Source organism: Varanus komodoensis, unplaced genomic scaffold (assembly GCF_004798865.1).
Source record: "Varanus komodoensis strain SLA01 unplaced genomic scaffold, ASM479886v1 scaffold20_1, whole genome shotgun sequence".
NCBI classification, from domain to species: domain Eukaryota; kingdom Metazoa; phylum Chordata; class Lepidosauria; order Squamata; family Varanidae; genus Varanus; species Varanus komodoensis.
Genome location: NW_025335587.1, coordinates 351,177 through 423,265, shown reverse-complemented (window position 1 = coordinate 423,265; position 72,089 = coordinate 351,177).

Sequence of the window (72,089 nt, the reverse complement as noted above, 5' to 3'; positions counted from 1 at the left end):
TACATCACATGGTGGTTCTGGGGCAAGAATGTGAGTTTTTAGACATAAAAATGCATCAGATATATAAACATATAGATCAGGTGCAGATTACAGAGTTCTAATCCTCCCCTCCTACAAGGATTTACATAAGGAGAATTATTTCCCCTTAGAAATGATTCTTTTTCATTTTTCAAAAGCTTTCCTGATTCCAAAATGTGCGAGGCAGCATCATGTTAAATATACATTTGAAACTTGGCTGGGACAGCATCTCTGTTGCAGTACCACTTTTATGAATTATTGGCCAGCGTCCTCACTCTGTGCCGAATATGAATGCTAACGGGTATTTATGACACCAAGAAGTGCAGCCCTTTCACTTATGCTAATGAGGAGTGAGGTCACAGACCACAGAGCAAAACTATTCAGACATCTCCCAAAGCCTCCAAAGGATTATCCCAGTGCTCTGAGAGACTGGAAACCAGATTCATTGTTGACGACTTTGGCAGCCCTTCCCACTGAAGGACATGCTACACACAGTGTGCACTACAGCTTGTGTGTGTGTGTTGTGTGTGAATGTGTGTGTGCACTCCTAGCACCTGACCTCTGTAGAGACTATCAGCGATTCAAACCTTGCGGTGGCAATATAGGAGACTGGAGGTTACACAGAGGTGTGCATACAGGGGTGGTGTTAAAGGGATGGCTTACTAGAGCTAGAACCTTGAATTTTGGGAGTCCACCTGCCCTTCTGATGTCCATGGCCACTTGTGGAAATGAAGATATAGGGGACCTGAGCACCTCCCGGGTTTTTTGCCAGCCTGTGCTGTCCACCCCTTGATTTTTTCTGCCTGCCCCCTTTCAAATCAGATATTCTCTCTTCCCTGTCCACACGTCCCTTTCCACAAAAGGGGTGTCCTTCTGACACAGGGTTCTTCAAAAACACACACAGAGAGACAGTACAGGACATGTAAATTAGCATATTCAAACCGGTGCATTTTTCTTTGTCATGCGGACTGGAGCCCTGGATATTTTCAGCACCTCCCTCACTCTCTACACACATTCAGTGGTATTGTTCAGCTTAGGTACAGGGACTATAAATTTGGGACCCACCTGTCTTTATGCGTTTTGCCTTTTCCAACTTGGTGTCCTCCAGAACTATTGGGAAATATACTGACTGGGAATTATGGGAATTGTAGTCCAGCACATCGACAAGGGAGGGATGGCTGATGGATTCTATGCAATGGCTAAATGGTGCGCTGGTAAAAATCAGCTGCTTCAGTAGTATGCACACAGGGTTGCACATTTTAGTGCATGTATGTGCCCCATTTTTGAGCCTTACTCCTGCTGTTGATTAACTGCATCTGTAACTTCTTGCAAACAACAAAACATTTGGAGAAAGAAGACTGATATCAGAAAATAATGGGCATCTGTTGCCAAGGAATGTATATTTGCATTAAGTATGGGCAAAGCATTCCATCTTCACCTCAAAATGGAAGTAGAGTTCATCCTGTGCTAATTAGATTCAGTGTGCAGTAAAGGCTTTGCTTTGTGCTTGTGCAAATGTGTTCTCAAGCTTTTTCTAAAGTAGAGGGCTGTCTTTACTTATTAATGAAAAGAGCATTTCCATGTGTGTGTGTGTGTTATATATATAGAGAGAGATCTACCCATTTTGTTGGCTAACCAGAAAATGTTTATCATTTTGACATCTGGGAGAAGCTGGAGTCTTACTTGCAGAATGAATTATCCCATAGGAATCTAAAGGCAATCTCTCTCTCTCTCTCTCTCTCTCTCTCTCTCTCTCTCTCTCTCTCTCTGATATTCCATCAGTTTTACATCCAAAAGCAGGATCCCTTTGGGTGCTTTGCTGCATATGCGACATTAACGACAATAGTTCCCAGATGGGAGGAAAATGAGGGGATGCAGAATGTCTGTGTAAAACAGCTTCAGCCACAGCCCTGTAGAACAGGATCATATCAATGTTGTTAAACACAATGAAAAGTTTAATTGGTTACAGATGACAAACAGGGATTCTGTTTGACGGCGCACTGGACACCCAGTCAGTGGTTTACATCAACCTGTCAATCTCAATATGGTACTTCCCTTAAAAAAACCATTGTGGTCCTTCTCCCCTCCCACCCCCTGTATACCCTCAGGAAACACAGCGAATTATGGCAACATGTTTATAGTCCTCAGATGCCATACAAGGAACACAATCCATATCTTTTATGGGGCGATCTGTGAAAGGGTGTTGCTCAATGTCCATACTCGTTTTCTATAAATATCACAGAGCCTTATAAAATCTGCTTAGTCACTTTTGCATTGCTGAAACCAAGCATCCGTTTCAGTGCTAAGCAAACCAAAGGGCAACCATATTCAGTAAAAGTGGGGAGATTTCATTTATGTGTAAGTGGGCATGAGGACAGGTAGGAAACCGTCTCTGGAATCTTGCTGGTCTGTCCAACCTTAATGAAGACAACATGTTATTTGTCCCTGCTGTTGAGGTCAAAACATTGCCAGCAATATATTATGTAGAACTGTGTGCTAATTGCCTTTTTGTGGGCACAGAAATGACAGAGGGTGGTGGATTGCACTGAATAATCCAGGGGCAGGCAAGAGAAATTTTCCAACACTTTCTCACGGTAAAGCTCACCACTGGCAGGGGATTTATTAGCTTCTTAGTTTGTTGAGCTTGTTTAATCATGGCAAGCTGGCTACACGAGCAAGAAACTGCAGAGCCTGCCGGATGGTGCAGAGCTGATTGTCCAGTGACAGCTTCCACACATGCCTTGGACGTTTCCTAAGTAAGCAGGGGAACCTCAGCCAAATTGGAAGAATTGCCCCGCATTTTCTTCTTCTTCTAACAAATGGAATGAGAAGGGTAGGGGGGAAATGGAGAAACGTTGGCCCCTGCTCTAACACACATCCTTATATGTGGTCTGAAAGAAGCCTGAAAGTATCCTAGTGCAAGTGTTGGAGCAATGCCAGGAACATTAAGCTTCACTAGGGGCAATTTCACACATGTGGCTTAAATTGGCTTTTCCTTAGATCAGTCTATGGTACAAATGTAAAAATTTTCACTGGTGGGAATGTACGTTTGATTTCTCTTCCATGTTTGATCATACCTTAATAACATTCACATATGCCACAAAATGAGTGGGAAAAGCTCTGGTACATTTTGTTGTATCTGGTGTGAAAAGGTCTTGCAGGCACCTGATTAATTTTCTTGACTCCAAATTATGTTCTGGATCTTGACCTGCAGCTCTGTGTCTTCTTTATAGAATTACTTCCTTTTTGTCAGTTTCTTGTATTATTTAAAAATGAACAACCCAATATTATCTATTGTTAAAACAGATACGAGGTTTCTGTAACAATGGAATCTTGACTGGTTTGCATGAGAGTGTGGGTTCTTCATTGCATCAGTCTTTTGTGTCTGATTTCAGGCTAGAAGTATTCTCATTAAATGTTCTGTTGAATTAAATCACGCTTCTGTTTAACTGCCCTTTTTTCAGAGACATCAAGAGATTCTTTTCTAGGGGGAGCCTCTATCTTATTTCTAAGGGTGCAGTTCTCTAGATGTTTAGACAAAAAGTGTTTATGACATACACATAGGAGTATGCTTTTAGTGATTGACTGATTTGTTTCAATGGGATGAAATCTAATTAAGTGCTTGGGTGGATTATCCAAGCACTGTGATAAAAAGTAAAGAATGCTGAAGGTGTTCATTGATTTCAACATGAGAACCTTGTTTTCCCCTGTTCATAAAACTTGTGGACCACCATTCACTTGTGGCTGTGGTTCAGTGGTCATGTTGGCAGCCTCGGATGTGGGTGTGCATCCCAGTTCTCATCAAAAGAAGCTTCTAGGTGAGCAGAGCTCAGCCGAGTGAAGATTAACATTGACTTGTGGCTGCAGTGCTTCTCTGTGTGCAACCCTCTTGTTCAACAGGGACATTTAATGCATACCAAGAACAGCATCCCCAGAAGTGTCTTCAAGAGGAGTGTTTTACTGTCAAATTAAAAGTTAAATCCAGAAGTCATGAGAAGATGCTGTTGCTGAATAGTTTTGAATGGCATAAGAACTACAAGCTTGCTGTTCTTCACTCAGCTTCAAGTCTGTCTCCGCCCTTCCTCTTCCTCCTCTCTCTCCCCACACTGTATTGCTCAGCTAAGCTCCTGATGCAAGACAAACGAAACGGTGCGATGGATTGCTGCATCCCAAAAAAAGCATTTCCTCTCTTCCTTTTCTTTAACAATTGTCTGCAGCAGCAGAGCCTTTTGCCCAGATATACTGAGGGGGAGAGGCCCAGCCCCTACTGGCCCGTTCTAGTGTCTGTGTGTGCGGGGAGGGGGCAGAGTAATCCAGCCCTCTCTTTCTCACGCCTCACCCCAGCCTAGCATCCTTTAGCAACAAGGGTTCATTTTCATAATACCTTAACTGCCTTGGTTCTTCAGAAGAGGAAAAAAGGTGGGACATAATTGTAATGTGATGATGGTGGTCATGATGATGGGATGGGATAATCCCTAACAATATTCTTGCTCTATCTGTGCCACGTCTTTTAGATTAAAACCCATAGGCAGGGATTACTTTCATATTAATCTTTGTAAGCAGCTTTGTAAGCTTTATTCAGCCGAAGAGCAGGGCTGATGGATAAGTTAATTAAATTGGTCAGTTAATTAATTAGAATAAAACAAACACATTAGTGGGATAATGCAATGTTGGTGGAAAGTATGATAGCCGAACGATTTAATGAAGGTGCAATCTGTCTGGGATATGCTAGGAGATGTAAATCTTTCTTCCTGCCTGAACTTGCACAGTATTTACCCTAAAAATATAAACTTTTTAGATTGGGCTTCATTTTTGCTAAATTTGCTAGTCATCTTGATACGCAAACTTCCTACATTCAGATGGCCTCTTGAGCATCCTGATTTTCAGATGGTTCATTGAGAGGATAATTATCAACACACTTTAAGGTGAAGAAATTCAACGGCATTCCATTATATGATGGTCATTTTTTTTACACCTTTAGTTTAATTCAAGGAAAACTTTACTTTCCTCAGTGTAGAATGTAAGCATGGAACATATTATTTAATCCTAATGCAAATCACACTGACAGGAAATGTCGTAAAGAGAAAAGTAATCTTCTGAAGGAAAAATAAATTATCAACCATGTTACGAAGGAAAAGAAACATTCTCAAATAATTTCTTTTTTTGTTGGTACTGGCTGGCAGCATAATCCTTCCAAGTAAATTGTAATTTCCAAATTAGATTATACATTATGTCATATTAGTTTTATATTAGAAAAACAAACTGACTTAAGGGGGAAAGCGCCAGAGTTGGCTTGCCCAACAATGTAAAAATTTTGAGCTTCTACTGTGAAATGTTTAATGTTTTTTTTACAAGTTTAACAGTAAATATAAAACCTAAATTAAAGCAAGATTTTTCACATGGTTGAGCATTGATCCAACCTTAATGGAGGAAAAAGCAAGCAAAGATTTTTTGTACACTCACAGACATCTTGGTAACATGAACTATGTGTTAAAGGCAAAATGTACATTGATAATCAAAAGGCAGGATTTCACCCATGGTCTGCAAATGTATATAACCTGTCAACACTGATCTATATAGACATGTAGTATGTTTATATCCTAAATACACAGATGCAGCTACTGCTAGTAACTGGTACCCACAGAAGGCATACAATCCTCTATCAGGTCCATCAGTTCTTTATTTTTGGAGGGGTTTTTGATACATAAAATGGGATATTTCTCTACCTTCATGGCTGAAGTATCTAAGTCGTGATAGAAAGCTAAGCCATCACATGACTCCAACCTGAATTTCCAAGTGCACTATCTGGCATTTAAGAGAGCCGCCTGCCTTGGATTATTAAATGATGGTCTTTCGTGAATACCTAACTCTAATTCTTAATACACTGTAAATTAATCCTACTCCATCTGCCCCTCAGTAGCCAATGAGATGATGAGCCAGAGAGAGATCAGCCACTGTCAGCGTGTGAGAGCCGCACATTCTCAGTGTGGTGGCATTGGAGCAGTGCTGGAAGTGGGTCAAGAGCAGCAGAACCATGTGGACAAGGGGCTGCCGCTGGACTGACTCATCACTGGCACTTCTGGGGCACCAAAGTTCATCTGCGTGGTGCTGTCCCCACTCTGCCTAGAATGGCAGATCACATTTCCCTGGGTAATATGAGGGGGCTTGTCTCCCTTAGTCACCATTCAGCACAGGGGGCTCTCTAGGAATATGCTGCTCACTTGATCCTAAAACCCACATGCTTGGGAAGTGTGTGTGAATCATTAGATCTCTAGACAGGCAACAAGGACAATGAAGAGGCAGCTCATATTGTTCACATAATCAGAGCTCTCAAGTACCATTGTTTTGTTCCACAAAGTGGAAGTGAGAGGCATTTCTAGAGAAATGCAGCCCAAGGGGATGGCTTGCATGGCAATTGGCACTAAGTAGGGGTCTTTGTGGGGAGCCACTGTAGCTTAAAGCACATGCAGTTATTAAATGGGGCAATGCTCTTCAACATGAAGACTGGGGAAGTCAGTGTTATTTGACAGTAAGCCTTGGCAAAAGCAGGAGGGAAAGGCAGAAACCAAATGCAGAATAGACTTCTGCAGGTTTTCAGGGGCTCTAATACCCCTACATCTTAAAATACTTTAGGTTGTTTTCCCAGTACAGGATGCAACAGAAAACAGTTTATTCCCAAATGAGCACCATGTTCATTCTCAGATGCCCATGTCCTAGTTTCTGCACTTCTTAGTTCTTGCTGTTCAAGGTGGATAGCCGTAATTTCAGCATAAAAGAGTTTCTCAGGGCCTAACTGGATATGACATGGAACTGTATGCATCTTTTCCCCAAATGAAAGTGTAGAAATGGTAGGAATGGGCAACTTAACCATTTTGCCTTCCGCTGTTGTCTGTTCAAAATCTCCCAACTGCTTTTGGCATGGCAAGTTTCTCTCCCTCTCCTTCCTTCCCTCCTTCTCTTCCTTTTGCCGCTTACATTTTACATGTATTCTAACTTGTTATGTATCCTTATCCTGGGCCAAACATATATTTGGTGATTTGTATGTTGTAAAAATGTTCTCAAGTAGCAACAGCAGCTACTTCTGAAGACCATCTAGCTGTCTGGAGAACCATCATCCTGGCAGGACCCATCACTGAAAATTGTCTTGGGACAATTTTCCCTGGTGCTCCCTTAAGTAGGGCATCCTACTTAAATTTAAATTTAAATATATTAAATTTAATATAAATTTCCCACAATTGTATGGAGTGACACTGTGTCACACAGAACATCGTAAGATAGTTAAATGGTACCTTGAAGCTGCCCACATGCTCCCAAGAACACTATTGCTGTTTCCACAGCCCACTACCAGCACTGCCAGTATGGGCCCATGACAACTAGAGTCTGTGCGAGAGAACGCTCAGCCTGAAGCTGACACATACCTGTTGCACCTGGGATCCATACATCAGGGCATTGCTTTACTTTAAATATTACTTTAGATCCTCACTGGAACATCACTTGAGACATACTGAATTAGACCATGGGCCCATCTAGTCCAGTATTGTGAACACTGGCAGGCAGCATGCACTAATACGCACTTGCACTACTATACATTAATATCATCAATTCAAATGTGCACAAATCCTTCTGAGAAGGTGGGTGGGTGGGTGGGGAGGAAGCAATGTGCTTGTCCATAGAACCTGTGTAACCCAGAAAAAGCAACCCCATTGCAAAATCTGGAAATTAGATTTATAAAACTCTGAACTTATTTGCATTCACTGCCAATTTCTCCAACATGCCCAGCTCTGCCTCTGATCCAAGGCCCATCTTCTAAGGAATACCCCTCATCATGCCACTCACATCCTCTGCCTGCACATGCTCACACTCACACTGTCAATAAACCAACCTGGGTTTTCTTGGCATTGAGAAGCAGCTCATTTCTGCCAGCTGCAGTGTGCAAAGTTCCAAGAAAAAGTAGTCTATCCTCTGAACCACTTGTTTACCAGCAGTTTATCTGATCACTCCCTGCCCGAGTTCCAGCCATTTATGATCTTCATCCGGATATCTGATGCCTCCCCTTTCCCTGCCCACCAAATACCAGCTCACAAGCTGAGCTAACCAGGGAAGAGAAGAAAGAGAAATCTTCCCTGGGAGACTGGACAAGCTGGCATGGAAGCTTCCCTTGCACTGAAAGTGCAGTAGGCTGTACAGGCATTTACTGGAGTGATTGTAAATCTCTTCAGCAGCTTACATTTTCTGCCTAAAAGATTTGGCTTCAAGAAATGCTAGGAGAGCAGCCAGAATTAGTGTTGTTGTTCTTTAAAAAAAAAATAGATTGTTGTTGCCAAGAAATGAATAATACTATTTTAAGGATCTCTCCATCTGTATATAGTGCCTCATAAAAATGATTTGTAGTGCTGACAACCAGATTCATAGAGAAAAATTTATCACTCGTCAGGAATATATTTCTGTGCTACATACATCTGCTTATGAACTCACTTTAAATTAGATTATCTGCAGGGCAGGTTGAAAGCTATTTTGTGGTTATGCTGTCACACAACCTCCTGACCTTACCCAACTGATTACCTCAAGTAGGTTTTCTACCTAAGCTGGCAATTACATTTCTGTAAGACTGGAAGTCTTACGAACATTCTGCAATGTTGCTAAATGTTCCTCAGCAAGTGTGACCCAGGGTTCATTCAAATGTTCAGTCACTGAGGTGGCCCTGTGCTCCAGACCATCTTGAGTTTTCACGTGGAGAAGAATTTATCTGAATTTACTTCTGTATAAAAATTATACCCCCATAGCAGAGTTTACCACTACAGAGAGAAGATTTGCTTTGAGGGAAGGCTTATGATGCTCAAATGCCCTGCCTCAAACATGGACTTCCAAGGGGTGCCCAGATGATGTCCTCTCTTGGTTACTATGCTGTTTTTTCCTATATGTTGTCCACCCTGTCTCTTAACACAAAATCTCATTAAAGAGGGAACAGTGAAAACACTATATGAAGCCTTGGCCGAGGGTGAAAGGAGCTGCAACCCTTTGCTTTTACCCAGGAGGTGGGGAGGGTGGCATCTGAAAAGCATGCAAACCTATATAGAATTTGGGGAATCACTTAATGGGATTGCAGAATCATTACAGATCATTGCAGCAAGTTATGCACAAATTTGCGCAAACTTACGGATCATTGCAGAAACTTATGCGCACATTTGCAGATTTGCCCAAACGTATACTCATGGAGTATAACAGGGATGGGCAACTACTGCAGGTGTGGGGGTGGGGACACACATTGTCCCAGAAGCCACCTGGAGGGCTGCATCCTGCCACAGTTGCTGAGTTTGCTACTCAAATTGCCAGTGTTGGGGACTCAAGTTGAGTGACTCACTCCCAAGTCCAACTCAACTCATGTCAGCAATTAGACTCAAACCTAACTTGGGAACAATGAATGAGTGACTTCTGGGTTTTTTTACTGTTTGAGTGACTTGAGATTTTTACTGTTTTTACCATTGAATTGCTCCAGGGCTAATCACCTGCATCTGATGTGCAGCAGGATATCCTGGGTGATCTTGGTGGAAGGTATCTGCAACCAGCTGGAAGACAGTCATGAACACAGCAGAGGCAGTGGGAGGTCGGGCATTTCAAAGGGGCATGGGCACCGAGAGAGGAAGACTTGAGAAGAGACTTGAGACTTGACTCAAAAATTTCCTGCAATGACTTGAGACTTAACTTGGACTTGTAAGTAAAGACTTGAGACTTGACTCGAGACTTGGAGTAAAGGACTTGAACACGTCACTGCAATGGCAGCCAAAGACAACTGTTTTCCTTGTGGGAGGATTGTGCTTCCAAACAAGGCCCACATGGCTCTTGGCCTGATCACCAGACATCCGTGTAATGTCTGAAGCAGCAGAGTGCCTTCATTCAAACAGCTTTAAGAGTATTAGGGCTGTACAAAACAGAACCTGACAAAAGAATTCATGAAAATGAAGTTCAGTTCTGGGGTCTTCCACAGTGTAGAAGCCATGAAGCCTCCAAGAGAGTTAAAGGCCAGGCTAAGACATTCTCTCTTTCTCATTCTCCCTCTTTCTTGTGCACATGCGCATGCACAAACACTCACACACACATCACAAAAGCCATTCTGAGAACAATGTATTCATTCAATGGCAGACTCTTCTGGTACTGAAATATTCTTACCAGCTTAATAAGGGGCTTTAAGTTAAATGTTAATTTCCTCCATTCACAATTTTCCTCTCTTTCATTACCCTGAACCTGACACACTTTTACTTTTATTACATATATATTGGCCTCTGAAATACTTATGATTTCAGAGGAAAGCATTTCAATGTTTTATATTTCAAACAGTTTTTTGGATTATCCCGAACTTGCAAACTTATATGCTCTTCTTGCATTTTAATTCCTACTTTTACCATTGTAAGCCTCTTGAACAGATTTGATATTGTTTTTCAAAAACTGCTTGTTAAGGGGAAAAAAGCAGCTTATGTAAGTTTTTTTTCATCTTGGAATCCTAATGAGGGCTCTTATTTTTGCTCACATTAATACTTCAGCATAATTTTAATTAAAACCTTAAATCCCAGTGCAAAGTAATGTTATTCCATTTCCTTTGTTCCTCAAAATAAACCTAAAGGAAAAAAAAGAAAAGACAAAAAACCAGATTAGGTCATCCAGCCACCTAGCAAGGGACAAATCAAAACTTTGGACGGAGTAAGAAAGTGATAATTCAAAGAGGTGTTGTTAAAGACATTGTTCCCAGCAAGCTTTGTCTAAGGATATCAGGGCAAAGCCTGTTGAGCTGAACCCTGCATGGCTGAGAGCTAGAACAAACATTCATTCAAATTCATAGCTGCTTAGCATCAGTTTACTCTAGAGAAGGTTCCAGAGGCTTAATCTGAATCAGAGTAGGGAGAGGGAAAGCATTAAAACCCTCCTCATACTAGGACCCCAATCCAAATTGCCCTCACCCCCATGAATACTGTCAAATAAAAATGAAAGAAAGATGTAAGACCAGCTACAGCTTAAAGCCTGTCTTGGTCCTGAGCACAGATGGAAGAGAAATTGCACAGCATCAATGCACACCATCTTTCTTCTTCTGTGGGATCTAAAGTGGCCAGACAGTGATTTTCTTGATCAGGGAAATGAGATACTTTGTAATAACAACCCATGAACATATTCTGTAGTTACTTTTAAACGAATGCCCTGTACTGTGCTTGTTGGTCCTTGTTCCCAGGACCTTTAATCATGTACATGGCTCAGCTATGTGTGCCCATCTCTTCTCCTTTCCTGAAAGAGTACACTGACCAATTTGGATTGGATCCATACTAGGAGAGGAGGTTTTAAGATCCACACCGTTTTTGCCCTGGCATTCCAACACTTCCCCACTCCAGCAGCAGGACTTAATTTTTAAAAGATTCGTATCAATGTAGGTCCCCCCCCCACACATACTTTTATCTCCCCCACCCCAGTGCAATTTAAGGGCGAAAAATGAGTGGAAAGCTTCTTTCCCTAAACACTGGGGTCCAGATCCAGATGGGGCCATGCAAATTTGCAGGACAGCAGAGGATCCAACTATGCACAGCTCAGCTATGTTTCATTTGATCCTGAGTTCTTTGCAAGCTTCAGCTCTCCTTGGTGATTACTGTGGATTCTGGGTGTTTCTAAAGCCTCCATATTGTTCTTACGGAAGTATTATTAAGCCATATGATGAAGCAACCTTGCCAAAGCCAGCATATCCCAGCATGGTCAGTATGTGGCTGGAACATCGCACTAAAGGGGCCTGCTTACTACAGGCGGGCAGTCAGCTGAGGTGGGGCAGAGAACGGGTTCTGCTATCTCTGCCTTCTCTCCACCATTCCATGTAAACACTCGTGATGAGCTGCTATTCTCCATCTGAAACAAAGAACAAGGAGATACTGTCTTTGCCAGAAAGAGTTTAGGGGTGGTAGTGCTCCAAGGGTTTGCTAGCAGACTAGGTGTTAAAACTGGATCAAGCACTGCTATACGTATTTGTCTCTGTATTATGCATGCAATATATTTGCACAGCAAACACAGCAACAACAACATGGGAATGGAAGCAAACCTTCTCCCCGGTCTTTAAAGAATGCTCTTTCTTATCCTCCTGAACCTTCTGAAATCTTCCAGGTTAGTTTTCTAGGGACACATTTGTGCTGTAAATTATTTTCATTCAAATTGCTTATGCAAACATATGAAGGTAAGGAAGAATTTGTTGGGTGGTTTTCCTTTTAACCTAGACTTAAGAATTTCCTCTTGTACAGTATTGTCTGATCATAGGACATTACTATGCCTTCAAATTTCACACAGTTCTTCCAATAATTCAAACACTTATAGCCAGAACCCCCCTTTAAAAAGCAAATGTTAAAGTGTAACTGTACACAAAAAAAAATGAAATTTGGCAGGCTTCATCTATTTAGAAGGGGCTCTTTGGCCTGAAAAGGCCCTCAAATTATGACAAAAAGATGGCCTTTTGGATGGCCTTCAGTTTGTTTATAGTCAATGGGGAGATATATGAAGCTAAGAGACATTTTCATTTGGGTCCAAGTTGAAATGTATGACCCCTGGATCAGATCGAGCTGAAGGAAACTCTTCTGAAAACACTGAAGCAGGATCCAAACCAAATCATATCCATGGGGCACCCTTACTCTTCATCTCTTCTCATGATGCACCCGTGGAAATGACAGAGTTCGTACTCTGTCTGCTCATAATCTAAGGCTCCATCTGTTTTTATGCAATGCTCAGTGTATTATGTCCCATTCAAGAGTAGATGGTGTACTGCACCAAAAACCAGGGATGTCCAAAAGAAATGAAACCGTAAATTAAAACAAACATTGCACTTGATTTAATTTTTGTTTTATTTGCTAATTACTGTTGATTTTAATAAATTGCATCAGCTGTCTTTTGTTTAAAAGCTTAAGCTACTAGGCCTAGCAGTTTCCGCTCAGATTTTACTCCAAAGAACCACAGTGCCTGTCTAAAGATTGGATTAAACCATTAATTTGGACAATTTAGCTTGAGAAATACTTGCATCCTGTTAATACCTTGGAAACTCTTAGCCTGACGCTACTATTAACAGCTGAGTGGAAGGAAGTGTTACTCAAAGTATCCTTAAAATAACAGTTTTACACACACAAGCATACACATACACGTCAACTTGGCTAAGTTACTGTGCACAAAAAGAAAAGATCCCATCATATGTTCCTAGATAGGTAACATTGCCTAATGTTGATATGATTACAAAGCATTTGAAAACAAGATTTACTCTCCAAAAAAAGTATGCTGGTCCCTGAAAATAGCCAAGGAAGGATATGCTGTCATACCTAACACTACATTAAATGCAAACTGAGAACTTGATATATTTTAGGAAAATTCAGCACTTTCTAGACTAATAAACATTTTACAATATTATTGCACATGTTCATTTCACTTTGTACAAATAATCATTCCCTTCACATCTAATAAGTCTGCCTGACACATTTGTAGCCTTATAAAGTTACCTTCAAGGGGCCTATTCTGGGGCACATGGATCATTTATTTACACAAACCCCAATGACAAGTTATTTCAAAGACTTTGCATTCTTTGTGTTGCTGTTTGTCATTACAAAACCGTGCAATGTTTTAATTTGGAGTATTTTAATGCTGTGCTTTATTCTCTTGGTACGTATCAGGGCCTGCTAAAAGAATGTTCAAAACCAGCCAGAAGAGGGAGGCAGTCACAGTTTGCAGAAAAACCCTAAGAATGCAGCTATGTGGGAGTGGAGCATCCTAAATCCTTTGGCCATATTGTCCATGTTCTCCCCTATCCTCCAATCTTAGGGCATCATTTCTGTAATTTTGCTTCCTTTCCATTTCAAGAACTGACCTTTTAGTTGTCACAGGACTCTGAACTATTTTTTTTTTGTTTGCTATATATGGAGATAAAGTATGCGTGCCTACACTGTATAATCGTTGCGATCTGCTCATACTGCATGGAGCGAATGCAAATAGAGAAATGCTACGTAGGTGGTGGTTCCTAACTGTGAGATCTAAAATATTGGTGTACTTATATATGATTTGCCATTTTAAAACAAAAATCTCTGAGCAGTTTAGTATTTCTAAGCAGTTTGTTGTTGTTGCAGGCAGTAGGCAACCTGATGCCCTCCAGATGTTTTGGATGAGAACTGCCCTAATCCCCAGCCAACATGGCCAATGGTCAGTGATTATGGGAGTTGTATTACAAATATTTGATAAGCACCCGATTGCCCACCTCTACCATATTGCATCAAAAACATGCATCCTGGTATAGTCATTTCCCTTGGGCCTGGACACTCCAATAGATGAATTCAGAGCTCACCTCCCACAAAGATGTCCCTACTCTGTTCAGCAGAGGAAGACACTCCATGTGGCTCAAAGGTTTGTATGGAGCTGCTTCTCTAAAAGAGAGAAAAATGTCCTTCTGCATAAGATAGTATATGAACACTGGCCAGCAAGATACTTCCAGAAATCCCCCAAGAAGGAGCTAAAAGCAATGGTCCTTCCTGCCATTCTAGAAAATGATATCCAGACACACCTAAAGGTGCCACTTATCTATCATAACTAATAGCCATTGATAACATTATTGTGGAAGTAATTATGTTAAAGCCATCTAAACTAGAGGCCTACATTTGTGGCAGCGAATTCTGTAAGTCAGTGGTGTGTTTGTAAAGAAATATTTTCTTGTGTCTGTCCTATGGACAATCAGAGTCACTTGGGGTAAGTCATTATGACTTCTAGGGTTATGGTGAAAAGAAGAAAAAATCTCTGTCCACTTTACCCCACTATTATATTAAGCACTATCATATCACCAGCACCACCCTATCATCTTTATCCTACTGTAAAAATGCCTGAACATTTTGAACTTTCACTGTGGGGAAGGTGCTCTAGTACCTGCCCTACCATTTCATTACTCTTTTCTAAATGTTCGAAGCTCCACAATGTCCCTTCTGACATGGTGGAAATGGAATTGCACACAACAAATTAATGAACAAAGCTAATCAGATTTCTTCAAGAAAATATACCAGTTTTCTAAAGTAAGGAAAATCACCACCATTTATTGCAGTTGGGGCAGCTTTCAACAGTTTAGAATATGGCATACTCTTGTGAAATTCCAGGAAATTTGAGAAATTGTTTAGGGTTCTATATAAACTACAAACATCAAGCTATTCCATTTTCCATTTTGGGTATTTCCTGGCAGAAATCTCTTAGCCCTTCAAGTCAAAAGTCTTCAAGTCTCTCTATCCTAATGAATTATTTGTGAAAAGAAAGATGGAATCAGAAATGGTAGGGAAATATAGGTGGGTCACCGGTGGAAGACAATCTCATCTGGATCCCTTGCAATGTTCCATGTTTGAAACAGGGCAAATGTATAATCAAAGCCTGATTTGCAAGCTTCCTTTACGTTGAGTGAATTCACATGATGGATGAGTGTCAAAAAATAGAATCAGCTCGCAGCAGGGGTGGATGAGCATCATTTAGAAATAAGGGCATCCCCCACTCACATGTACATAGTGCACCATCCATTTACAAGTGGCCCATGTGTCCAAACCGCCTTTGAGTTTTAAGGCAGAAAGCCTCCTAACTAGGCACAGAATGTTTATACCTGGTGCTGAATGTTCTGATGAATGCTCTGACAAAACAATTCAGCACTGACGGAAAGAAATGGCTGGTTTGTAAGGCATTCTCCTTGTAGGTTGTTTTAGCAAGCCACTAAAATCACAACATTTTCATTAAACGTATGTTGGTTGATCCATGAGCAAGAGTTAACCAAAAACAGAACCTTCATTCCACTTATGACCTCAGATCCTTATAAGCTCAAATGAAGTGCCAGGGAAATATGATATAAATAGGAAAATTATAATCACTTACGTAACAATGCAAGCATTTTGAAGCTTGGTTTACCATAAAAATGGATATAACACCACCATATTTTACTGAGTCCAGATTACTTTCAAAGCAAACTGTACAAGATTAGCAGCTTTATGAAAACACATGTTAACTAGTTGTACAGGATTTCGTTTTCACCAAAAGCTACGTCTCCATCACTGGGGCTATTAAGGTCATATGATACTTTGTAGGACAGTGGGTAAAAATAAATTCCAGAAAATAGACTAAAATGGGACTGTAAATCTTTGGAGAGCCATTGAAACTTGAGGACTGCTTAATGTTCAATTACTTGCTCATTTTACTGTTACTTCCATTTTTGTCCCCATAGACATGGTCACAGCATAGGCTTCAAACTGACATCACCATCAGCACTGTCAGATGGAATTAAGTTTTAGCTGTATGTGATGCAAAATAGAATGAAAACAAACTTAGAAGAAATCTTTCTAGCTGATTTTCCCAACTTAATGGTGATTTGCATTTTTAAAAAACTGATATAAATTGTTTATATTGGTTAATTTGCTTTCAGTTAAATGTTAGACTCTAAAAGCCACCAAAGAAGGCAGAAAAGGTCATTTAAACATCAGAGATGAAAACATGCAAGATAATCTCCCATTTATTTTTACCACTGAATGAAAGGAAAACCAGTTACTATTTCTTGTCAAATGGAAGAGCAAACAGCTTTAAGCAATGTTGAGAAAACATGCATGACTCCATAACTGGAACCTGACTGGAACACCCAACAACCACATTGTTGTTTCTTTTCTTATGGCTGGCAGAAAAAATGTTTTCGCCAGTGCCAAGTTAGCCGCTGCTGGAATGCCAGACAGGATTTGTGTCCTGATTCTCATTTACCATTTCATGAAAAATAATAATCTTCTAGGTACACATGCATTAATACAGCATTTGTTGTCACAGACTTGGGACATTTTTTATTTTTGGTGAAGGAGAACTTTTTAAAGGGTTCCTATGTCAATTCCACACCTCAAATTTTAATTAATTTATAATAAGTAAATTGTCAGGCAGGTCCCACTCAAGGCCTCCTTTTTTCTTAAAATGCAACAGAATATTTCTAGGGGTTGCCATCTTTACAGTGCTGTGTTAGATATATATGACTGTATCCAGGACTGCATACAGTAATTATCTGCACAGTGATATGCACTTTGACCTCCTAAGCCATGTTTTAAAAATTAGATACATACAAATCACAGCAAGGATAATAAAATACGAAATGAAAGTAGGATGGCTACTAGCAAAAGACCAAAAATAGTCATATGGCAACAAAAAAGGGCAAAGGAGACCATTGTTAGCATATGCAAATACTTCACTCACGCATTCATTCATTCATTCATTCATTCCACCTGCAAGGAACCAATGGCAGCTTACATAATCATAGAATCATAGAAACAGAGAGAGTCAGAAGGGGCTGCCCAGGCCATCTAGTCTGACCCCCAGCTCCAGTCAGCTCTGCTCATGACATGCCCACCATGTGCATGTCCAGCCTATCATTGAACACCCTCACCGATGGGGCCTCAACCACCTCTCATGGAAGCCCATTCCACACCCTCGGGGTCCTGACTGTCAGGAAATGCTTCCTGGCATCTAAATGGAACCTTGGTTCCCTGAGCTTTGCTCAAACTGGAGCGTGTCCTGCCTTCCTCTGCAGGGGAGAACAGGTCTCTACCCACCTCCATGTGACACCCCTTCACATACCTGCATGTTACCAACATATCCCTTCAGAGTCTCCTCTTCTCCAGGCTGAAAAGACCCAGTTCCCTTGCCTCATACAGCTTTCCCTGCAAACAGGCCACCAACCTTGTGGCCCTATGCTGTACTGACTCTAACCTGGCTATATCTTTCCTGTAACGAGGGGCCCAGAACTGAACACAATACTCCAGTTGCGGGCGCACCAGAGTCATATAGAGTGGCAGTGATACCTCTCTCGATCTAGAAGCCACACTTCTGGATATGCAACCAAGGGTGGCGTTCGCCCTCTTGACCACCGCATCAAACTGCTGACTCATGTTCAGCCTGCAGTCAACCAGCACCCCGAGGTCCCTTTCACAAGTGCTGCTCTCCAGCCACTTGTCCCCTAACCTGTACTTATGACAGCTATTCCTATGCCCCATGTGCAAGACCTTGCACTTATCTACATTGAATGCCATCCTGTTGTCTCCTGCCCACTTCCATAGTCTGTACAGATCCTTTTGGATCTAGAGTACCTGCTCCTCAGTTGTGGCCACTGCCCCAGTTTTAGTATCATCTGCAAATTTGATCAGCAGACTGTTCACCCCTTCTTCCATGTCACTGATAAAAAGATTAAACAGGATTGGCTCCAGGACAGAGCCCTGGGGGACCCTGATTGTCACCGGCTGCCATCCCAATGATTCCTCACTAATGCTTACCCTCTGCTTTTGGTCAGTCAACCATGCCCTAATCCATCGGACAGTGGTTTGGTCTATCCCAAATGTCCTCAGTTTCTCAACCAGGATATCATGGGGCACTTTGTCAAAGGCCTTGCTGAAATCCAAGTAAACCACATCCATTGTATCCCCTCAATCTAGCCAGCTTGAAACCTTTTCATAGAATTCCACAAGGTTTGTCTGGCAGGACTTGTTTTTGCGGAGACCATGTTGTGTGGCTGCCAACCTCCCTTCCCTATCTAACATCACTAGATCTCTCACTATTATGAGCCTTTCCATTGTTTTTCCTACAATGGATGTAAGGCTAACTCCTCATCTTTCCTATTTAGGTTACATAGGTTAGACTGAGGAACAACTGGCTCAAGGACATCAGCTGAGCTTCATGGCTGAGTAAGGAGTTGAACCTGGCTCTCCCCAGTCCTAGGCCAACGTGTCATCCTATTGGCTTTTATAGGTCTCTGTAGTAATTTCAGGCTTCATTTAGCCAATTCACTTGTGTCTTGTGCTATACATGCACAGTGCATGCCATTGTAAGTCAGCAAAGAGGCTGTCCGAGCATCAGTTAGCAGCAGGTTAGCTTCCAGCTGATGCAAGAACAACCGAGGCAACCAGGGATAAAGAACTAAGCAGCCAAGCAGTCATTTAATCTTCCATCAAGATGGGATCAAAGCAGGGGAAAAGAGCACATGTGGAAGATAAGGCAGGCAGAGCACTTAAACATCACCAAAAAGAGAACATAAGACAGGCCATGCTCTGTTTGAACCTTGCTCAGGGAACCAAGGTTCAATCTGGATGCCAGGAAGTACTTCCTGACAGTTAGGTCCCCGAGGGTATGGAATGGGCTTCTACGGGAGGTCGTTGAGGCCCCATCGGTGAGGGTGTTCAAGGAGAGGCTGGACGTCCACATGGTGGGCATGTCGTGAGCAGAGCCGGCTGGAGCCGGGGGTCAGACTAGATGGTCCGGGAGACCCCTTCTGACTTGCTCTGTTTCTATGTTTCTATGCTGGATCAGAACAAAGTTCCATCTAGTCTATACACAGTGGAAAACCAGTTGGCCACAGAATCCCTCAAGCAGGATGGGTGCAAGACCTCCTCCTGCCCAAGCTCCTCATCAACTGAGGTATGCAGGCATGCCACCTCTGATAAAAAGATGTAGCACATAGCCAGCAAGGCTAGTAGCCACTGATAGCCTTTTCCTCCATGAATTTATCCAATCTCTTTTTAAGGCCATCCAATTTGGCAGCTGTCACCACTTTCCATGGCAGTGACCCTGGGTTTGAGTGTTATGGAAGAGGGTAGAAAATCTCTCTCTCTCTCTCTCTCTCTCTCTCTCTCTCTCTCTCTCTCTCTCATTCTCTCTTTCTCCATACCATGCGTTATGGAGAAAAGAAAATACTATCCACATTACATTTGTTTATGTATAGGTACAAATTTAGAAATAATTGCCTTAAATAGAAGTAAAGTGGAATTTACGTATAACCAAAAAGAGGGAAACTATCACCAAATAAGACAAAAGAGGGCACCAACTTCCATAACATTTGCAATGGCTTATTTCTGCAAATTTAGAAATAATTATTCTAATTTTAAATAAAAATACAGTATATCTTTCAATCCCTCTGCCATGCTGATTTTCCCAAGAGTAAGTGCCATTGAAGTTAACCTAGTTTATTGTTGAAGAATTTTCTTTTCAGCCTGTTTTAAACACTCCACTGTATTTTAAATCTTTATACTTCTGCTAGGTCCTACTCTGATTTCTACCTCCATGCTGTACTGTGAGTTTAACCATTTAAATGTTATGCTGTACTTCATGTTTTTACAGGATTGTCAATTGGAGCAAACTGTCCAGAGAACTTCAGCTCTCAGCTGCTATGAAAACGCAATAAATGAATAACTAAATAGGCACAGTGGACTTCAATGGGTTTTACTTTGCATTGTATGGAGCTCCTTACAGGGTAGCATTTATTCTCTAGATCTGCGGGTAAATTAGAGGGAGGCTGAAAAGCCTGAAAAGCCACTGAAGGCTGATTAGACGGAACTCCTCCAGTGGCGGTGGAGGCAGGGGGCGGTGGGTATGGAGGAATGTACCTAAATCGAATTCCCATATATCTTGTGCAGTGGAAAGGGGCTCAGTCAACTGGAACAGAAAACTAGCCCATTTGAGAAAGGATCCCCGAAATCCTAGGCTCACACACTACACATTTGGGGAGATTTACGAGCTCCTTCAAGAAAGCTGGTGACTCTGCAGCTCCTTAAGAGCTGCACTTGGTGTGTTTATTCAGCCTACTTTTTCTACTCTGGCCCCACTTTCATTTCTATTGGAAGCCAACCAGGAAATGTACCAAACCCATTAAATCAGATCAAGCCACATTAAACTGGAGATTAATTTCATCTTAAAGGTTAGCTCCATTTTCATTCCACTATTTCTGCCTGCAATTTGTCTTCCTAACAGGCACTAATTAATACGCCTGCACAGACTTGAAAAACTGCCTTTAATCTTCAAAAAGTGTAAATACTCACAGTCACTAATGTAAAAATCGCACTCCACAATTCATCATCAGATTAGAAGACATCATTTTCTCCTACCACAGTTTACCGACCATAAGGGCCAAGAGCACAGGTGAAATGGAAAAAAAAAATGGTGGTTCTGATCTTAAAAGCCCTGTATTTTATTTTTCTGCATACAGTGCCAATGTACTTACAATTTTATGTGTGATTGTGGCACTTTTAAGAGTTCGGGGGCCCATTGCTTCTCTTATGGATAGGGGCGTAAACCAGGAGAAGAAAAACAACAGCCAATAATTGGTCTCTGAACAATGACCTTGAAATGTAAAATATCACTCTCCAGATTACATTTGCAATGATTGCTTCCTTTTATAATGATGCAAGATTATTTATTAACTGTGAGGGACTATTCATGTGCCATGACTTAAGATGCATTTTTATCAAACATTTATTTTTCATGTCTAGAGCTAATTTGTATTTGATTAAAGGATTTCTAAGCACTTCCAGGAAAAGACTATTCATATTGAATTGGTTTGCAAAAATGTTTTGAAAAATCTTGGTGAGTCTTGCCAAAAAAAAGTGGTTTAAAATACATATCCTTTTATTTTGTGTACTGCAATGAGGACTTTTCACTTCCTGAAATGTTAATCTATACCATGCGAGTAATTAAATGAATTCACATTGCAGAAGTAAGAAGTGGATGTTCAGAATTCTTCAGGATTGCCGCAGAAGTTGCCTGGATCCTGCGGAAGAAGTATTATTCCCTGGACCATAAACCGCTTACACACTGACATCATGAAAATATCTGCCTTCACTTGGTTTTGGAAATCTGCTTAAGTTTTTAGGCCTCACTATGGTGAAGAATAAATGAGCAGTTTTCCTGCAGAAGATTTTCAAGTATTCCATAATAATAAATAACCGCAGAGCTATAGGTGTGGTTTATAAATTAAACAAACAAACAAACAATAAATAATGCATTAGTCATACACTGTAATATGACAAAAAATAGAACTGAGAAACGCCTCTCCTAATAGGGACACTCTCAATTTACAGTATCAGCCACCCATTTCTAGGTACTACAATTCAGGACACTTCTGAAGTATGTACAGTTATGTGCTACTTTGGTGTTGTCAAAGAAGAGAACTAGATTCTGCACAAATGACACCTCTAAATTCTCCACCTTATTCATGGGGAGAGAAATGGGGGGTGGGGTATGCTGATTCTCCACGGAGGAAAAAAAAATCTATATCAACTTCCCTGGGTTGGGTCTCCTCCCACCCGTCTACGATGGATGGGTACAGGGGATTTCATACATATATCACACCTTTCCACATGTGATTAGGAGGATCTGTGAACAAACCCTCTTCCGTGCACATGACTGCAATCTATGGATTGCGATGACTGGCACCTTTATCGTGTTTCCCCTTGCTCGCTTGTTTTTTAAATGGAGGAATCCAAGTTGTTATAACCATTCCTTATAAGGGAGTTGCTTCCACTTCTTGATCTTTTTAGTTCCCATTCTGTGCTATTTTTCCAACTCAGTGATTCCATTTTTGAGGTGAAGTGACAAGAACTGTGCACACTACTTTGCCGCAATTTGCATTACTTTCCACTTGCTTATTTTGAACTGCCCTTGTCATTTTGATTTCCATTCTCCCAGCCTGGAGAAGTCTCTTTGGAGCACCACACAATCCTTCACAAGAGCTGAGTGGGGCTGTCAAGGACAAGATATTCATTCACTGGTTCAGAGATAACTTGATGGTACATAACAACAACAACCACCACCTAAACATAGTGCCCTCCTACACATGTTTGCAACTGATGTTTTGCAACTTAGGCCTCCCTTGCTGGTCTTGTCATAAGCTTCCTAAATTTGGGCTTATGGACTTCTGACATTAGCCAATTTTTTCCCCTCTTCCTCCCCTAGGGTTAATTTAACCCAAACCAGATGCTTCCCGGCTCCTGTTGGCTTTCCCAGGGGTTCCGTTTAAAAGCTGCTTTTCCACCTCTCTTATATTATGCAGCAGCATTCTGATTCCATTTGGGTTCAAGTGCACCCTATCCCTGTACAGACGCAGCTTGTCCAACAACATTCCCCGATCCCTAGCAAACATGAACCTCAGCTCTCTATACCACCATCTTATCCACAGAATGAGACAGTTTAGTTGTGTCTATCAGGCCCTGTGCATGGAAAAAGTAGCATTTCACCTTGGTTTCCAACCATCTACCTAGCAACCTCAATTTGGCAACCAATTCAAGGTGTTGGTGATGACCTGCAAAGCCCTAAACGGCTTGGGTCCTGGCTACCTGAAGGAGCGCTTACGTCCATATACGCCCGCCTGCCCCCTGAGATCTGCGGGAGAGGCCCTTCTCCGTGAAGGAAATTAGGAGGGTAGGTACTCGGAGGAGGGCTTTCTCAGCGGTGGTGCCCAATCTATGGAATGTGCTCCCCAGAGAGGTCCGCCTGGCGCCGTCGTTATTTGTTTTTCGGCGCCAAAGACCTTTTTATTCAAACGTCATTTTAATTGCTAATATTATTTGCTTAATTCTTCGGCCAGGGCGACTTATTTTATAATGTTAATGTGTTTTATATTTTTAGTGTTTTATATTTTAACTGATGCTTTGTAAGCCGCCCCGAGGCTTCGGTGAATGGGGCGGCACAGAAATTTTTAAATAAATAAATAAAAAAAACTACTTTGATGCCAACCTTATGGGTACCAACAAAGATTACAACCACTGTATCTACTCCTATGCTGCACATAGGATTAACCAGATGGCACATGATATACACAGCCTTTTCACCAGGCAGCCAATTCACCATGTGGTCTCCATGACACATGACTTTGCAACCACCAGAACCTCCCCATACTCCAGAGGCATCTCTTCCGTGTGAGAGGATAAATGTTTGTTTCTTGAAGAATGGGTCCCTTCTAAGGGATCATTTCCCACATCTTCTGAATGATGCTCTCCTCACCTGAGCCCTCCCCCCCCCCACAATTTTCTAAGACACCCAGGAATTGGGAGCCAGGTATTTGAGGCTTTTGTCAGCCAACCTCTCTGCCTCCATTTGCTTTTCCAGGTCAGTAGCCACAGCTTCAAGGGTGTTCCCTGATAGCAGGGGCTCATAACACCCATGGCTTCTGCCCAATAGGCATGTGGCACTCAGTGCAATGCACTGGATACCCCCCCCCCATGCCCCTGCTGGCTCTCTAACTTCATAAATAGGCTTAATTTGTTTTATTGGGTTTATTCACCTAGTGGTTTTAAATCTTTATTTATTTTCCCCGGACGGTGGTGGATTCACTTTCAGTTGTTACTTTACAGTTTATATCTCTTGACTAGGAGAAGGAAGGGCAGAATACCCTACCCTGGCCTCCCTCACTGTTGGTGAAGTTACGCAGTTGCTTGACTCACTCGTGGGCTGGTGTTTTGTCACAAGCTCACTGAGCTCAGAGAGCTGGCTCCTTTACAAGCCTTCCTTCTTCTAGAGCTGTAGGTGGGCTGGCCCAGCTGCTGCTGCAACCAACCTGATTTGAAGGCCTCACCAAGATTAGGATGTCCTAAGCAAGCTATTCTCTTTTGCCCTAGTCCTCCTCCAACTTTAATCAATGCATGCTATTTTTCTTTAGCAGGACAAATGCTAGCACTGGCAGAACTGGTGGACATACATTCCCCTCTCCCATTGCCACATTCCCAATTCAAATTCCCTTCCCCTCGGTGTTTGCTATTTGCAAAATTTGAAAGAGACAGGTTATCTGGTCACAGATTGGCCCTAAGGTAATTTAGGGGATCAATCATTAGCAATATTGCTTCCTTGTTTCTTAAAATAATTATTCCCAGCCCTTTCCTTTCGTTTTCACTCCCCACTCCCTTTCTCTCAGCAGCAGCAGCAGAAGAAACCAAAATATGTCCTGTACACAGTCTGAATTTCCTCCAGCAGACAAAAAACACGCCCTCTTCCCACACATCCCCTTTTAATCTAGTTATTAGAGCACTCAGATATTCCGTATAAATAAATTTATTCTTGATAGCACTTAGGTCAGGCTCAAAGGTTAACAAACACTTCATCATGCAGCTACCCAGCTGTGACAAACATTTAAGAAATCTGATACAGCATGCCTAAAAATTATTCATTTGCAGGCCTCGTTGCCTTTGAGGATCAACTGTTTTATTTGTAATTTTTGACATTTCCCTTCTTTTCCTGTTTGGCCTGTGAATTTGAAGGGGTTGTAAACACGTATTCCAGCTCAGTGCCTTCAGGCACCACGTTGTTTGTCAAGATGCCAAAAGAAAAGGGGGGTTAGGAGCATTCCGGTCTGAAGGGCTTGTAAAGATAGTATTTGTTTGTTTTCTTGATCTGACTTTGAATCTGGCTTTAGCACTTGCCCTTCAGGGAAAAGCAACTTTTAAATAAATGCTTCAAGATTGTGCAAACATTTCAGTAGTCTCAGAGTCCTGGCGTTCTGGGTCAAGGCAGGAAGAAAATACATGTCACTCAACAAAGAGATGGAAACGATAAAAGATGGATGAAACTGTAGTAGTAATTTTTCATGGGCTGGGTGATTGGGCCTCCACAGTTTTGCAGGATTTGTCTGCAATTGAACCAGCTTATGAAACACACCAGTTTACAATCTTGCCTTTGTAGATGAACTAGCTCAGTTCCATTGAGGTTTGGCAACTTAATCTTTTTTTTTTTTTTTGGCATTCTCAGTCCTGAAGATCCACATCTTTATATCTGCCCGTCTGCCACCCTGATCCAAAATGTCTCTGTTGCTGCATCTGGTTGCAGTGTTGTCATGTTGGTACACAGTCTAAGCATATTTGATAGCTTGGAAAGTATTACATCCCATTCACAATGCCCCTCTTGAAATGGAAGAGTCAGGAAAATTCCTGCTGAAGTGGTCATCTGAAAGCATTTCTTCCTCATTGTTGACAGAATTACTGTGCTCTGCAAACTTTTGAAATCACATCTTCTTAGACAAAAAAAACCCCAAGCTATTCTTTGTGGTTTGTTTGCTTGTTTGTTTGTTTTCCTTCAGTTATCTCTCTGGTGTTTAATATACCCATATTTTCAGCAAAAATAAAAATAATAACAATGTAACTCTATTTAAAAGAGCCTGTGTAGTCTTAAGTACCCGCTAACAGGAATATGTCGGGTGTTGCAATGCTTACTGGAAAGCAGAAAATGTGATAGAAAAAAACTGGTTTCTCAAGGTGTCTGTGCAATTGGGTTAAGCCCAGGTGGACCCCAGGAACATGACCTCTTCTCTAGGTGTACTGGGAGAGCAAGTCACATGCCACTTAGGCTGCAAATATGTAGTTAAGGGGTTGGGATCACTCAGCCAAAAATCCCACAAAGGAGTCGGAAGTAGTAGCATGTGGATCAAACCAGGAAAAAAGGGAGACATTCTCTTCACAGGTAATTTGTCTGCGTTTTCCTTCACAGAAATGGGTATACACAGCTCAGGTTTTGACACATTTTATTGTCCTTAAAAACAAGCAAAAACTCATTCTTACTGGAACCGTCTGAGGATCCTCTTCATTAGGATCTGTGTATTACTGATGGGCAAAATGAGGCTAAGAAGAGTTGCACAATGCCATCTTATTATTATTATTTTATTATTATTATTATGATAACATTTCTATGCCACCCCTTGCCGAAACCTCGGGGCGGCTTACAACATGATAAAATACATTGAAATACAATAGTACATAATAAATTACCATTAAATATAACAATACAAAAAATACATTGATTTACAAGTACAAAATTAAAATTATCAGTATAAGATAAAAATATAGGAGGAGAAAGAGAAGGAAGAAGAAGTTGCCCAGGCCAGATCATATGTTTTAACAATTGAAATGATGTTTAAATAAAAAGGTCTTTACCTGGCGCCGAAAAACCAGTAACGACGGTGCCAGGCGGACCTCTTTGGGGAGTGAATTCCATAGGTTGGGCGCCACCGCAGAGAAAGCCCTCCTCCGGGTACTTACTCTCCTAATTTCTTTCATGGAGGGTTCCCGGAGAAGGGACTCTCCCGCAGATCTCAAAGGGCGGTCGGGCATATACGGACGTAAGCTTGTAAGTGGCATATACATTCAAGATTTTCCAATTGCAGAGCATGAATTGGTATCTGGTTGGGATCTGTTCTAATAATACAACAATCAACATCCTTACATTTTTTTCTGTGCAGCCGGTTACATCTCTTTTCAGCTAAGTTTGCTTCTGTAGTTGCACTGCTTCATTCTCAGAATATTATTCAGGGTCCGGATAAGATGCTTTCCAATTTACAGCCTACCTTGCTTGTTCCATCTTTTTCTTTACCAGAAACAGAAAATCCATTAAGGAGGAAAAGTTGGCATGGCTCCACAATACCTTTTGCATGTTAGTCGCAAGGGCCCTCCATTGGGAAGCACCTTAAATGAGGCAGGCAGGCCTCTCTAAGCAAGTGAAGCTGATCCAGTCAGTTCTAAGACTCTGATGTGCACATTGAACGCTGCCACCCTCTAGGGTTTTTCCATCCATGGGGCAGCTCTGGGCACAAGTAGGGCTCCTTCTTCCACTGCTATTGATAAAGAAAACAAGAGTTCCAAGCCTGTGTACATCATAGAACATGTGAGACAGTGAATTAAGTTATGCAAACAATAACTGTCATTTGAACTAGTTGTGTGAACTCGCCCTTGGAGAACTGAAAAAGAATGTTTAGTTTAGTGGTTTCTTTACAGCCACATAAAGAACTGCCATTGAACTTAGTTTAGAATTTAGGCTATGGCAGATTTCAGGTTTGTGGTCAGACCATATATTAGAGCTGTCTTTTTAACAGATGAGAAAGAGGAATGCAATTTAAGGGAAAGCTATCTTGTTTCCCTGGCCTGTTCTGCCCCCCACCTCCCAACTCAAAGACAAATGTTTAGTCTACTCATTTCAAAAACAAGCATAATTTTCATCACATTATTGATTGCAAATGGTGGAATGGATCGCAAGAGGATTGTAGGCCATTAAACTACCAGGAACAAGTGGTATGTACAGCTACCTGCACATGGACAAAAATTTAACAAAACTTCACACAATTTAGCTGATTTTTTTAAAAAGAGAATATGAATCTGGATTTTTGTTTGAGAACCCTGTTAACTGCTTCCCACTGCATTCCCATTTCTAGCAAAACTTCACCAATAATCTTTTACAGTGGTCCTACTCAGCCTCAGGGATAATATTACTCTAGTGTGGTTCCTAACAACTTTTGGTGCTTAGAATGGCTGCTTATGAAGGACCAAAGAAAAGGAAATGCATCACTGAAAGAGAGGACCAAAGAGGACAATAATTTGCATACAGTTATGCTAATACATAGAAATAGATGCACTTTTAGAAGCCGAAATACAGTACATCTCAGCATAATGTGGCAGTGTGCTTGCCTGTGGAATCCATGGTTCAGTGCTTTGCCGTCTCTTTCAGCCAGAATTGGACTGGACAGCCCTTCAAACAGGGGATGCTTTTAAAGAAAGGACTTTCCTCCAGCTGCCCTCCACCTGGATGATTGTCCTCTGTAAGGAGTGTGCAGGGCCACCCTTGGCCGTACAGCAGAGCTGTGAACTCTGTTAACACCCATGGTGGTTAGAATTTCTTGGGACAAGACCAAGTTTCACAGCCCTGATCCAGTTCCTCTGTCTTGGCCCCACTGCCCTCTGTGCATCCAAGGAGAGAGTCTGCAGCAGGGGCTCAGGGGTTTGCATGATCAGGGCTCTGCATTGCACCAAAGTCTGTCTGAGTGAAGCTGGCTCTGCACCTCCAGCACCCAGAAAATGCCAGGGTCAGGCAAGGGAGCTGTGGGGGGAAGCAGAGCCAGAAAATGCCCCCCTATGCGCCTTTCCTTGTGCCAGCCCTTTAGAACCTGGAGTCTTTTAATGTCTGGATTTCCAAAGCCCCCTTCTCCCCTGCTTCTGATAAATTGTTAAATGGCGTGATAGTTACACGGCAATTATATTTCCAGACTGGATGGCATCCTCAGATGGAAATCCTGCCAGCTAACTTGGGAGACCATCCATAATTTTATTCAGTTCAAAGTCTTTGCTCCAGCCTGCGGCTCTCAGCAGGGACACACACACTGAAAGCCTGAGGGAACCTCTGTGAGAAAAGCTGCTGCACCTCTAATGTGTCTCATTCGGCATTCTTGAAACCTCCCAGTGTCCAGTTTTCCTTGATCCTCTGTAATTCACTCAGAAACTCCAGGCTGTGTCACCCCAGGTGGGGACAGGAAGGGTGTGACACTGATGGGGTTGGCACCACCACTGCACAGAGGAAAATGGGCACCACAGGCTGCTGCAGGACTGACAATTACAGCAAGAGGACATCACTTTCTGTACCACATGGTTTGGCCTGCACCCCCCAAAGCCCTTTGGAGGGCTACAGGGGACAGTGCCGTGCTCACATCGAAGTAAGAGTTGACTTACAGGCCAGACAGCTTCTGGATGTGGTCGGAGGCAGCACTGCCATGTCCTTTGCATAGGAAGCAAATTGTCTTGGGCTAGCACTCCTTTGGTAGTCCAAGTCCAAGGTGCCTTTCATGCCTTCACATGGCTTTCTGCATTTTCAAATACTTACTGAACCATGAAACAGAGGCACAGAAAAGCTCCAGCATAAATATAGCTGCTTGCATAGAGATGTTGAGCTGCAAAAAAAAATATGATCAGTCCAGGGCAATCCTATGCATATTTTATTTATTTATTTTATTTATTTAAAACATTTTTATGCCACCCCATCACAACAAAGCCTCAGGGTGGCTCACAACAAAAACAAAATATACAAATATGACAATTATACCACAAAAATATTAAAACCCGTTGCATCTCGGCTTAAAAGATTTAAAATCCTATAAATACCAATAAATTAACAATTAAAATAAGTTTTAAATAAATATTTACTAGGAAGTTCAGGTGTGTTCAGTGGCACGGAATCTCAGGTAGGGATGTACAGGAAGGCAGCATGAGCATACGTCTGAGTCACTGAAGATATTGCAATGGGTTGCTTCAGTTTTTATATGCTAGTGTATTACGGTACTTTAAAAATGTCTTGTAATAACAAAACATACATTAAAATAACTTTAAATGCATAATTTAAAAAAGGATTTCACAAGCACTAAATAAAGAATTATTTGTTTCATCCATATCTATCTTCTCCTACAAAGAAGCCAAGATTGTCTACATGATTCTCTTCCTCTTAACTACATCCTCACAACTACCCTGGAAGGCCAAAGTGAGCTGCATGGAGCAGCACCTAAACATTTCAGTTCTAGCACTAGATGCGGATCCTAATACTTGACACAAGTGGGATGGAGCATAAGATCAGTGGGGATGCTAATAAGACCTCATTCTCTGCACGGCATAAGCCTCTCTCTACGGCACTCCCAGTTACTACTGGATACTCAAAGGAGCATGTGATCTTACTAGCACTAGACCACCAAGCCAGTTTAACTGATGGTACTTTTCCATTGTAACTTCCCTAGCAATAAAAATCTGAGCCCATGTTTTTGGGAAGTCTGCTAAATATGCGTTGTTCCCTATTCGTAGCAATTAATAGCTTGTGAAATGTTTGCAATTCCAACTGGTGATAGGCTCAAAAAGATGCTCTTTTGGTCTGGTGAGTAAAAGGCAGGTTCCTGCGGACTGCAAGCGAGGTGGTTTAAAGAAGCACGTACTTAAATCTGCCCTAAAGAACGCCTTTCCTTGGTTGCATGTGACCAGTTTGTGGGTTCTATTTAGGTGGCCAGGATTTGGGAATTTGTCTAGAAATAGAAAACAGATTAGCAAGAATAAGATAAAGGATTAAACACAACCAGAAGGCAGCCACATTTCTAAAAAGACACAGATGAACACGATTAAGCTTGCAGCATGCGGCAGAGTCTGGAATTAAAAGCGGAAACAGGACCCCAAATCCCAGAGGGCTTTTATGAGCACACTGTTGAGCAATGGGTGGGATTTTAATTGCTCCCCTGTGCAGCAATGACACCTAAAATGTCCTCTGTACCACCATCCTCTCCCCTCCACCAGCCCAGCCACTGGTTCCCTTATTTCTTCCCACTGAAAGAAGTACTTTCTATGTGTTTATTGCGAGAATGGAACTAGCTCTGACTGCATGTCCAGATGGGCCTAATTGAGGGGTGCCATTGTGCATCTGATATTCCACAACGTTCATGGGAATGTTACTTCCATTCTCACTGGTCTTTTCTGGTTCACACACAGAGGACTGGGGCACCATTCTAGGACCCAGTGGAGGATGCAATCCACCACAATGCCTGCTTTGAACTTGAACCTGGAGTTAAAGCTATCTACCAGTTGGAGAACGACTTCCAATGCCTCCAGTCTGCTGAGGTGCAGAACCTCAGGTGCAGGGCCAAAGCTTGGGAAATGAGGACAGCACCAGCACAGCTCTCCAGGGTTCCCCAGGGGACCAGGCCTTCTTCGCCTGGTGCCTTCTCCTTCCCACCACAGCAGTGATCATTTGGTGCTTTCCTGGCATTTGTGCAATCCTCCTTCTCTTGCTCTCAGTCTTCTCTTGCTCTTGCCCACAACAACAACCCTGTGAGGTAGGTTGGGCTGAGAGTCTGTGACTGGCCCAAAGTCCCCCAGTTAGCTTCCTGGCTGTGTGGAAACTAGAACCCAGATCGCCTGAACCCCAGTCCTGCACTCAGCACTGGATGCTTCCATTTTTCTGCTTTATTCTCAGGGCATCTTATAGCTTATTCTCAATTTGCTTTGGTTATGTTTTTGAGCTTACTTAATCATGGATTGTGGCTGGAATTGTTTTGTTTTGGATTGCATATTGCTCCCTTGCTCTGCAGCACCCCTGCCTCTCTGGGCTTCCTGATAGGAACATGCCCTAGGGGTGGAATTACCTCATGGTCTCCCCCTGGGCTTTAATGGAAGCCTGGAAAGCAGAAGAGGCTCCAAGCTGCCAGACATGTGATGAAAGACAGGACATTCAGACACTCCTTGGCCACCTAATCAGTAAGGTAAATACAAGAATTCTGGAAACAACCCATGATGATTTCTTTGAAATTTTCTTCTCCTTTGAATTTTATTTTTGAAAACAATTTCTTATCCATCCAATTAATGACAATTCAGTTGGAGCAGCCTATTTTTTCACCATGATAAGGAAGAAATGCCTCTCTTAATGCTTAGTTACTGGCAGTGAGAGCTTTAAACTAAATATGATTATATTTCGAGCATTTTGGCTGAACTACTTGCCTTTGGTTCCACCACCACTGCAATGTACTACTGATAGCTGCTCCATAATGGAATTCAGCAGTGGGGCTGAAAGATGTTCAACTCCATGTCCTGCATTTTAGAACCCCGGGGCTGAAATTCAGCCCCCTGAGGACCTAGCCTTGATCTGACTCAAAGATACCAAGGAACCCAAGTAGCCTCGTAGTCGCCCGTCACTGGCATATGGTGGGCCCCGAATCAACACCCAGCATAGGACCCAAAGACCCATGGATGCTAACAACACTGTCTTATCTATGACGCAGTGAGCCATCCTTCATTTTAAATTTCCCCAGATAGTCTTATAAAGCATCACACTATGACATCCCAAGAAATTCAGAATGGCAAGCAACTCCCAGCTGCCCACCGCACAAGTCCAAGTGGACAGGTGTGGAAGGTAGGCCTCAGAAGAGCAAGCATCTCCCCTGGCAAGCTGCCCTGCACATGGGTCAGTAAGCAGGAACATTACGGGTCGTCCTCAAGGTCAAGACTCACCATGTCTATGAATCACCCCTGAAGTGCACAGCAGATCATTCCGTTGCTGTGAAGAGAGCTAAAGGGAGGGAAGAAAAGACTTCTTCCTCTGCTGTCCCACAGAGATCTTGAGCTATGGGATCTCAGGAGTGGGCAGGGGATGTTTCTTCTGACTGGCCATCATTCGCAGGCAAAGTGAGTGATGGATTAAGAAGTTTGCATAAATCAACACACTGGTCCATCAGCCTTTCTTCTTGAGTCCAAGATATATCCTAATGTCTTGACCCTTAGCTGACAGCTAGGGTGGCCATGTGTCCTTTTTCACAGAAAACAGTCCTCTGAAGGGCTGCTGAAAGACTATTGCCCATTTTGAAGGTGACCTCTGTTTCAAAGATTTTCCGGTCCAAGTCCAGTGAAAAGGACCATTTGAAGGAGAAAGTGGGACTTAAAGTTGCCCAACAGCAGAACCTGAAAAGCAGACTAAGCAAGTTCAGCTGATCTCACTCTTGCACACTGTGGCAAGATGTACTTATTTCTGTTTAAATTCCAATAATTATTTATAAGCCTGCATCTAGACATATAAATTAGCGCATGCAAATCTTATCCAAAGTGTTTCCACCTCTGTCCACTTTTTGGTGGTTCATAAGCAGCCTCCTAATGTTGATCTGTCTGTTCGTCTCACAGTATTTCCCAGGCTTTCTCTTTCCACTCTGTTCTGTTGTGTCCCAGACATAAAAGCAGAGCCACTGTGGCTTCAGGTTTGTGGACTTACATAACGGCATTGCCATGTTTTCAAGATACTCTGACTGTGCCCAGTGGACTATGCTGTCATTCTTTCTGTCTGCAGAGTAGGCTCAAGATGTCCACAGTGTGTCTAAGAAGCATCGAAGCTGCTTCTTCAGTGATGGAGGACCAAAGCAATATAGCAAGGTGTTCCCACAAGCAGGTATCCTAGAACAGAAAGGATGTGTCATCAAATAGGGCCTCCAATAGCAATCACTTAGCCACAGCTCTCCTGATCACAACTGTAGGGCCAAATTCTAGTCTGTATTTCTCTCTGCCCTGTGCACATTGAACCCACCACAACTTCATTTCTTACATTTGTGAAAAGTGCACTTTCTACACATCCTTCGAATACAATCTTGTGCGGATGACCGTAATCCTCTACATTTCAAGGATGATGGACATCCTATGTAACGCAGGAGGTATATCAAGGCAGAGTTCACTTGTTCTGCTAAGCAGCTGGACAGCCGACCTCGGAGAAGGAGCAGGCACTGCTGGTTGTAATCAGGAGAGGTCCTCAGAATGGAAGCCACAGTCATTTGAAAGATATGGCAATCTAGAGGCTGTCCATGGTTCATAGGATTCCTCTGGTCCAGATGTGTTTGAAAAGTAAGCATTATTGAGAAAGAATATATGCCACCAAGCTATTTCTAGAAGTTGGATTTAATTTCTGTTTCATATTTATCAACTGAATTTGCGTTTTCTTCAAGCAACTTCCTAATGATGTATTCTTGTCCTATTGTCTTTAAATTTAATTTAAATCAATTATTATTATCATTATTAACCTCTATTACATTGCATTTATATCCTACCTTTCTTCCTCTTGCAAAGAACCCAAAGTGGCTTACAAGAGTTGTCTCCTCTCCATTTTTTCCTCACAGCCTGTGAGGTAGTCTAGGCTGAGACTCTATACTAGCCCAAAGTCATCCAGTATGTTTCATTGCTGAGTGGGGACTAGAACCCGGATCTCCTGAACAGAGCTGCAATAAAACTCTGTCAGCCCTTCCCTCTAGTATTTGTGGACTTCCTCTTGTGCTCAGCCTTCTCTTTGGTGCTCCAAAGGTGGTTGCCCCTGGAATGCTACTGCCACAAAGGTAACCCAAACAGAGTTTCCCTTTGAGTTGGTCCTTGAAGGATTAACAAGAATATTGCCTTTCTCCCTCCCTTCCTCCTTCCCGCCCTCCCTTTTCATTTCTGGAGGTTTACATGGAGGATTTTTGGAGTATGGTAGTATCTCATATTATTGCCATATGAAAAGGACATATTCCTATTAGCTTCTTATGTATTGATATTGTCTGCAGAAATAGATTGATTTAATGTTTTGTGAATTTCACTTCATGTTTTCTAATTGAATCACTATATATATTGCTTCATTATTACTGTATTTGTTTTGGTATCTTACTGTGGGCAATACAATAACTGGGCTTCCAGTTATTGGGCATCCTTTGGAAGGAAAAGTATTTATTTAAGCAGTATTTTAAATGTTAATATTATTGAATTTTATTTGGCCAGGGCGGCTTGTTTTATATTGTATGTTTTATATTATATATTTGTATTTTAATGTATATATTTTAAAATGTTATTTTAATTTATTGTTGTAAGCCGCCCCGAGGCTTCGGCAAATGGGGCGGCATAAAAATGTTTTAATAAATAAATAAATGAATAAAAGTAGGATGCAGACATGACATCACATGTTGCTACTGGCCAGGAAGGAATAGTAGAATTTTAGAGTTAGAAGTGTATTTAAGGTTCATCTAGTCCAACCCCCTATTGTTAGACCAAGGTGCATTTAATCCAGCATTTCTTTGCCAGGAACTGGACACCCATGATTAAAGTCATGGCAAAAGTCATTATTTTATATTTAAATTAACTTATAATATTATAGCTCACCAATCATTATATACAAAAACATATGGACATGCCCTGTTGCCACACTGTTCCATTTAAGGTTTTAAATTCAGTCATAACTTGCAGTTGATCCTGCTAAATATTGAGATTTTGCACTGAGCTTGCTTTAGCCTGACAGATCAGCCCTCGCAAAGCTTGCTTTATTTGAATCAAGTGGCAAGGAGATGAGTCCTTGCTTGGAATGAGCTCCTGGACTCACCAAAGTGTGCCTGTGCTCATGCGTGCACACCCCCACCCACACCCCCACACAACCTTATCTCCTGGGCATATATTACACAAAATCATTCATTACATATTGACACACTACTACATTTTAAAACTTTAAATGTTACCCTTTAGGTAACTTGCATTTAATTTTTTTCAATGCTTAACTTGCAGGAGATCTTTCAAGAATATTGCTTTTGTCTAACAATTATCTTTTGTAAAGCAATCTAGGTTTTAATGAACAGAAAAATGAAAGTTTCAGAATAATTCTGTTCTCACAAAACAACAAAAGCAAAGCAAAGCAAAGCAAAGCAAAGCAAAGGGTCTTGGAAACTTTATCCAGTTTGTGCTACCCAGAGAAGGAAATGAGTTCTTGCACCCATCTCTGGCTTGAGCAAACTCTGGTTTTCTGGGACTGGGGAACTAACCAGAACATCAAAAGCAGTAGAAAAACACATTAGATATAATGTGGAGAGTTTATAAGATTGTTTTGCTTTGCTGTTGTCTGAATACAGTACTTTTAATTACTTTTTTGTTATTATATGTTTTATGGATTGTGATCCACTTGGGACTGATTCAGTGGATAATCAGTCTATAAATAAATAAATAAATAAATAAATAAATAAATAAGACACTGAATTGGAGTTGACAGCCTTATGAATTCAGCCCCATGGATTTTTTGGGATTACCCATCAGAGGGAAAAGATCCATTCCACAATCTAAGCAGAATGACTACCCATTTTCTATAAGGACTAGCCTTCCTAGAAATCTATTTAGTCACATTATAAGGGGCTTGTTGGAGCATTTGCCAGATTTAACTGAGCTCCTTGCAATATTTTATTTTATTTTCCATAAAGACTCCTTCCCAATCCTTTAATATGGAGCTGATTCTCTGTTACAGGTAAGGTAATGAATAAATGGGCTAACTCAACTCAACGTAATGTCACCTAATTTGGGGGAAGCAATGCAGGAGCCATTAAATGGAAGGCAAACTCTGACATAAGTCTACAGTTTTTGTTCCATATGCTGAAGAGAAATATTATTTCTTTTTCTTAATATACTCTGTAGTAAAACCACCAATAATATGAAAATAAATGACACCTGGGGCAACCCAATATTGCACTAACAGTCTGTCTCTGATTAACCCCCGTTATCGGTGTATGCATCGTACTAGTTCATTTCAAAGAATTCACAAAGAAATTCATACTTCAGCCTTAAAACAGAAAGTAAAAACACAGCTGATTCGAATTACTCGCTGACCACATGGACTGGGTTAGGTAATAAAATATGGAAGCAGTAAGATATGTAATGCTTTATTAAGCTATCTGAGATACAACAGCATGCATACCAATTATGCCTGCAGGCTACTGAAAGTCTAAGCGAGAGCTATCCTGGACCACCCAAAGAGACAGCTAAACAGAACCTGCTCTTCACTCCACAAAATAGACATCTATAAATAAAAAGCTATATGCTACAGAAGTGCCTGCTTAGCCCTATGTGCCTGTAAATCCACATGTTTATCGAACGTACATTGTCTCAACATGGGCCTATTCTTCTCAGCATTGTTTGAGACATGCTTTTTTTAATGTGTTCCTGATGTGTTTTTAAGCCTGGCTTAAGGCTCAAAGTTTATGAATGTTCAAATAAAACAGCTGAAAATTAAATAAAGACCAGAAAGATGCTTGGATCTGGAAAGGGAGGGGGAAGTAAAGGAGGGATCGAGCTGCCTTTTCTCTATATCAAAGTTCTGTGTGAGTGTGTGTGCGCCCATAGGAGAAAGGGAATAGAATATATGTATATATGTGCATATACACACACACAAATATATACATATTATACAGAAACTGACATGAAGAATCACTTGCCAGTTTGCTGCACAAATAAACAAAATGTTTCTGCTGTTGGACTCCTGCAAATAGACAAATGAAGCTGTTGAGGCTGGTAGGATCAAAGGGCAGGTCTGATACTGAAATGAACAGTTTACGGGCTTTTGTCATAAATGAGAGCTGCAAATGTGGGTTTAACCAGATCAGTGTGCACAGGCAGTCATTTCTGAATTACTTTAAACTAACATGAACCCATTTTATATGGTGCCTCCAACCATATATTGCCCTTCACATGTAAACTTACCCTAGTAAAACAGAACACTGTAGAGTGTTTAATGAAGAGAGATGGTGATAAACAAAACAAAATGACATGTTGCTGGGTTTTGATTACAAAGACCCTGCTGAAAGACACGTTGTCAGTGCTTGGTACGAGAGATGAGATACTTTATAAATAATAATAAAAAGTTTATAAAGCGATTCAGATTTCAACCATGAATTTCTCTAGCCTTAGAAATTGGGGTGGAGCTTGATCATCCATTTTCTTCCTGGGCAAACACTAAAAAGCAATGGAGACTGCAAGCACCAGCTAGTTATTAAAAACTGTGTGGCAACTTCGTGGAATATTCTATGCTATATAATTCGTATATTTTCATTCTTTGTTTCATCATGAGCTTTACCCTAGACTGCTTCACCCTAGCTATTCCACAAGCATGGCACTGATAGACTAGGAAGTTGTGGGGTGATTGACTGATTGATTGATTGATTGGTTTTACTTTCAGGCACAATATTATTATGAACATAGCAAGCCCATAAACTCTGAAGCTTACCTGCACCCTGTACTAGGTGAGAGGAACAGTGAGGCTGAGCTTTCCTTTGCTGTCCATAAGCCCTACATGTTCACTACACTGCCTTTTTGCCCATCTAGATAAAGCATTTCAGGGGAGAAGGGAAGGAAGCTGGAGAGGTTTCAGCTTATATCCTGGTTTGTCTAGTCTCCCCCTTTCCCTGCCCTGCTAAGTGCCCCATTCCCCCTATTCTAAGACCATGTTTCCAACCTCAGAGATGCATTTCTTTTCACTCCGGCTGTGATGGGTGGTGGGGACAGGTTGCAAATCCCCACCCCACCCCGAGGTTCAAGCTCTGCCTTTGCACTTGGATCTGGGAATACAAAGTATCCTATGAGCCCTCATATATTATATAGGGCCATATTTATTTATTTAAAATATGTCTATCCCATCCTTTGCGCAGCCTCAGGATGGCTTACAACAGTAGGACTGCTACTGGAGAACTGCTCACTTACTGATCTTATTATATTATTATGTATGTTCTTTTCATTGCCTGTATTAAAAAAAAAATCATTCAACATAAAATAAAATTTCAGGGAAATAACTTCAAAGAAAGCAAATGAAGAACAGAAGATTTTCTTCACAAGTTTATTATTCTGCTCTATCTACTTTAGATTTTGCTGCACAACTGAGACCCAAGTACTACACAAAAAGCATTTTCCTGTTTTTCTGCTATATAACCGCTAGGTGACGCTGTGGTATAGCTCCACCTGCATCCCTATAGTACAATTACACAACAGGAAAAATACATTTTCTTTTTACAAATAATATCACATTTTGCCAAAACTCTTCCAAAACTTGTTGAAAAGTGCAGATCGGGCACAAAAAACTGGAGATTCATGACATTGTCTAAAGAACCATAAATGCCCTGTGTAGAAATGCTTTAAGGCTACCAATGACTAATATTTATAATAGCTATACCCTACAGGAGTATTGTGTTCATATCCTGTTTGTAGACTTTCCAAAGTTATTTATCTCACCACCATTTGAAGTTGTCCAATGTCTAAGGGACTCAAAAGAAGGTACAAAAAAAAAGAGATTAAATCTTGTCCAACACAGTGGAGATCTTCAAGTATTGGCCTTCTTAGACAAATATGTTTCATAAGATAGATACCTAAATGACAACGGTGGGACCATTGGGAAATTGCCCATCCAATCCTACAGCAGAAGAGTTTTCTGAGGCTGTTGTTCTCAGAAGGGGGGGGGGGGAATATGGTATTGATTAGTATGGGACAATGTCACAATTATATTTTATTATATTAGGCCAGGATGGGGAATTTCTTTCATACTAGGGGACAAATTGTATTTTGGAGATTCCGGGGGTTGCATTCCAAGGATGGCTGGGGCCTAAGACAAAGGGAACATGGCCACAGGAGAAGGAAGTAGAACCATGCACAAAAATGTAGGAAACCCAGAATGTTATAGCATAACCCTCTTACATTTCTATATGTAATGGGAGGCATTTCTATATTTTAGCATGAGATTAGTTGATGCACAAAAGTCAGGAACCACCCAACAACTGGTGACTGGGGAAAAGTGCTTCTGGACAAACGGGGAACCTGGAGGAGACTGAACCCCAGGCCACCAGTTCTCCATCCCTGCTGTAGATCATGGTGAGTATAAGTGGCTGAATAAAGCAGAATAAATCCTGAAAATGAAAGGATCAGCAAACTTTACTGAACCATAAACTGGCAACCCCCTGATTGAGGAGAGTAAATCAGGGAGAACTTCTAACAGCATGAAATCATCATTTCTCCTCCTCCTCTTTGATATACTGAACATGGAATTATTTTTAAACACTAGAAGTCTAGGCTGAGCAGAAACTTACATGGCTCCACATGCTGCTAGGCAGCACACCTTTGTGACTTGTCTGACCCAAAAGGCTCTCTAATATAGGAAATGTTAGGTTAATGGGTACCAGAGTTGGGGCCTTTTCTGTGAAGTTCTCACACCTAAGGAATTCCCTTCCTCAAGATATGTGTTCCCAGCAAAGGTTAAAGAAAAATCTGTATTCTTATTATTTTATTCCACATGTTAATGGTTTTCAATTAACTGTCTGGCACTGCTCAGTTCAAAGGGCACGCAATATAAACACACAAATGATTATTACATTGTTGTCATGTCTTATACTAGTTTCTCCCTGCCTTGGGAAGGCACAATAATTTAGAAATGCTAAAATAAAATAAAACATCTACAGAAAGTCCATGTGTTCTTTCAGGTTAATAAGACTCTTCCTCATCATATTCATGGTTGGCCTCAGCATGCTAGATAAATTCGTTCCAATTCACAGATCTGGCTAGAACAGATTAGCCTGTTCTTGGGTCACCACTGGAGACAGAGCTGGTCAGCAGCAGAGAATTCCTTCTTCTGGGCATGCTCTCTTAAATCGGCAGCACAAGGTGATCGCACAGGAACTCAGAAGAGCTCCACAACAGCCAATTGCCCACCCAAGTTAGCCTCTGTAAGAGGCAACATCTTTCTTGTTCTATTTGTGTACTTATTACATTTCTATACAACCCAACAGCTGAAGCTCTGGTCAGTTCATAACAATTAAAAGCAAACCATATAACACAATAGAATGCAATATAAAAGTTGAAACATTTGAAACTAGAGTATAAAATAAAAATTGTAACCAAATAAAACCTAGTGGTAATACAATATTTCAAAGTAAAACAAAAACTGAAAAAGTGAAATGCCTGGGCAGATAGCAAGGTGCCGAAAGGTGCTGAAAGGAGCACAATATACACGGCAGGAGAGCCTCTTTAGGAAGTTCATTTCACAGCTGGGAACCAGAACAGAAAAGACCCCTCTCTTAGTGGTCATCCATCTTCACATCCTTAGCTGGACCTTCTGAAACAGAACTTCTGAAGACCATCTCAGGATCTGAGCTGGTATATACGTACAAGAGGAGACAGTCCTTCAGATAATCTGGTCCCAAACTGTTTAGAGCTTTGATTGTTAGCACAAGCACAGAACTTGGAAAGGAACTGGAAGCCAGTGTAGATGGAGAAGCATTAATATAATATGATCACACTGGCCAGTCCCTGTTAGCAATCTCACTGCCATATTTTGGACCAGCTGAAGTTTCCAGATTACTTTCAAAGGCAACCCAAAGTATGATGCATTACTGTAATCCAGGTGAGTTGTTAACAGAACATGGACAAGTTCAGCTAGGCTATCTCTGTCCAGATAGGGCCACAGGTCATATCATGCTAAACTGATAAAAGGGGCTCCATGCCACCAAGTCCATCTGTGACTCTAGTGACAATGCCAGATACAAGAGCACCCCCAAGCTACAAACCTGATACTTTAGGGGTGGCATCAACCATTCCAACAAACAGAAGAACCACATACAAACAGTGCCTCTGTCTTGTCTGGACTGGGTCTAAATGGATTGGTCCTCAGCTAATCTGTTAGGGCATCCATGCCTGGTTCTGATGAAAAGGAGCATATGAGCTGGGCATTGCCTCCATTTCATCTGTATCTCCACCTAATCTCCCCAAGGGGCTTCACACAGGTGCTGAACAGCATGGAAAATAAATTAATGGACGGGCATCTTATTGACTTCCCTTCCCTTGTTGTTGTTATTGGTGTTGTGCCTGCCCTTCTTTCCATTTAGCTTTTGGCTGAAGCCCAGTGCAGCTGCTGGGGCAATTGTGGTCACTGCACTAGGGCTTTGTCAGGCAAGTAGGATGGGCACTTATGCACTGCAGAGGAAAGAGGAAACAGATTTGCCTATGTTGATTTCTATGTGCAGTTGAAAATTTGAAACAAATTTGCATTATTTCAATAGAAATAGAATACCTCTCATCGTACCTAGGAATAGGGTAAGCAAGTGATCTGCATGTCCCTTCAGTCTGCTATGCAGGTGGCAATGCTGAGTGTGAATAGACAACTACAGGGCCCTCTTTTCTCCCTTCTTATGGCCCTTTGACTTTAAACAAATATAGGGTTATTCTCTGCAAAGGAGGATTCATGGCTGCACTGCCTGGTTTAATGGTGATGTCCATTTCTGCATAACTAGTGACCCACCAAGCAAAATAGAGCTGAGTGCCACCAGCTATGTTTGGTTGACCACCATGGGCTTATACAAACATCCAAGTTTTTCTGCCAGCTGCAAAACAGGCATGCTTTCTATCGTCTGGCAGTCTATAAAACATGGCTGTTGGCCTGTGTTTGGTTTGGTGATTTGTACGTTAGACAGGCCTGGCCTAGATAATCCATTGACTCTCTTCCAACTCTTCCATGCCGTGATTCAAGTATGCGGAATCTGCAGAATGTTTGCTGCAGGTCACACCCATGTCTCAGATGCATATTATTTGCTCCAGGGCACACCCAGCCCTGCCTTAGCCTCCCTGAGATGGTTTTGCTCACCTCTTCCCACCAAACAGCCATGGAACAGTTAAGTGCCTTTTCCAAGGCCACACAGAGAGTAGCTAGTATAGCCAGAGCTAGAAGAATTCAGGAGCATTGGCTTCCAGCCCTATCTGCTAAGCAGAATTCCCTCATCACTGAGCAGATTTGGAGGTGGGGGTGAAGTAGGGTACATATGGTTTCCGACAACCATCCCAGAGGATCACACTGGGTGGGTTTTCCAAATAAAGAGCAGCAGCTTGCTAGGAGGGGAGCAGAAACTCCCAGTGACAGACAACCACCAGCCTTACAAGAAAATGCTCAGCAAAGCATTGCTGTTTTGCAATCTATTTATAAACAGTTGTTTGTTTTATCATCTTTATTGGAAACAGATTAGAGTGAATATGAACTTCTGGAAAGAGGGTTTTTAATCAAGATGCCTGGAATTTGATTAGCAATGCATTGCAATCGGCAGTCATATTGTACAGTGGCTCAAATTGTATTTTACTTTAGACTACATGTTTCCAATGCTGTTTTTATTCAAAAACATGTCTGCTTATGGCAACATTCCTAAACTTACTTACTAGGGAGTGAACACCATTGGACAGAGTGGGACTTGCTTCAAAAAAAAAGATATGTGTGATCCTGCTGCATGGAGATCTGTTAGTCTTTCAAGCAGCATTTCAAGTTTAAATTGATTAAATTGATTGGGTCACACTTACTTGAATAGATCAAAACTGCAGGATCAGGCTGAGAGTCTGCAACATTTAGGATTCCTCAATCAAGTCTCCAAGAAGAGTATCACAGTATATGACAGGCAGACAGGAATTACATGGTCTGTGCTCTCTTTCCTTTATTTACAGGGCAATAGAAAAGAGGGAACTCCACATATGAAAATCTTAAGTAACACATGGCTTTTTCCAAATGTTTACTTTGACTGTTTCTCTAAAAAAGAAAAACCTACAGGCCATGATCCAGCACAGTCAAATATGCGTGATTGGAATAGGCTTAGGTTCCCCACCCCCGACAGAAACTGGAAAAAGGCTGTGAATTTTCAGGCAAGAGGTTGAGGGGTTAGACCCTTCAGCCTTGGCTAATGCGGACCTGGGCCATTTGGCACCATAGTGAAAAATGTTTTACAGTCATGACCATTTCATTTGCTTTAAATTGAGTTTAACTGCATTTAGCTACATTTACTTCTTTCTTTCATCCTTTGGCATTTTGCATGGCTGTGTAAATGTCATTTGCTCATTTTCAGTTGCTTCTTTACTTTCTAATATTTCTGCTGATGCATTTATTGGTTGGATCAGGTGGAATATTTTACTCCATAAGGAAAAGGACTATAATTGTTGGATCTGAAAATTTCTAGAAATAAATTCCTAATTTGATTCTTCTAGGAAATATACTACCTATTAACTAGATATCACATTAAACTATTTTATTTGAATGATTTAAATTAGAAAATGGCAACTTTGCATCAAATAAGTTGAACCATTTGTTCATCTGTTTGCATACATGCATGTGTGGTAGAAGAGATTTACAAATTTCTTTAAATGAAATTGTGATGTTCCAATCTCATTTCTGTTTTGAACAACACTGTGTTGTAAACAGGGAAAATGTGGAATTATGCAGAAAACAAACAGTTTTTTTATTTGACACAGTTTTTTGTATATTTTTGATATTCTGCCATACTGCAAAAATTATATAGTGGAGGAGCAGGAAAGAAAATTATATTCACATTTGAATTCTGAAATGAAAGAAATAGTGGATATAGTGGATGAGCTGCACTGTGCAGAAAAGTCAAGGCATTTATTTCGCTGCTGACCTGCCTCATTCACAGAATTTTATGGAGGCTGCAAACTTCTTCTACTGATAGACCTCCCATGTGTTCCCAGTGCTCCTTCTGTCTTTTTACTGCGGAAAGTCTGTTAAGAAAAAAATGGAAATCCTTTACAATGCCTTCTGATAGCTTGCACTAGAAGTACAATCAGTTTGCACTGGATTGTGACCATAGACTACAACCCTGCCCCTAGTTCTGATCTACTATTACTTTTATGCAATTGTGGGTATAATTACATTTCTGGCTGTAAACACTTGGAAGAAAAGGCCTTAGTTTTTTACAGTGAAATATGATTCTCTAATAGTTCTATTTAGCAGTGTAGATTGAAATGCAGGATCTATGAAGTCTTATTGTTGCAGAGGAGGTCATTGCTATGATTTCCCACATAGAATTGCAAACTGCATCTTTATTTTTAAAAAAGCTGTACAGTGTTATTGTAGCTGAAAGAATAATCACAAGTTGCTTTTAACGTGTGTGATACTCAATGACTTCAAGGTATTTACATCTACAGCAAATAATAAATAAAATAAAATAAAAGATGAGGAAGGGATTTCTTAGCACTCAATGCTTTTTATCATGTACCCATATCCAAGTATATTTTTAATATAGTGTGATGCAAGTGGACAGAGGCCCAATTCATGCATTATCCTCAAAGAAAAATCCTTATAAAATGGGTGTGTCGCGATCAGGTGGCTTCATGACGAGTCCAGCTCATATGTTGCATTACCTGCACAATGATGACAAGATTTCCATTGCAGATCACTTATGAAACAGGATCTAGTTACAGACAGCTAGGAGGAACGGCTTCACACCATTTCCTGGAAAAGTGTGTATTCTGAAAAACATTATTTTAAACAAAACTTTCGGTAGATGAACTAGGAGAGAAAACATTGGACACATTTCATATTCTGAAATTTAGAATTAGGAAAACAAAGTATGACCTCAGTATTAAAGAAAAACTTGGCCAGACACGAGGAGGCACAGGTCAGTGCTGATAAGCAAGCTCTTCATTGGGCAATGGGTTTTTGGAAGTCCCTTTGCAGTTGTACAGCCTCCCTTGGCACTTGATATGCCTCTTGCCAGTCTTGAAATCTTTCAGAAATGGCTCACAGTGAAGAATAAGCTGCAGGTGGACAAGGAAACAAAGACTGAGATGTGTAAGGGTAGCCATGAACTTGAAAAGGGCAGCAGTGAAGGCCATTTCACCAGACATCACGACCAAGGGCATCTACATTAGCGTATTCCTGTTTACTGTGGACAAGTGTGAAAGCTGGACAGTGAAGAAAGTTTACAGGAAGAAAACAAGTATGTTTTGAAACATGGTGCTGAAGGAGAACGTTGTGAATACCCTGGACTGACAGACAAGCAAGCGGGTCCTACATCAAATCAAGACAGAACTGTCCCTAAAAGCAAAAATGACAAAACTGAAGCTTTCATACTTTGGGCACATCATGAGAAGGTTAGGAGAAGGCAAGAACATTAGGGAAAGTTGAAGGCAGAAGAAGAAAAGGAACAATAATTTAGATTAACTCCATCACAGCCTTGAATTTACAAGAGCTGAGCAGGGATGTAAAGGCTAGGCCATTGTGGAAGGCATTAATTTAGAATGTCATCATAAGCTGAAGATGACTTGATGGCAAACCACAACCAGAACAATCTGCTCTGTGGCTAAAGCAGTGAACTTTGGATCCCAGTTATGATAAACAGAGAAAAAAATCAGAGTCCAATCCTATGCATGTCCACTCTGAAGTAAATCTTGTTGATTTCAGTGAGACTTACTGCCAATGAAAAGCAGAGCTGAGCAGAGAAGCAATAAATTTAGCTAGAACAAACCATTATTCAAGCTATAAAATACAATGGATTTAACCCTGCAGCTGCTAGACACTCTCTCAGGTGCCATAGGAAATGCATTTTGAGATTGGAACTGGAGTGCTCTTCCACCTTTGCAGACAGTGTGGTTCCCCACTCCCATGCCAGCTGTTGACCCAAGCAAGAAAGGCCCAGAACTGGCATGGGTCGTGGGGATGGCATGAGGTGGAAGAGTGAGGATGTCATTGTCCTGGCAACTGATCAGTCTTTCCTCCTCACAAGTAGGGGAAAAGTGATTGGGAAGAATAATGAGAACTAAGCAGAGAAAGTGAATAGTATGTAACAAATAAAATAAAATAAAACCCCCTCCCCTCTAATTAGAAATGGATGTATCTTTCAAGTTAGGGTTTGCCAAGTTTCTAATTATTCCAACCCTGTATTAATTTGCCACATTTCCACATCCAACTGAATTTTAAAGTCTCTATAAAAATGTGCACGCATGCATTTCTTCTAATATTGAATGGATTTCTCCATATAAAGTTTTTGTAAGTCATTTCCCCGAATGTAATGTTATTTTTTCATATTCACATTATTTTCACTGTTTTATATTTACTTTTACACACACACACACACATGCATGCACACAAATAAAAGAATTGTATTAGAAATTGGTAAGAGTGGAAATAATCAAGTGTAACTGTATTTCAGTTTCAATTTATTTGAAGCATTATTTATTTATTTATTTATTTATTTAAAACTTTTCTATGCCACCCCCATCACAACAAAGCCTTGGGGCAGCTCACAAAAAATACCAAAAAAACCCAAAACATTTAAAACCCCCCGGTGCATTCTCAGCTAATTTAAAATCCTAATAAATACAATAATTTGCCAATTAAAATAAGTTTTAAATAAAAAGGTCTTAGCCTGGCACTGAAAAACAAATAATGACAGCGCCAGGCGGACCTCTCTAGGGAGCGCATTCCATAGATGGGGCGCCACCGCAGAGAAAGCCCTCCTCCGGGTACTCACCCTCCTAATATCATTCACAGAGGGTTCCCGGAGAAGGGCATCCGTTGCTGAACTCAAGGGGCGAGAGGGCATATATGGGCGCAAGTGTTCCTTTAGATATCCAGGTCCCAAGCCGTTTAGGGCTTTATAGGTCATAACCAACACCTTGAATTGGGCCCGGACTTCAATTGGGAGCCAGTGGAGCTGACGGAGAACTGGGGTTATATGAGAACAATGCCCAGTCCGCGTCAGCAACCTGGCAGCTCTATTCTGCGCCAATTGAAGTATCCTGACCGTCTTCAAGGGTAGCCCCACGTAGAGTGCGTTACAGAAATCTAATCGGGAAGTTACCAGCGTGTGTGTCATTATGATCCAAACCAATCCCCCACCCCAATTGCTACCTACAATATGAAAGAATGTACCAAGGCACCAATGTACCAAGGACAGGTTTCCTTGCCTGGTGGTGGTATATGAGATACCCAAGACCTTAAATCAAGACAGGTACATGGAAAGCACCTCTCAGAAGTGGAAATTTCAAATAAAAAGAAATGGGAAGGGTTGCTTACCTCTCTTGACACCAGATTCCTGAGCTGCCTTTTCTTCCTCCAGCATTTCCACCACATGCTTGTTCTCATATGTTTCCTATCCATAATCTTGATCTTATACTTCATGTGGTGAGGTTGCTTAAACCTAACTGAATTCAGTAGGATTTGAGCAACTGCGGATGCATTCCTGTGGCTTCCTGACATCATCTCGGGGGCATAGGATTATTCAGAGCCCCAGCTCCAAGCTTTGTGACCTCGGACGTGGGATTTGGAATGCTGAGCCCCTGTCCTGAGTCCCTCACAGCTCACACGGCAAGAGTCAGGCTAGCGGCATCTATGAGGTTGCAAATTGGGTTTGGAGAGCAGGCAAGGGATGTGCTGGGGACAGCTGGCACCATATTCAGCAGCACCCCAGTCTTCTCAGCTAAATGGCCATTGAGATGAAATGCAGGATATGAGGTACAGCAGTGGTGAAATTCTCCTTTGCCATGCTTCATGCCATGAAAAAGGGTGCAGACAATAAGGGTGTACCCCTAGCTGTATGCAGAGTTGTAGCCAAAATAATTTTAATTTTTAAATTATTTTCACCGTGCAATTGTAATATATGCTCTTCCTACCACAGTGCTATGAAACTAGCTCCCAATCACTTGAGATCCATAATTTAGGAGACTCTGCAGTGATCTGGCAAGGTTACTTAGCAATTATGCCAATGTGATTCACACCTTTATCTCAAGACTTCATGCATTCTCTTCACAGTACTTTAAATCACACTCCAGCCATTGATAAAGCACACAATTTTGCTTACTCTAATGACCTCTCACTGTTTAAGTGGGAGGTGCCTTCAGGACTGATTCAAGGATAGCAAATGTGGCCATCAAGTAATGTCAGATGTCAAGTGATGACAAAAAGAAGAAGTAATTATCATCCACAAAGCCATTTGGATTAATCCTTATGGCTTTGAGAGAGTTATGTGCCCAGTGGTTGGATAGCAGCAAGTGTGGATTCAGAATTCATTAAATGGCTAATCTCAGCAAACTGGAGATTAAGGGCCAAACCAAGCATAACATTATTCATGCAATTAGTGATTTAGTGGATGTGTTTTTAGGTAAAAGCTGCCAGGAAGGTGGAAGAGGAGATGTGGATTGGGATGATAGTTAAAATGAATGCTCAAATGGGTGCTATTCTCCTTTTTGGGAAAAATCAGGCAATTAGATAATGATACAATCATAATAATAAACCACCCAGAGATTTGGGCTGATAGGCAGTACAGAAATAAAAACAACTGTTTTAGCTATAGGAAAATGGGAATGGATTGACTAAGTTTAAACTTAGCTATAGGGAATGTGAACAACATAGTCAGGTGAGACCACCTTTTCCCATCTGGACCTGCCAGGACAGGAGTCCATGTTCTTCTATACCAAACTGGCTAGAGAGATAAAGGTGGTGGGGATCCAAGACGAGGCCTTCTATGTAATAGCACCCTAGGGATAGAACCCCATTGCTAGGGAGACTCCTTTCTTATTAGCCATTGGACAACTGGGAACTGCTATACTGTTCCTTTGAACTTTTCCTAATTAAGGATACTGTTTGATTTTGGGAGATTCCTCTGCTTGATTGTTATCTGTTTCATCAGTTTTGTTTTGCTGCTGTTACTGTTTTTATTGACACATCAGGTCAATAAAAGAAATTGATAAACTTTTCAAATAACAAACAAAGAAATACTGCATTTATGGTTTTACTGTAAACTGCCCTATGATCACAGTTAAAGGAGGGCTTTCTCTGTGGTGGCGCCCAATCTATGGAATGCGCTCCCCAAAGAGGTCCGCCTGGCGCCGTCGTTATTTGCTTTTCGGCGCCAGGCAAAGACCTTTTTATTTAAATGTCATTTTAATTGTTAATATTATTTGCTTACTTTATCTGGCCAGGGCGACTTATTTTATATTGTTAATTTGTTTTATATTTTGAATGTATTATATTTTAATTTTATGTTGTGAGCCGTCCCGAGGCTTCGGCGAATGGACCGGCATAGAAATGTTTTAAATAAATAAATAAATGGAGTCACAGTTCAGAAACATTTCAAATGGTAAAATAATAAAGAAAGTTTACACACTGGAATCCTTTCCTATAATAACTGTAACTGAACACCAACAATGTTCCATTCATTTGCCTTTTTTGTCTAAAAATTCCAAATTTTGGGCACAAACCTATACATATTTAGATGGGATGAGCTGATATTCCCCTGATCCCCCCTTCTCTTGTTATTTTTCCCTTTTCAAAATATCCAAGAGTAGCCATGCATCAAGAAGTATTTTACATCCACAGAGAAGATCAGCTGACTATTCAGAGCTATTAATGTGCCTTTGCTGAGTCCAAAACTCTGAGGGGTGTTGCTTCATGCTGAAGCCAGGACAACTTTTAATGATTGTCACATCCACAGAAATCTGGCCAGAAACCCACAATAATGCATGGAAACGATAGTTATGAGAAACCAAAGACAGACCATAGAAATGCCACAACTGGATCAGGATGACATGACAGACCAACAAGGGTAAAGAAGTCACGATGACTTCTGATGTATGACTCTGCCCATTGTGAACTGTGGGTTGTTCTCTGTGGTTTGTTATCTCAGCTGGGTTCAGAAAATACAATCTAAATTTTTCTAACAACCCACATTTCAGAAAACACCCCAAGGCTCAGCAACAGTCCACACTCACATACAAAACCCCTGAGAGTGGATTATTGTGAAGTCTGAACCCACCAGAGTGTGACCACAGCACAGTCCAATTTCGCTGCACACTGCCCAGCAAAGCAACTAGCCTTTAGCACTGGACCTTTTGATGTGCATTCTAATAAAACAAGGGTGGGAAGACTCAGGACTGATAACTAAATTCAGCCCTCTGGGGTGCCTCAGACAGCCACACCTCTTTCTGTGGCCCTGCCCATTTCCGCTACCCACTGATTATTTAGTGGTTTCCCCGGATAAGCATTTTCAGCACTGCCTTATAGTATGCACATTTTTTCCATTGGAGTGTATACAACATGGATCCAGAGAGTTCATGTAATGGGAAAACACTTTGAAAAGTCCCATGCTATTCATTAAGCAAAGTGGATTGAAGTTTGCCCAAACCAGGACAGAAAAAGAGATGCCTAATTGGGTTGTGGACATCTGGACTGTAAAGGAATGACATTTTACTGGGGTAATTGGATATGAAAATCATAGAAGCAATTGTTTGGCTGCACATTCTTGTATGTGTCTTGGTGTTGATTTGTCCAGAGGTCTTGAAAGTGAGAATGCCAGACTACTGTTGCACAGCTGTGGATGAGTTTTTCCAGCTGAATTTTGCAAATATGTTGTTAAGTGCAGTGGGTTTTCTCCTGTTTTCCTTTACAGCCTGGGAATCTGTCCAGTCATGTATTGGACACTCAGTGACACTTTGGCAATAGCTCGAGTTAGGGGCTGCCTGGTTCTGTGTTTTCCTGCATACAGCTAAAGGAATGTTAATTGTATCTCAGCATCACTTTGATTTTCAAATGTCTTCTTGAAATGGTGATTTATTCTCACTCTATCCCCAGCTCCTTTTTTAAAACAGGGTTCCATGGCTTATTGAAGTAGCAGTAGCTAATGAAGAGGATGAAAAATCCTAAAGAACATTTCTGCATTTTAGTTTTGTTGTGCACAGCTAAATTGGAAGTTCTCCTATACCAGCTCCACAGAAAGAGCATGAGAACAACAAAAGAACACAGAACCAGCTGTTTTTGACTTAGAATGAGGAGCAAGGATATGACATCTTAGGCTCTGAGGTGCACAAGAAGCTAGCTTTTCTGTGTTGAAAAGTACATTTTGAGACCTGCACACATAGTTTGCTTGTATTACTAAATTACCTAAAAATGCCATATGAATCTACATTACAGTAAAGTGCTTAGTAAAGCAGTGAAGCAGTATATTATACTATAGCTTCTGTATAGTCTGAAATGCCTGATCCTGCCTAATCCTGGAAGCTAAATAGGGTTAGAATCTGGATGGGTGACTTGTGTTGTTGATTCTATGATTATTGTTGTAAACTGCCCAGAGAACTTTGGCTATGGGCAGTATAGAAAGAAGAAGAAGAAGAAGAAGAAGAAGAAGAAGAGGAAGAGGAAGAGGAAGAGGAAGAGGAAGAGGAAGAGGAAGAGGAAGAAATGTGCCTGACATTGCCATTGTTGTTGTTACAGGGAAAAAAATCCAAGTGATTAGCTGGAAGAAGCAGCCCAGAATTGGTCATGAGATACATGGCTGGATGGGGTCACTGGAGAGGTGGGTGTGGGCTTGGACATACTCCAGGAGATGGTGGAGGACAGGGAAACCTGGAAAAATGATGTCCATGGGTCGTGAAGAGTCAGGCATGAACAGAACAGAAAAAATCTAGGTCTGGATTGGAATGTTCTGGAAGATTCAGAGATAGTCAAATCAACACATGACTCTTGTAAAGCAATGTGAAATCAAAATGTGAGCACTCCCGAAGATTCAGCATTCAAGGAACAGAGAGGCTGAGACACAGACTGCATGCTTCCAAAAATCAGTACATTTCTCCCCAAGCAATCCATGCAAGAAGACCAGGATGAGGGGAGTTAGAAGCAGGGGCTGTTTTGTGACAGAGAGTTCTAACTTAAAACCACAGTGAATGGTGATTTTCTAATCCCAGTGCATCAAGGGAAGCTTGCTGAAGTCTTGCAGCTTTTTACTAGTTCTGTCTCTCTACAGCCAGAATGTTAAAAATGCCTTGATAGGATCTGTGGGACTTGGGAGGGTCCCACAGGGAGGCTGCTTTGAGTGGTTGCTAGATATGCAGGTCCTTCTGCCTGTGATACTGTATGATCCACACACACTATTTACTACTGTCTTATTCCATATACTGTGACTTTGGCATCAAATAAGCAGAAATGAGAAAGACTTGAACTGTTTTTCATTTGTTCTCCCTCCCTAGTCCATAAACTCCTTCTGAAATTTTACAGGTTTCTTAACTAGGGCCACCTGTACACTCTGTGCAATTGCCTATGAAAACACAGCCCATCATTTTGTTTGGAAAACTGTGAGATGTAAAGGCTGCTATTGCACAAAGTTCTGTGCACCTAATCGTCTGAAAACTTGGCAGGCTTGATTCCATCAGAAGGCTTAACTATCTAAATCTGCCAAGAAATAAAGGAAAAGTTATTGGCAGATCCCTTGAAACTGAAAATCAATAAGTAAAAGTATATAGTGCAAGCCCTATCCCTATAAAGCTGACATTTGGCAGGCATTACCAGCCCATCCAGACTGAATTCAGTTATCACACACAGAAAAAAGTTATAGCTATTCCTTTATTTCCAAATATTGGGAGAAATGAAGAGATGAGTTTCCAAACATTTGAGAGATTTACTAGTTTGGGGAGATGTGAAACTTTCTGGCAGTATGAATTTGTGCAACTCCGAATTTGCCCAAGGTATTTAGAAACATAAAATCATAGAAACAGAGTGAGTCAGAAGGGGTCTCCTGGGCTATCTAGTCTAACCCCCGGCTCCAGCCGGCTCCACTCACGACATGCCCATTATGTGCATGTCCAGCCTATCTCTGAACACCCTCACTGATGGAGCCTCAACAACCTCTCTTGGAAGCCCATTCCACACCCTCGGGGTCCTAACTGTCAGGAAATGCTTCCTGGCATCTAAATGGAACCTTGGCTCCCTGAGCTTTGCTCTGTTGGAGCGCGTCCTGCCTTCCTCTGCAGGGGAGAACAGGTTTCTACCCACCTCCGTGTGACATCCCCTCACATACCTGTATGTCACCAACATATCACCTCTGAGTCTCCTCTTCTCCAGCCTGAAGAGACCCAGTTCCCTCAGTCTCGACTCATACAGCTTTCCCTGCAAACCGGCCACCAACCTTGTGGCCCTACGCTGCACTGACTCTAACCTGGCTATATCCTTCCTGTAACGAGGGGCCCAGAACTGAACACAATACTCCAGTTGTGGGCGCACCAGCCGTATAGAGTGGCAGTGATACCTCTCTCAATCTAGAAGCCACACTTCTGGCTATGCAACCAAGGGTGGCGTTCGCCCTCTTGACCACCACTTCACACTGCTGACTCATGTTTAGCCTGCAGTCAACCAGTACCCCAAGGTCCCTTTCACAAGTGCTGCTCTCCAGCCACTTGTCCCCTAACCTGTACTTATGACACCCATTCCTATTCCCCAAGTGCAAGACCTTGCTCTTATCCATATCGAATGCCATCCTGTTGTCTCCTGCCCACTTCAATAGTCTGTCCAGATGCTTTTGGATCTAGAGTACCTGCTCCTCAGTTGTGGCCACTGCTCCAGTTTTAGTATTGTCTGTGAATTTGATCAGCAGACTGTTCACCCTTTCTTCCATGTCATTTATAAAAAGATTAAACAGGATCAGCCCCAGGACAGAGCCCTGGGGGACCCCGCTTGTGATGGGCTGCCATCCCGATGATTCCCCACAAATGGTTACCCTCTGCTTTTGGTCAGTCAACCATGCCCTAATCCATCGGACAGTGCTTTGGTGTTATCCCAAAACTCCTCAGTTTCTCAACCAGGATATCATGGGGCACTTTGTTAAAGGCCTTGCTGAAATCCAGGTAGACCACATCCATTGCATCCCCTTCATCTAGCCATCTCGAAACCTTGTCATAGAATTCCACAAGGTTTGTCTGGCAGGACCTGTTTTTGCGGAAGCTGTGTTGTGTGGCTGTCAGCCTCCCTTCCTTATCTAGCATCACTAGATCTCTCTCTGTTATGAGTCTTTCCACTGTTTTTCCTGCAATGGACGTAAGGCTAACCGGTCTGTAATTCCCCATGTCCCTTCTACTACCCTTTTTGAAAATTGGGACCACTGATGGCACCCTCCAGTCCTCTGGAACTTCACCCACTCTCCACGAGGCCTCAAAAATGGAGGCCAGTGGGCGTGAGATAACCCCTGCCAACTCTCTAAGTAATTTAGGAAAAATCTCCTCGTATCAGTGAATGGGTAACTGATAATCTCCAAGACATAGAACTAATTTTATACTGTCCATATATCACAATCTGAACCAAACACTGGTCAGTACATACCCCTGTCCTTCTATATGACTAGACAAGATTTTAAGTCATCTACAGCCATGTCTGTTGGGGATAATACCCATATAGATCTCCCTGACTTAAGACCAGAGTTTAGACTGAAAGATTCCTGTTGAATTGGGTTCTAGTTCAGTAGTTCTGTGATACATTTCTTTGACCAAGTTCAGATATGTGAACTTAGCCTATGGACTTATTGTTATGCCATGCAACTAATGCAATTGAGCCACGCTTAAATTCAAACAAGACCAAACATAGCTTCATAAATATTACCCTACCTGATGTCTTGTAGAAGTTTTGGACTACAGTGCCATGAATTCTTGAAAAACTGATCATGTTAACTAGGGACAATAGGAGTTGAAATCCAAAACATGTGCATGGCACCAGACTGGGGAAGGCCATTCTAGTCCAGGCCAAATCTCTCTCCCTTAAGCCCTGTTCCCTGTGCTTTTGGTCTAAAGGAGTGTTACTTGTTACAACAACCCACAACTCACCCTGGCAGTAAGCCACTGTGGCTTTGTTGTCATGTAAGTAGCCCACAGTGTACCCAACAAACATTCAGGCCCTCCATGCATTGTTGTCTACACCCACAGGAACATTTGCACCTTTGGTTACATCTGACAGCCTGCCTTTGGACAGCTGTCAGATGGAAAGCTTTAAAAAATAATAATACTTTCCATGATATTTTGGCAAGAAAAGTGTGGAAAAATATCTGGTAAACATAGGCAGCACTTCCAATATGGGTTTTGAAATAACTGTCCTTACCTGTTAAAACGGGGATCATAAAAGCTAGCTTTGTAGCTGACTTTCAGTCTTCAGGATAATAAAAAGCTTACGTACACTACAAAAAAGCCACGATGAGGTCAAAACAGTGCCTGACTGTGGCAGGAGCTGTGGGGAAGCCAGTGCCAGGTGCCCCTCAGGGACACGTGGCCACAAGACATGCTTGGCAGATGCAGTAAGGGTTTTTTGCTACTCCTTCCAAGGATGTGGTTGGCCAGTTCCTTCTACCCATGATGAGGCTGGTCACCCCGGTTTGGATGACAGGACAACCCTCCACGTATGCACCAACTCCAATAACTAATCGTGGGTTGTCAGGGTGGCTTGGTGCCCACAAAGAAGTCACTCTGCAAGGATTTGGTTTGGGTTTACACAACACAAAAAACTATTATGGGCACCCAATCAGTATTTCCAGCAAGCCTATGTAAGGTTCTCTGCATGGTAGAAGAAAGAAGTGCACAACCACGCCTTGCTTTGTGATAGGGATTGCCAGCATGCATGGACCAGGCCCTTGGTATTATGTCCATGGGCAAAGTCTTAAACCTGAAGAGGCAAATGCCAGAGCAATGTAAAATGCAAGAACCCTTTAGCGTTAGTTGAAACTCTTGTCAGAAAAATGGCTTCCCTGCTTCATTTGTTATCATGGCCGCCATTTGAAATGGCTCCAGTTACAACAGTGAATAAGGTGAAAGTGCTAAGTTAAAGTTGTTTTTGTGGATCGTTTTGTTTGACAGGACTGTCAAATGAGCAGAAGGCTAAAATTAAAGATTAACTGGTGCCTTTAGCTTACAAATTTTACTACCCTGAACCAGGGCTATAAATTCTTTAACTTTGTATTGAGCCACGTTGATGCTGAATAATTTCCTTTCTATAAAATCATTTCTTTAAAGGATTTATTAGAAAGAACAAACATTTTCACCATTTCTGTTTAGGTTGGAAATAAACCATTTAACGCCTTTAGAAGATTTAGGGACCATTTTTAATATCTACTGACATAACATAACAGTAACAGGATAGGTCCATGAACTAGCAAAGTTATTTTAAATGTTTAGGCTCTATACTTGATTATGTGGGAGTAAGTTCCATTGAAAGTAATGGGTTGTACTTCTGCATACACATGCAAAGAACAACTATACTTCTTGCTTTGCATTGATGGGTTTCCTTTACTGTTGTTTTAGTATATATCTTAATTAAATTGTTATTGATTTACTTCTTTTTTATTGTTCTACAGTCCTATACCCACATACCTTAAATTAAGTCCCACTGAATTCACTAAGACTTACTTTTGAGTAGACACATATAGGATTGCAATGCACACTTGCCTAGCAAATTGTGACCACTATGCACTCTCATGGCAGGCAGAATTAGAGTTATACCTGCTGAATTCCATCCCCTTTAGTTTTGCTGCAGGAGCAGTGGAAACTTGGGAAACAATAAACACTACCCTTTTATAACACCATGAAATTAGTATACATCGTAGCTGTAGGTCCCGGAATTTTAACCTCTAAAGTATCAGTATCAGCCAAGCCCAACAGCTGCAGTTTCTGTATGAAAAGACTGCTGTAGTGTGCAGCATTGCACCCTCCTGTTACACCCACACCCGCACAAATCACAATATGATTCCAGATTCCTCAGACCAAGGACCACAGGCTTCGTGCAACCCACAGCAGGGCCGTACCCTCTGCCTTCTTCCATAGGTCCTGACACAAACCTTCTGGGCTGAAACTTCAAGTTCCATTTCCAGATGCTTAGGCTCTGCTACGTGGATTAATTGTTTTCACAGGCATTGACCCCATGGGTACTTACAGTAATAGTTTGGGATGTGACACAGAGATCAGCTGTTTAAAGAATAAAACTGCAAAATCCCAGCAGAGCAGCTGGAAAGCCCATTGCTTGGGTCTAAAAAGGACATGCTGCAGGTCAGCCTGAAGGACGCTTCAAGGGTGATACGGTGGAAATCTCTCCTTCCTTCCATTATACAGTGTGTGATACGGTGTTGGGAGAGTGTCCCAATTTATTCATGCTTAGAGACACTGAAATCAATTGGACATAATAGTCATTACCAATTTAAGTCCCATTGGTTTCAGTAAGTCTAAGTATGGCTATCCAGAATTTAACCTTAGGCTACAATTAGGGAGAACCAGGCTCAAATCCTCACAACAGCTTCTCCAAACTTAACAAGGTAAAATCAGTGGGGATAGAAGTGCTCTCTGTTCCTTAAAGGAAGGACGCATTAAAAAGGCAATAAACTTCTTTTAAGAAAGGTGGTGGGACATTGGTCTCTCCATTGAAGTCACATCTGGAATGTCCTATACCTCATCTCCCGTTTCTGTTGATTTAACTCTCTTCAGTAAAAACATACACTCCTGTGGGGTGGGAGTTCCTTAAATATCCCATCATTTATCACAGTTTTAGTCTCTTTCACAGATCATTACATCTGCAACTGGAACCATTACTTTCAATCAACCTCTATAAAAGGGCCTGTTGTGTGTCCAATTATGCTGTTTAAACATGCAAGGACCCTGATACCAAATAAAGAAAGCTCTCAAGTCACATCATGCCATCCAGAGGGGATACCGGAAATGGGTTTCTTCTACTATCCTTAATGTGGAGGGAAAGACTGCAAAATCAGATTGCAAATGTTGAGTTTTTTTGACATTCAAATATTTTCGTAACGGGAGCACATGACAGCTCTTCAAACAAGCATGTTTTCTTATTTTCACAAGGCCCTCCATTAGCTCATGTTGTTTAGATTGGTAATACTTGCAATGGATAAACATTCTCAGGACCTGGCATATGAAAACAAATAGCTTCCCATTTGATGTTCATTCTCTCTGTCAACATTAGAAACTAAATGGCATTTTGTAATGAAACTTTATTGACCAGGCTCTATCTATATGCTAAGGCATATTGCAGTGATGCTGGTGATGAACAAAGTCTTTAACTCTGATTACCTCTGCTGCCTGGCTGTCACTGTGGGGCTGGGCAGTCGGAAGGGCTTCTGAGGTCTGTCTGCCATTGGTTCAGTTGCTTTGATTATAATTCTGTTGTTGGCTGATTTGTTTTGAGCCAAACACTCCTTACCTTAATTGCTCTAAATCTGAAGAGGGACAGAGAGAGTAGAATGTCCCAGGGGAGGGTAAGTAGAAGCAGCAGGTGGATAAATGTGCCATCCTTATCCTCTAGAATGGAATGAGGTACCACCTCTGGCCAACATTTGGTTTCTACCAAGTCTGGTAGTGACTCAGTTTGACTTTAACCATACCTTCTTCCAGATACAATGGACAGTCTAAAACAGCCATTTCTCCCCCAGCTCCCTCCAGATGTATTTCACTGCTACTTCCATATTCATGTTGGCAAGGAATTATGAGAGATTCAGTGTAGTACATCTGGAGAGCATCAGACTGGGAAGGATGTTCTGAAGTAAGGGTGTTCTGTGTTGGAAGGTGGATATGAAGGCTACCATAGACTCCCTCAAATGGGTAACAACTGACTATGAAAAAGAATGTTCCAGTCTGTTCAGGTGCACTTATGCAGGTATTACCAGGTAAAGCATTTCCAAGCAAATACTGGAGATGAAACAGCATCTGCTAATGGTTACAGATCTAAGGGCTGGCCAAGGAGCCACAACAGGGTCTGGTTCAATAGTTGGCAACCCAAATCAGAATTAAAGGCTCCACAGCTAAAACTGGATTTCATATTGTCTGTTTTTAATTGTGCCTATATTTTAAATGAAAACCTATTTTTATGAAATGGTTGCAGGCATAACAATCAGGGTTTTCATAATACTCTTCTAAAGATACAGACACACATATTCTAAAGATAAGAAAAACAAACAGTTGAATACTGTTACCTAGAACATGAGACTCTCCTTTTAAGACTCTGGCCAAGAAAAATATTATCCTAAGCAGTTTGTTATGAAAATGTTTGAATAAAAGAAGCGGCTTCAATAAATTACCAAAAACAAAACAAAACCCTCAAATCTTTAATCTGCCAAGCCTTAATAGGTTGGGAGATAACAACATGAGAATTTTGCCAAGAGCATAAAATAATCATAAAATACTATAATTGATGAGCTAGTCTGCTTTATAGCACCACCCACATGTGATTGATGAATTTGTGGAAAAGTGTTGGTTTCTGTGTCTACAGAAATAATATCTGGGTTTTGAGAACTTTATTGTATGTTTTATCCACTAAACAAAGAAGAGAAATCATTAGGATCTCAATTTATAACTAAATTTACTCCATCAAAGATACTGACCCAGGAAATTCAGGCAAAAAACCAAATTTAATCATCTAAAAAAAAGCAGCTAAAATTTCATACAATGGGCAACAACCACTGAAGCTTCCTACTGGCTACAAATAATTGCTAAAAAAAAAGAGTTTGGAGATGCTAAAACTTTATTTAGTGTCAGCTGAGGCAGGATTTTTTTGTTGCTGTGACAGCTTAATGACACAACAACAGTATTTCTCTGGCTCCATTAATTTCATCTCCTGCTGCAAAGACTGCTAAAGCTGATGACATATTCCAGTTAGCATGGATCATCCACTTGCTCATGCCACTATTTTTCCCATGACATTTGGAATAGCAGTTCTCCCTCAAGAGGGCAAGAGCACACCAATTTCTCCAAGCAGGCTTAAAAGCTACATCTGTGGCTTAAGATGACTGATAGACATAGCTGGGGACTATGTGGCAACGGAGGAGAAGACTCGGGCATGCCCTTGCACTCTAATTGCTTTCCTTGCTTGTTCGCAGTTGCTTCTCGCATGGGCTGATCTCCATAGGAAAACACAAAATTAGCACCTGTTAGGACAACTTAACCTTCAGAGAGGAAAACAAACACCCTTAAGTTCTTAAGAATGCTCTCTCTGTGTGTAGCCAAGATTCCATTTTCATGATACAACATTGCACACAATTATTGTGTAGCCCATTGCAAGAGCACAGCAAAAAAGAAGCTAATATTACCCAGCTGGAAGGAAATGGGATGTGAACCCTCCACAAGCAGGAAGAAATGCCTTCTACTGCATGTTCACACACATTTCTACTACAAACATCTCCCACCCCTCAGATTGCTTATTGCTCAGATTGAAATGATGACTGGGATAAGGCAGAAGCAAGGAAGTGCTCAACCACACCAGAAGCAAACAATAGTTTATGTTTCTAACAGTCCAACCCTATAGATGTCTTTTTGGCAGTAAGCCACACTAAGTTCAATGAGCATGTATATAAGATTGGAACACAGGATTCTACTAAATAAAAATAGTAGCTTAACTTTTTAAAATTAGAGAAAATATATGTATCACTGTAGATAGCTACAGATACAAGTGCCTTCAGCAACAGATTTATAGCAGCAATATACCCAAACAAGAATCATTTTGGGTGACATACAAGGGACCATGCTTCCTAAAGCGGTAACAGATCAGATAAATGGCCAGATAATAAAAACAGTATTTCTTCACACAATGCATAGTTTAACTGAGAGATTTCTATGTTTTCTGTGTTTCTATTTGCTTCCACAATATGCCAATCTCAGCTACTTTAAAATGGTGGAGTGCTTACTAGTCACAGTGATTGCAGCTTATGTCCTGTATTAAAGGCACTCTATTCTTCAGTTCCAAATTGCACAAATATTTGACTGATTGGTCAAAATGCCCCTGCTTGCATTGGTTACAATTTCTCTATTGTTGGGATTTTGTGTGCCACTTTTAAGCATTCTACCCTTTTAAGCATTCTAAGCCTTAAAATTCTTAACAATTAGAAGCAGAAGCACATTTCCTAATACAAGTACTGTCTGGTGATTAACTGCTCAGTAGGTACAATTCCTTGCATGAATAGTGCTGTAAGAAGTGCCCTATATAAAGATACTCTGAATTATCATAGAGTTTTCAGTGAACCTGCTCATAGTTTTCAATTCAGATTTATATTTTCAGTCAAGATTTCCCTGCAATTGTTCCAGTTATACTTTTTTCTTCCCCTTTTAATATTTTTTCTACCCCACATTTTCAAAATGGAATCTATTGCAGTTTTTCCTTCATCTAATGCTGCTTTCTTTATAATTATTTACGGCTAATTTTGTACCAGGCAAGCCTCCTGGCCAGATAAAAGAAATGACTAATAGTTACTGACATAAAAAGGATATTCATTGTAAATTAGGCCATCTTACTAATCCTGTGGCATTTCAATTCTTGGAGCTGAAAAAAGTGGATGTGAATAAATAGTAATAATGCATGTGTTTGTAAACATGTTGTGTATCTGTTCCAAACCTACATGATTTTTCTTTGTTTTCATTGAAATCTTCTTGGAAAAGTTGAGTCCACGACTGGCCGGTTTCTTATGGTCTATTCTCTCAGTAAATCAGTTCAGGGCAGCAAGAAACTCTAGCCTGTGCTGACTTTGTGTAGTTCCTATGCCAATATGTGCCAAGCAATTAAATCTATCTGCTGACTTCCATATTTGGCATGACATTTCTGCATCAGATATTGGGTGGTTTGTGGTTCATGTTCTAAAAGCTATATTCAGCATGTGGAAGTGGGTGTACATGACTGACTCAGCACACACTGAAGCTGGGCACTGAGTCTGTGCTTTTCCTTTTCTGGTCTATCAGAGAATCATGAAGTTGGAAGGTATCTTGAAGGTCATCAAGTCCAGCTCCTTGCTCAATGCAGGATGCTACCTCAGCATCCCTGAAAGAGAGCCATCCAGCCTCTGTTTAATACTTTCAGAATAGGAAAGCCTGCAATCAACAAAGGCTACCCAATAATCATAGGTAAGAACGTAAGAAAAGCCATCCTGAAAAGCCACCTAGTCCAATGTTCTATTGACACAGCAGTCAATCAGCTGCTCATGGGGAACCAACAAGCAGGACAGGAATGCAACCGCACTCTCCTGCCTGTATTTCCTCTCAACTGTTGTAATAAGTATAGTGGAGGTAGCAGGTAGCCCTTGGGACTAGTAGCCAATGATAGCCTTACGCTCCATGAATTCATCCTTTGAAAAAGCTCTAAATTGGTGCCCATCACCAGTTCCCATGGCAATGCATTTTATTGCTTCACTATGCACTGTGTGAAGAAGTACTTCCTTTTATCTGTTCTGCTTCATTGGGTGATTTCAGGTTCTAGTAGTATGGGAGAGGAAGAAAAATGTTTGCCTCTCCAATGTCTTCACTCCATGAATAATTTTAAACATCTCTATCATGGCTTCCCTCGTTTGCTTTTTTCTAAGCTGAACAGTTTCTGTTGTTGTCACTGTTATTCTTAGGGGACTTGCTCCAACCTTTCATCATTTTTGTTGCCCTTCTCTGCACTTTTTGCAACTCAGTAATGGCCTTCTTCAGGTAAATGATCAGAATTATATACAATATTCTAAGTCTGCTTCCACAGCAGTTGTATACAAAGTTGACATCGAGCTGTCAGCCACACCTTCAAGAAGCCTTTCTTGATCAGCCTATGCTTGAAATTGGGAGTTTTTGCCCTACCATACATTGTTACACTTGCTTATACTGAACCGTATTTGTCATTTTGATGTCCATTCTCCCACACTGAGTGGTCCCTTCACAACCGTAAAGAATTTGTTCTCATCAGCAATTGGCTATTTCCCTCCTTGCTCCTAATTCCAAATCTTTTATGAATAGGTTGAAAGGCATTTGTCCTAATACAGAATCTCATAGGACCCCACTGTTTACTTCCTCCATTTCCATGATCTGCTTTCTATTCCCTATTTTGTTCTTTAATCCATAAAAGGACACACACACACACACACACACACCTTATTCCATGACTGCTGAGTTTGTTCAGGAATCTTTGGTGAGGAACTTTTTCAAAAGCCTTCTGGAAGTTCAAGTTAACAAGGCCTACTGGAACACTGCTAGCCTTACATTTATTTCTCAAAGATCTCTCACTAACAAAGGTTAGTCACTAAAAAAGGTTAGTGAGACATGACTTACTTTTGTGGAAGACATATTGATTCTTTTTCAACAGGACTTTTCACTCTATGTGCTTACTATTCTATCTTGAATAAGACTTTCAACATCTGTATATCCAAAACAGATGTTAAGCTAATAAGCCTGTGGTTCTGCAGATCTCCCTGTATCCCTTTCTAGAAATTGGGGCTACTTTGGCCATTCTCCACTCCTCTGGTAGAAACTGATCTTAAGATTACATATTTTGTAAGAAGGTCAGCAATTTCATATTTGAGCTTTTTAAGGACTTTAGGATGGGAACCACCTGGGCCTAATCATTTATTAATGTATAGTTTGTCAATAAGGTTAAGCATTCCATCTTTTGTCACTGCTATCTGCTTGTATTCCTCAAATTCTTCTTGAATAAAGTCAGGAACAGGCATCCGTTTTGTATTCTCAGCTGTAAAGAAAGATGAAAATAATTCATTCAGCTTCTCTGCAATCTCTTTATCTTCTTTCAGTGCACCTTTAATTCCATTATCACCCAACAGTTCAATTCTCTAGCTGTTTTTCCTCCTGATCTATGTAAAGAATTCCTTCTTGTTGTCCTTGATGATGTTAGTGGTATACTCCTCAAAATGTTTCTTTGCTTTGCATCTTGTTCTGAATGTATCTCCAAGTTTGCACTCACTTTTGTTTTCTTGATTTGGTCAAGATTTTCATTTCTCAAAGGAAGGCTTCATCTCATTAATGGCTTCCTTGACTCTGCTTGCAAGCTATGCTGGTTACCTTTGTGCTACCTTTCCTAACCTGTGCTATTCTTTTGTTCTGTGCCTCTTTTATTGTGGTTTTAGGTAATCTCCAAGCATTTTGAAGGTATTAAGCCTACTTGACTGCCTTCTTCAACTTCATTTTAGATAAGTTTTCACTTTTGAGGTCAAATGCAACTGTGTTGGACCTCTTTCACAATCTTCCACCTAACTGTATATTGAATCTGATAGTGCTGTGGCCACTCTCCTATTGTTTCATCATTTGCATCCTGTACTAGGTCCTGGGCTGCCCCACCTTGGATTATATCCAGGATTTCCTTCCCTTTGATGGTTCCATGACCAGCGGTTCAAGGACACAGTTATTCAGGACATTGAAAAACTTGACCTTTTCATCAGAATTGGAACATTCATTTATCCAGCCAATGTGTGAGTAGTTGGTCACTATTGCAGGACTACTTTTGCTTGAAGCCTCCCTGATTTCATTTTCCATCTCAAGATCATTCTGAGCATTCTGTTCTGGAGGAGAAGAACATATTCTTATGACTAAACATGTTTTGGAGCCTGCAGTACTTCTGTTGAGGTGTCTGACCATTTTAGGTTGTCAAGCCTGCCACAGTTTGCCATCTTTGATATACAGAGCAGGACCCATTCCAGGAAAAGACCTTTCCCTGTGCTTCCTATACAATGTATAGCCAGATAGGACTGTATTCATTGGTTCTTTCCATTCTATAATTCCCACTATATCTAGCTTCTCCTTTAAAGCCAGGCACTCCAGCTCTCCTCTTTTGGCTCTGGGGCTTCTACCATTTGCCTAGAAACACCTAAATGCAGTTTCTCTCTCCAGATGCATGCAAGCTATCTTTTGGCACTCAGGCCTCTCCAACTAGATTTCATGTCTCACTTGTGGTCTATTTCCTCCCCTCCTACATTTGGCCAATAAGAAACCTTTTCTTCTTCACCCACTAGAGAACTGAATGCTTCCAAGCTCCTACCATCTTTCCCCAGAGGTTCATTTCAGTAGTATTTCTTTGTAAAATATTTTTTTTTTAAAATGTACCCAGGTCTTTTAGTTTCACCTTTGTGATCCAAAAGGATAGAAAGTTGAAAACAGAAGCCCAAGTATTTGTGAAGTATAGGGAGGCGGGTAAGTGAGATTGAATTTACACCTCATTAATGAAGCGTTATTTCCTTGGGCCTAAATAGTAGGAGTTCACACCTCTGCTGGAATGGTGGTGTCAGACCTATCACTTGGGTGAACCACAAATGTGAAGAAACCCTGAGATAAATGCTGGGATATAGTCACTTCCACAAGGAAGATGCTTCTGTGAAACAACTTGGGTAAATATTGATCAGCAGATGATTGCAACAGGAAGTACCCATTTGCATGTGTGAATGAGTCATCAGAGGCATCAATAACAGGAAGAAGGGGCATCACACAGTGATAGAGCTTATGCTTTGCATGTAAAAAGTCACAGGTTCATTCCTCGGCATCTCCAATAGCTGGTGATGGAAAGGTCATCTACCTGAAAAGCTGAAGTGTGGCTATAAGTCACATTTGGTGATACTGGAGTAAATGGACCAGTGCCCATACTTCATATGGCAATGGCATGCCATCGTCTATCACCTCAGACACAGCGTTTTTCTGCTGTTGGTTCACATGGTCAGCAACTGCACAGACGAGAGCCTGCCCTTCATCCAGTTCCACATTTCATGCAGACAAGCAGGTCCAGAGCGTGTGGTTTACTACAGTAAGGAACCTTTCCTGAAAGTTGTCCTCCAACTGAGTTGTGCTGCAAACTCCCATTGTAATGCTGACTGGGGATGATGAAAATTATAGTTCAGCACATCCAGAGGTTGTTAAGGGACACTACAGTGGGGTTATTTTTCTGGCACAATATACCCATAGTACAGGAATAAAGCAAATGCCAAGACCAAAGTGCTCTGTCCCTTCAGGACCTGAGAACAGTCCCTATTCAGCAAATTTATTCTATAGCACCCAACTTATCCCATTTAAGGTGCCTCAGAATAGAATTTTAGAGGGTTCTAATCACGGATTCAAAGGGGACACTGTGCAGCACCACTATAAAAAGGTTTTACGGGCTTTTCTTTCCTTTCAATAATCAGTATCCGCATGTGAAAGGTCAATGTCACCAAACAAGAAGCCTTTGTACAAAGCAGTGATCCTTGACTACCATGCAGCATACTTAACAGCTGAAAGGCAATTGTTGTAAAACCTGACAGGATTGTGCTTAGCAATCTGAGTTTATTGTCATTTGTGCAAAGAAGATTCAACGCTTCCCAGATATTTTACCTTGGGGGGAAAATAGTGGATATTTGATAAAGAAATTAGAGCTCCAGAGTTCATGGCCATATTTACTGTTTCTACCAGAGTGTACATATTTTACACAAATTACAAACTAGGTCTCTGAAAAGAAAGGAAAAAAGAAAACACTTTATTCAGAAATGAATATATCCCAAGGTCATGTGAAATAATATAGATGAAGTTTGCACAGTGGTTCAATGCATTAAAGGCCTAAGGAAGCGGGCTACTGAGGGCTCTCCAAATTTCATATACTTCAGTCACCTACAACAGAACTAAGCTGTCTTTTACGTTCTGATCTCATGAGGTATAGCAAGCACCTACCTACCTTTTTCGAAAGTTGCTGAACCTTTCAACTCCCTCAAAGAGAAAGATGGTCTGATGAGCAGCTGTAGTGCTTCAACACAAACGTGTCCCTGTTATCTCTATAATAGTTGCATATGATGATATAAACAGCCTTTCCCACACTGTGAAGTTAGAGAAAGGCACTAACAGTAAGGGCTGGATCTGAAACTTGCGGGACAAGGCTGAGCACTTCCATCTTGTCTACCCCTGCGTCCTTCTTTTCTCTTACCACAAAAAACCTGTCAAAGAGACAACGAGAAAACAACTACAAAACATCTTTTGATTGATTCCGCCAAGTGCCCTCAGTTCTGAAGTTGCCTAGAATCTGGTGGGCAATGCTGTATCCACAATAAAACCTCAACTCTAGTTTAATTTGGAAATGTCTACCAAAGTGTATACACTGGACAGTTCAGGTACTTCCAGGTGGATGGCTGGCTACCAGCCAAAAGGTATGTTGCAGCTGTTCTGTATTTGCCAGCTTAATATTCGTGCTAAGAAACAAGACAGAGATTGTGGTGGAAGTACATGGGAGTCTTACAAATGAAGGATGACAATGTCTAGGCTCCTTGTACAGCTCATGAAATAGACGCAGTGATGGCACAATAGAAACTGCATTTTCTTTCAGTTGTTTGCAGTTTAATACGCTTGTGTTTTGTTTGCTGAAAATCAAAACAGGTATTGAAAAGCTGGGGAATGGTACAGAAAAGGGCATCCAAAGGTTACAGAAACATGACAGGAAAGAAAGGCTGACTTCTGATAAGGTTGCAAACATTGCATGCTGGGAGGTGATTTAGGCATGACTAAGTAGCTGACAGAGCTAGAGTCAGCCTTGAACTTCCTGATGCACAAACAGGCTGCTTCTCTCCTTGACCTTCTGTGCCTCCACAACCTTCAAATAATTCATTTTTATGTAAAGGATGAAATATTTATTTATTTATTTATTTATTTAGAAAATTTCTAGGCCGCCCCATTCACCGAAGCCTCCGGGCGGCTTCCAAATAAATAAATTAAAATACATAAATAACAATATAAAATACACATAACTGTATAAAATAAGTCGCCCTGGCCAAAAAACTTTAAAATAAAAATAACATTAACAATTAAAATGACGCTTGAATAAAAAGGTCTTCACCTGGAGCCAAAAAACAAATAACGCCGCCGCCAGGCAAACCTCTCTGGGGAGCGCATTCCATAGATTGGGCGCCACCACAGAGAAAGCCCTCCTCCGAGTACCTATCCTCCTAATTTCCTTCATGGAGGGTTCCCGGAGAAGGGCCTCTCCCGCTGATCTCAGGGGGCAGGCGGGCATATATGGACTGTGAAATATCTGTGAAATGGTTCAGAATCTACTAAGGTAGAGTCAGCTAAAAGAAGAGCAAGATGATGGGGAAAATCATCACCTTAGACACCCAGCAGTAACTGAGTAACAGATAAACAAAAATTTAAGAAAAGTCCTGCTGCATTGAATTAAAGGCCTATCTAGTCCAGCATTTGACACCAGTAGCGGCCAAACAGGAAGCCCACAAAGACGACAGGAATGCAAGGTGCCTGTCGTGCCTTTGTCCTCCATTAGTGTTTAGGAGGCAAGCTGTCTCTGCGAGGTAGCAGGCAGTAGGGCTATACAAAAGCACAGTCTGCATCCCTGTGGTGGAGATATTGACCATGCCCAAACTAAGGCAAATCAGTTCTTAACTGCAATGAAGCCCCTCCAAGTGGCTGGAGTACAATCTGGGCTTCCGTACTGCTGCCAAACATTGGGTCAGTCTTTTCATGAAACTGTCCCCCAGGACCCTAGTGAGGGTCCACTGGCACAGATCCCTTCAGTGTGCATAAGAAGTTTTTGATTATTACTTTGATTATTACCTATACTTGCTTACTTTGAATCACATTTGCTACTTTAATGCCCACTTCCCCTAGTTTAATGCCCACTATCCCTTTTTTTCTTTTAACAGCCCTAAATAATTTTGTATCTTCTTGGCCATTTCATTCCTCACCTTAGGTTCTTTATCCTTAGGTCATTTATTAACAAGTTAAAAATATCCAGTCCTAATATAGATCTTAGGGAACCCCTATTTTCATCTGTCCATTGTGTGAACTGTGCTGCAGCTTCTTTAACAAGTATTACAGATCATAAAAGGAAAACCACCACAAGAGTCAATGCCATTCTGAAAGGGAAGTGGGGCAACGTAAATAAATAAATGATCTTACATTAAGTAACTAGAGTTGTTGGTCCTGGTGGAGGTAGCACTGATGTTAATATACTGTTTAATTATGATAATCAGTAAAGTTTAATTATGATCATTGTTATTATATTAAATGTTTCATTTTTGTTAGTTTATATTTATTTATGTATTTATTAAAAATATTTGTATCCCTTATTATTAAAAAAAAGAAAAAAAAACAAGTATTACTGATCCATAAGAAAGCCAGTCCTTCCATTCCATTCCATGAATTCTAAGTTGATTGGGGATCTTTTGATGAGAATCTACTGGATCATTTCTGATTATATGCATGAAAGAAGAGCTATCTGGTCCATCTTTATTGGATGAGTTTCAATTGTTGCGAGTTGTGTTAGTCCAAGCAGCCTGTCCACATCCTCAGGTTGCAACAATTGAGTAAACTCAACCCTTGCCCTTCATGGCTACTCATCAAAGCCAAGGACAGCTTGCCTACCTGGGTCCAGGAGGTTGTTAATGCTTCTCTGAGGGATGGTTGGGTCCCTGCCCCCTTGAAGGAGGCAATGATCAGGAGAGGTCATCTGGGGGTTTGGGCTGTGGAGTCATCAGTATGCTGATGACACCCAGCTCCTCTTCTCTTTTACATCTAGTCCAGGTGAGGTAGTGGCTGCTCTTAGCCAGTATCTGGCTGGGATGATGGGCTGGATGAGGGCCAACAAATTGAGGCTTAATCCAGACAAAGGTCCTGTTGGTAAGCAGTTCAGCCTTGCAGGTAAGTGACTTTAGCTCTGTTCTGGATGGGGTTGCACTTCCCCTAAAAGATGTTGTGCACAGTTTGGGAGTGCTCCTTAACCCAGAGCTGTCCCTGGAGTCCCAGGTGGCAGCTGTGGTGAGGAGCACTTTCCTTCAACTTTGGCTGATCCATCAGCTGCAAAATTACCTAGACGAGGTCTTGTTCTGACCATTTTAGTGCACCACGGTGGTTTGCTAGGAAATTTCAGGTGCCCTAAGGAATATACCCTGTGAAGACCACCCTGGGGACAACAACAGCTCCCAATTCCTGAATTTGCCTATCCCTGGTCTAGATTAATACCATCAACTTGTATCCTCCATTCCTCCAGCTATCAATATCACTTCACTAGCATAACATAAACAGTATGTTGCAGGTGGAAAAAAAAATGCATCCTTTAACCAGAATCTAAATTAGAAAAGCAAGGCTAGACTTGAAGGTGATTTCAAAACAGTGAAGCATGAATGGTCAACTTTGTATCCATAGCTTTGATAGATCAGTCCTTCAGTGATAGCTTTGTTAAACTTCCCAAGTTGTTTTTTTTTCCCCCTAACCCCCCCTACCCTTCACCCAGGATGACAGATCAGAAGACCAGCCACATTACATGCATAGGAAGTCTCACCACATGGGCTATTCTTCCAGTTAAAGAAAAGAGCAAACTTTATTTACAGAGTATATCATTTTGACTTATCTTGCAAGAGTTATTCATAGCAGAGTGACAGTTTCCCCCTCATCTACAGTAAATGGATGACTGGGAAAATGTTTTCTTTCCCACCATGCAGAAACAACCAACCAAAAGGGAAGGGAAGAGGAGGAGAAGAAGGAGATAGACAGTGTTATTGTAATACACTGCTAATTTTCTCTAAACTGACAATCATAAAGTCCCATTTTCACCACTCCAGGCAGGCAACTATTGTAAAAAAAAATCAAAAAAATCTGAATCTCTTTAGAGGTTTCTTGCTAAATGCCTTCACCATACTTATCTTTCCATTTTAATCAGTAAAGGTCACTTTCAGTTTGTAACTATTGCACATTAATTTATATCATTCAGTGAAGAGAAAGCATACACACCATTCATACTGTTACATGTGGGATTTCTTTACAGACCCACATCAAGGTTTTTAGTTTAAAGGAGAAATGGCTATAAGGAATAATTGAAGCTAGAGTTTTTTGCTCTTGTGTGCATTACATCATCATCATCATCATATTTATTTTTATTGTGCCACACAAAAACAAAATTAAACCTCTTTAGAGAAGAAAATAAACTAAACCATTACCATTTCTGAATGGTATTATTTAAAATGATACATTACACTAGTTAAATATAGATTATATACCTATGCAGTAGTATATAACAGAACTTACTGCCATTTACAAAAATAATTATGAATAGACATCAACAAAGACAGCCCAAATATCCATTTATTTATCCATTTGTAGATTATGCCTAAAGGCCACCAGTTCAAAGATCAAAAGTTTTGTTGAACTGTCCAGACAATGTGTTATTGCAGGTGGCTGTTTAGCCTTCTACTGTTGTAATATTAGTCTTTTAGCTGTCAAAGGGGCATGGAAAATCTGTTTATGTTGCCCTTGCATTAAATTGCAAGAAATGAATAGGTAATTCAAAAGAACTTGTGCATCCTTAAATATTAAAGAACTTTTCTTCACAAGATTTATGCTAAGTATTACCTCCTTCCAAAAGGAAGGGCATTGCCAAAACATACAGAATAGACTCATTAGCAGCATTATATCTCCAGCAACTGACTGATTTAGTTAAACTCATGAAAGAGACACTTTGGCATCCAATATACTTGGAATATCAATTTTTGTAGAATTAAGTGTACTTTAATGAAGGTTTCCATTGATTGGGCAAAATGGGATGTTCCAGTTCATAATTCCTATCTTGTTTGAGACCCTGTCTATTTATTTGCCAGTAATAAAAATTTATACACATGAATTTTAGGGCAATGTATCTGTTCAGCCTCAATCCATACTTCCAATAATAGAGGTGGCTCTGAAGCTTTAAAAGCAGTGGGACTAAACCATAGTGCTAACAAATGTATCAGTTTCATACATTGCTATGTAGTTGTAGCTGGCAATCTATATTGAGCATTGTTGTTATTAGTCGCGAAGTCGTGTCCGACCCATCGCGACCCCATGGACAACATTCCTCCAGGCCTTCCTGTCCTCCACCATCCCCCGGAGTCCACTCAAGCTCACACCAAC